Genomic DNA, 72,089 nt, shown 5'->3' with positions numbered 1-72,089 from the left:
ACACCAGACCAATTTCAGTACACCTACCATCCTAACTGCTTTAGAGAGTATGCCATATCCATCCATTCAGTACACCTATCATTCTAACTGCTTTAGATAGGATGTCATATCATCTAACGTTTTTGGACTCACCTGGACTAAAAGGACAATTATGTGAGGATGCTGTTCATAGACTTCAGTACAACATTCAGTGCTCATCCAACAGTAACTAACAGGAAAGCTGAGCCTGCTGTGTTTGACCACACCCCTCTGCAACTGTATCCTGGACCATTTGACTGGGAGACCCCAGTCCATCAGGATCGGCAACACCACCTCCAGCACCATCACACTGGATACCAGCACTCCCCAGAGCTGTGTGCTCAGTCCTTTGCTGTTCACACTGCTGACTCTTGACTGTATTGCAAAGTACAGTTCAAATAATATCATCAAGTTTGCTGATGACACTGAAGTTGTGGACCTCATCTGCAAGGAGGAGGTGAACCAGGTCTCAGAATGGTCTATCTTCTATTGTTAATAAGACAAAAGATATGACTTCAGGAGGACCCGGTAGACCACTCACCACTGCACGTCGACTGAACAACTGTGGAGAGAGTCAAAAGCTCCAGGTTTCTTGGTTTGCACACGTATGGAGAACCTCTGCTTGACTCAACACCTCCTGCCTAGCTAAGAGGGCCCAGCAGCACCTCCACTTCCTGTGGAGGCTGAAGAGAGCCACACTCCCCATCTTATCATTACAACTTTCTATAAAGGGGCAATATAATAGCATCCTGACCAGTTGTCTTACCTTGTGGTATGGGAACTGCACAGTCTCCGATCGCAAGACCCTACAACAGATTGTGAGAATAGCTGAAAAGATCGTTGGCATCTCTCTACCAACCATCATCACCTTGTACTATAACCACTGCATCTACAGAGTGACCAGTATTGTTGACAACCCCTCTCACCTACTGTATCCCATGGACTCTTCAGCCTCCTGCCATCTGGCAGAAGTTACAGGTGCATCTGAGCCACCACCACCAGACTATGCAACAGTTTTTCCCCTGAGGAAGTCAGATTACTCAACACCCTGCCTCCCAATGCTCACCTGGGCCAAACAAACACCTAACCCAGTATGACACTGCACACCACATTTTACAAGCTGCATCAGACACTGTTTATTTATGAATCACTCTGCTGCCAATATTGCTGCTAGACTTATTTGCTGCTACACTGCACAACCCTTTACAGCCCTGTGTATTTATTATTCTTCATATATTTTCTCTTTATTTACTGTCCTACACTCGTTTCACACTGATATGTATCTGCACTTTATGTCTTGTGTACTGCTATGTGTTGCACCATGAGAAACACCATTTATTTTCACTGTATACAAGCTATATAGAGGAATGACAATAAAAACCCACTTGACTTGAGACTTAACTTGATGTTCTTCCAAAATATATTCCCTTGGTGTTGTTTTTTTTTTGATGGTGGTGGAGAGTGCTGTCCAACATGTTGCACTGAAATCTCCTCTAGGTGTTTGGATCTGGTGACTTCAAAGGCTACATCATATAAATGGTAAATGGTCTGCACATATATAACGCTTTTATCCAAAGCACTTTACACTGTGTCTCATTCACCCACTCACACACACACACACACTCACACACCAATGGTAGCAGAGCTGCCATGCAAGGCGCTAACTTGCCATCGGGAGCACCTTGAAGTTCAGTGTCTTGCCCAAGGACACTTCAGCATGTGCAGTCATGTGGGCTGGGAATCGAACCACCAACCCTATGACTAGTGGACAACCCGCTCTACCACCTGAACCACAGCCGCACCATATGAACATTATATGAACTACAATATTTTAATCCTCATCAAACCATTCATTGAGCCCTCAGGATCTGTGTATGGGGACGGGCTCATCCTGGACGAGACCATACTCATTAGAACCCATTAGAAACAGCCTAGCTGAACCACTAGACCCCATCAGTGTAGCGCCCAAGCATTAAGTAAGTACTTGATACTCATCAAGAATATGGTGATGAGTGATTTGACCATATTACATTATCTACATCTTTGTAGACTAGTGTCTATAGTTTTGCACCACCGAACTGCCAAAGTGTCATTTTAGATCCATTTATATATACACTAGGTTGCTAGTTTATTAGGTACACTGATATATTAACTCAATAATTGTCAGCTCAGTTCTCACTGAATTTGTAGATAATGCATTCTAGTATGTTTAACTTTATCCGGATCCATGTTTCAAAAAGTGAAATTTTCTGGCCAAAGCCTGATTTCAATGTTCCATTGCTTCTGCATGTACAGACTATTGGACGTACAAATATGGCAGGCTAGTGGTGTTGTCTCAGTGTCTCACCTCATAATATTCCAGAATGCTCAAGCTGAGATCTGTGTGCCTTATGACTTTCAGAGTAAACACACAAAGTTTTTACACCCCTTAAAACACCCTAATTTTGTCAATGATTTAAACATTATTGCCTCCACTGAGCTCTTTCTGTTAAAATAACCAGACTACATAAATCTCAAACCATTCTCCTTCTGGGGTTTACAAATCAACAAACCAAAAAGTATTTAATCTTACCACAGCAAGTCAAACATTCTTTCTTCAGCAGAGGTTGGGACGATCAAGTAATGATGAATTAATGAATAAGTCTCATACTCTGAGTCAAGTCCAAAGTAAAGAAAGACAAGTCTCAACTCAAGTTAAAAATTCAATTATTTCCTAATTAAAAAAAGACAAGGGTAGTATGATTGCACAGCAGGTAGTATTGCCACATCACACCTTTAGAGGTTTGATCCTAAGATTGGGTCTGTGTTTCGTTTTTTTGGCAGGGGAACATACTTCTTAAGCGTCTCTTGCACAGATCCACTCATACCACAGACAACCCTACTGAGATATTTAGAATAAATTTATTATAACAAAATTTCCAAATTACAAACATTAAGAACAATGCAAATGCAAAACAACCTGTGTGTGAGCGTAAGGTGAGATCAGGGCTGGATTGGAATGTTGTATGTGTTCCCCTTTTTGAGGGTCAACATCCGACAGGTGATTTGGGCCCTCAACCAGGGGAACACCAAGGACTAGAACTGGACTCGCACATACAACATCCACTACCTCATCCTGCCTGTTATTACATTTATACATCTTTACATTCACTCACATCTTATTTTGCACTCCTAACAATGTACACACCTCACTTGCACATGTACAGTTTTGCCAATTATTCATACATATTTTACTATATCATAATTGTAATTTTTGTATTATATTTTTTATTGTAAATCTTTCTATTCATATACTCTAGGTTTATTCTCTATTAGTTTATATTATTTATTATATTTATTATATTTTTATCCTTATTATAATTTATTTTATTCTCTTTTATATATCGGTGTGGTCGTAAAAAAAAAAAAAAAAGATTTTTCTGCGTGTCATACTATGTACGGTTATGTATGTGGCAAATAAAATTTGATTTGATTTGACACTAAATTTGATCAATAACACATCCATAGTTCACAAGGAGAAACCCTGCTTAATCAGTTCAAATAACCAATCAGGTTACCACACAGTGCAAATGTCTCACTATGTTTGATAACCTGTGTAATAAAGCAGAGCAAAAATAGAAAATGAAAACAAATCCCTAATACAGACTTGGCCTAATCCCAAAAATGTTTTGTGCACATTGAAATGTCCTATCAATTACTGTGCACACTGTTTTATATATATATATATATATATATATATGGATATTATATTAATATATGAATTAATCATTTTAGGTGATGTTAGGATCATTTTAATGAATACATACATATCTATGTATTCTATAAATTATTTTTCTATACATTTTAAATCATCTGTTTAATTGACTTTTTTCTCCTTTTTTTCTCCACAAATCAATAAACCTCTATTTGGAAGTGCTGGGGCCTTTGATTGTTTTTCCAGGGCGTTGCTGGGTAATTTGTCTAAATAGAGCTTAGCTGCTCTGGTAAACAGTCCTACTGAATATACACCATCCAATTAACTGTAACTGGTGTTTAGGAGAATGAGCTTGTCACACACCTGAAAAAAAAAGTCCACTTATGGCCAGGACTGTGGAGGTCTAATAACGTGTGTGTTAGTGTGTGGACAGAACTAGAATATGAGCGCTTCAGGGTCTCCGTTACAGTCGTGTGGACTGGGATTGTTTATGAACATCTTCCTTTCAAAGCTCACTGTGAGATGTTTTTACAGTTGGGTGTTTAGACAGGGAGGAAATGTTTATTGGATACAGGAGGCTGTGCCCAGAAGCTGTACACACTTTAAGCCATCTGGAAGTGTGTGTGATGTCATACCGTCAGTCTCTTAGAGTTACAGTGATGCCTCATGAAGCAAATAGTTGTAGTTAGGGGGAAAATCCGTTACCCGCTTTGTAATCTCAGTCTAGAAATGCATCTTTTACATTTAGATCTGATTTGATTGAAAAGTCATATGAAGTTTTAGCACTAATTTTGTATTTGATGTTTATGTTTTCAGCATTAATATGTCGCTCTGAATTTGATCTCCAAACATCTAATCATCCATGTCATTTTCCATCCCGGCAAGAAGCTGAGAAGGTCAGGCTAAAGTTCTCTATCCCCACCCACAGATTTCCAACTCCTTCTGGGCGATCCCCAGACATTCTCATGCTATCTGTACGATATAATCTCTCCAGTGGGTCATGGGTCTTCCCAGAAGTCTCCGACCAGTAGGATATGTCTGACACAGGTCTACCAGGAGTTGACCATGGGGCATCCTTGTAATCTTCCCACGCTTTCCTCAACTGGCTCCTCTTGATTTGGAGGAGCAGCAGTGGTTCTACTACAAGGTTCTCTAGGATAGTTGAACTTCTCACACAATCATGGATAGTAAGCCCAGGAAATTTTGCTGTGGAACCTCATTTCCGCTGTACTGTACTTGCTTATTCTACTCTCAGCTCACGGCCATAGGTGGAGATGGCTTCTCCACCACAGACTGGTACAATGACAGTCACGTTGCTACCACTGATCTGTCAGTCTCATAATCTTGTTTTCCATCACATGTAAATATGATCCCAAAATACTCTTCTGCCATGGGTCATGTCTCTCCTCTCACAAGAAGGAAGAATCCCATTCTTTTCCAGGAGAGAACCATGGTCTCAGACTTGAAGATGCTAAAACATTTCTTTAAAAAAAAAGTAAGCAATATTAGTTACTACTATACTGCAGGGTGTACTGCATTTTTAAAGGCATATGTGATCATATTTTAGTTTTAAAAATAAATGCCTTGCAAGACCATTCAACAACTCCTCGGTAACTATACAGGAACTAAGCAGGAACAAATAAGTAGTCCTTCATTAACACTTATATTATCCCCATTACCTACTAAGAACTACTAGTTAATTGCTCAGTAAGTATGTTATTAGGAGTTCACTATTAAGTAAGCAGTAATTACTGAGTCATAAACATACTAGCTAACCCCACAGCTGTGCTCGAAAATCTACTGGTAAACCTTCTCAGAAAAGTGGAGGATATCTTAATGGCAAAGTGTGGATTAAACTTTTAGTCCCAACTGTTGTTACCTATACCTAACAATGTTCAACTCGATTTTCCTTACTCTCATCTTTCAGCAAATCACTCAAGGAACATACAGATAACAAATAAGACATACAGTATCTCACAAAAGTGAGTACACCCCTCACGTTTTTGTAAATATTTGATGATATCTTTTCATTTGACAACACTGAAGAAATGACACTTTGCTACAATGTAAAGTAGTGAGTGTACAGCTTGTGTAACAGTGTAAATTTGCTGTCCCCTCAAAATAACTCAACACACAGACATTAATGTCTAAACCGCTGGCAACAAAAGTGAGTACACCCCTAAGTGAAAATGTCCAAATTTGAAGTGTGGTCATATTTTGGATTTTTTTTAAATGCTGAGGGAAACTTAATTGAAAATGGTATCTCTGTCTGCAGTGCTTGGCAGAAGAAAGTTGCTGCAAAAGGGGGCTTGGGCAGTCTGTTGGCGCTTTTCACTCTTTTCCCCCTCACTTTTAAATCACTTATGAATGCCCATGCAGCCGCACGCACTTCACTTTCGCTTTCAAATTAGCGGTAATTCGGGCGTGGCAGTTGCTTGAAAGGTGGGCTCATTATTATTCTTAATGGAAAAACACAACTACAAAACAGTAGAATGAGAACCTCGCTTAGGTTAAAGCAAATCTTCCGCCATCGTCTTGTCAGTCGGCTCGCCTCACTCTTCCTGTCAGTAAGCTCGCCTCGCTCTTCCTGTCGGTTGGCTCGCCTCACTCTTCCTGTCAGTAAGCTCGCCTCGCTCTTCCTGTCGGTCTGCTCGCCTCGCTCTTCCTGTCGGTCTGCTCGCCTCGCTCTTCCTGTCGTTCTGCTCGCCTTGCTCTTCCTGTCGTTCTGCTCGCCTCGCTCTTCCTGTCGGTCTGCTCGCCTCGTTCTTCCTGTCAGTAAGCTCGCCTCGCTCTTCCTGTCAGTCGGCTCGCCTCGCTCTTCCTGTCAGTAAGCTCGCCTCGCTCTTCCTGTCGTTCTGCTCGCCTTGCTCTTCCTGTCAGTAAGCTCACCTCGCTCTTCCTGTCAGTAAGCTCGCCTCGCTCTTCCTGTCGTTCTGCTGGCCTCGCTCTTCCTGTCGTTCTGCTCGCCTCGCTCTTGTCATGTGATAAATGAAATCTGATTGTGAGTGTGTGGATAACATTTACTGCAAATTTTACAAATCACGATAATCGCATACGGTTTTAATCCTAATTAAATGTGATACGTTAACACTAACCATCTGGGGATTTTATCCTGGTTTATCATGAAACCAGTAACCGTTTCATCCCTAATGCTGAGACGTCCCTAATGTAATATAATGTAATGTACATGAAATGTGCATAAAGGGTTTTTTTTTCATTATTTAAATAGATTTTTCTGTCTTCAACCCCATCTTTCAACTTTTCTTGTGTTCCAGGTCAGATTTCTGAGCAAATGCTTTTCTGCAAGTCGCAGTAGTGATGCGGTAAATCTACACTTTGCTGGAGAAGTGTTAATAAACTCAAAATCTTGAGAAGCACAAACACAGTCTTGTAGTTTTGAATGTCTCGCTCGTTGTTTTGAAGTACTCGTGCATATGACTATAGACTGAACACGTAATACGCGTGCGCATGATGTCATCGCTTTCATAGATTCGCGTTTTTGTGCGTTTACACGGAGACGACAACAGCATCGTTTTCAAAAACTTGAAACCTGTTTTCAAAAGTTTGCATTTTCCACAACGCCGTCGTCGTCTAAACAAACAGTCGAACCGCATAAAGGGTTTTCAGTTTTTAGTTGAAAACGTTGTCGTGTTGACGACACTCCGTCACTCCCCTTTGCGTTCCTCTCTTACACACGTTCCTCCTCTCTCAAGGCTGGACTGCTTTCCCTGCTAGCCAAATCATTTGTGGAGTTTCCTCTTAATGTAAAAACAGTAGCACATCCCCTAATCAGGTTCCCATTTGATGAAAGAAATGCTCTGTAATAACATACACAGATATACAGATATTCCAATATGAAGCTGATTAAAAGTACAGGGCAATACTTTTGTTCAAAATGGACATTTAAAATACAAACAGTACAGCACTTCAGACAGCACTACAGCTCTAAAAATATCAACGAATTGATTCATTGAAAATTGACTTGTGTCTCCTTCAGCACTGAGCTCATGTCTACAGTGCTATAATTGAATCACAAGGAGCAGTAATTAAACACACTTGGAGGAGAATACTAATTTCCCTTCACTTCAGAACCAAATGTCCAGGGGGTGGAGTTAGACATGATCCACATCCTCCTATTTGGTTGGAGTCAAACCGAAACTCCAGGGGTGCAGACAACTCAGTGTGTGCTGGAGACATGGAGAGATGTCCATGAAGACTGGTTCCACCAAGTACCAACTCAGGGCAAACAGACAGAGTTTTTTTGTTTGTTTGTTTTTTAACAAAACATATGCACCTTCATATGTTAGACATACTAGTTAAATCAAAAAGTCAGTTCACTTCAGTTCGAGGTTGTAACATTACACAATGTGGAAACATTCAAGAGGGCTGAATACAAGGCACTGTAGCTCTTGCCGAAGGTCTGATGCATCAATCTCACAATGTGATGTGACATGCTGTTAAATTCAAAGCCCTATTATAGTCTCTTGACCTCCCTCCCAGATTCTACACAAAAGCAGTGTACTAAGATATTTCCATTTACAGCTATTCATTTTATCGCACACACTTTAATCCCAAAGAAGCTACAAGTGAAGAATGCAATCTGTCATGGGTTGAGAGTAATACTCAAGGTTCTCTCCGACTATTCTGAGATTATCCTGAGGTAAACCCAATATTCCAGTCAGAAGTGCAGAGCTCTAACCACTGAGCTGCCCACGATTACATAAGGAACCAAAGTATGTTTGAAGAAATAGAGCTGCTCTCGAGAACTACACTCGACTCTGAGACACATCGCAGTGTGAGAACAGCTGTTTTAAATCTAGAATGAAACCTCATGAAATTGGGACAAATGAGACACTTAAGACTCTTAAAATTCCAGGGAAAAGTGCACACGGTGTACAGATATACTGTATAAGTGACTGATATATGCAAATATCTCCAAGAATAGTTGTGCGGTCTAATAGAAAGCCTGTCTCTGTCTGCAGAATAAGTAACACTGCTGTAATGTGCGCTCTGTTTACACTGCTGGTAGGTGAGAATAGGGAAAATGCTGCTGCTGTGCTAGCACCGTGCCATCGTGTCCTCAATCTGTACCCATCTGACCTACTACCAAATTTTACAGGCTTGTCCTTGGATAAAAGAACTATGAATGAAATAAACCAAGACTCTGCAGTAAAATAGCGTGGCAGAACAGCATGGAGGCACTTAGTGGTTAGGATATCTTCCACATGATTGAACTCTGTGTGTGGGCATGGTTTTTATATCTTGGTGGGGAACTTTCTACTGGAGCTTTTGGTTGCTGAGTTTAAGTTTGGGGGTTAGGTTTAAGTGTAGCATAGCACTAATTAGATGCATTAATAATTCATAAAAATGAAAGGTCCTGACAGGGATACTAAGCCAGAAATATGCATATACAGTATGTTTGGATGTGGATGTTTTTACATAGTGGACATGCGGTAAAGAAGCAGAGTGTGTCCCCTTTTTTGTAGTTATTCTAGTGAACAAGTAGGTTCAACAAACTGGCTTGTTGGTAAGGTTCTGTTGACTCTTCCATGCAGATTATGCTCGTGCAAGCAACGCTGCAGAGTAGAATGGTGCACCATAACTCCTGCTTCCTGCAGGTAATTAGTGTGATTTGGGGGTTCTGATTTGCCTTTCTGCCCAGTATACACGTAGTTCTATCTGAAAGTTTGCTTGGTCTTCCAGAGCTTGCCTTGATTTGTACAGTTGTCTGAACTACCATTTCATATTGACATTTTGCGCAATTGTAAATTGAGAGCTGGAAGTGTTTTGATAGTTTTTTTTTTATCTATAGTCTTCCTCTGCTTTGTGGGTATCAGTTAGCTTCATTTTCAGATCCTCAGTCAGCTGCTTAGAGGAGCACATGTTTGTTGAATGTTAAGCCAAAGTTTGAAGAGTCAGAGACTTTATGCTCTGGGATTGTTATTTCTAATGACAGTTCTTGACCTGAGTAACGAGTCCTGATAAGTCAATTAAGGCAGAATGAGTGAAATAAGTTCTGAGACTTTACAAATTGAACGTTTTTGCATATGCCACAGTTACTATTTGATGTTTTTTAGGTTCATCAAATATAGAGTAATTGTGAATTAACCTTTGCAGAAAAATGTTTTATATATATATATATATATATATATATATATATATATATATATATATATATATATATATATATATATATATATATAAAGTTTGTGTTTAATTCTTTTCACTTCAAAAATCAACAAAATATGGAATTTAGACAGGGGATGCCTAATTTTCTTTGTATACAGCTGTGCTCATTCATATCTCTTAGTCTGTAGTTTCCAGGCAAGTAAATAAGGCACTGCGTAGCTTTTTCTTGCCTAGTGGGCAAGCTAATAAATGCATTATTTATCCACCCTTGCATAGACGCTGTATCTGTGTCTGTGCATGTGTGGGTAAATTGTATGTGTCCTAGCATGATTTCATGTCAGAAGCGCATGTGTTGACGTATAGATAAACAGCTTTATGCAAATGTATGTGTGTGTCTGTGAGTGGTGCTCTGTACTGTAATCTGTAAATTGAAAGGAGGCCCAGTCAATGGTGTGGTCATGGCCGGAGTGTGTACTGTGTGTACTGTGTCACACAGCGAGTGATGATTATGTGATACACCATACTCTGCAGTTAGACACATTTCCGCTCTCCAAACCAGTGGAAATTATTTTTTTTGCCAATGTGACTTGGACCTAAACAGTCATGGCATATAAAGGACTATGTAGGGACAGCCAGAAACCAGAACTTAAGCTCTACTAACATTCACAGTCAATAACCTATCATCAGATTCTGGGACGTGGAATGTTATTTATTTATTTATTTATTTATTTATTTACTTATTTATAGCTAAAGGGCAAACATGTAAATTTCAAAAATTTCACATCTGAGTGATTTCTTAGTCCATTTTTTTTTTTTTTTTTTTTTACATTTGGCCAGAATGTAAAAGTCACTTTTTTTAGGGGAACCCCATATGGGAAGTCCCCATGAAATCAAAATTGACGTTTTGTGGCTTTTAGTATGAATATGTTAGCCTTAACGTTATGTATAAGCTAATGTGTGCTCCAAAACAGTGACAAAATTCACATTTAGAAGATATATACATTCAAAATGACAGATTCTCTCTCTACCACTAATACGGATCAACATTTTTGATGACATCATTCTGCACTTCAGCTTCTCATCAGATTTTCCGTCCAATCACATGCTCTCTAGAATCAGAAGTCCCCCACCCCCAATATTATAAAAATCCATGGTACTAACTGTCAAGTATGGCTTAGCCTGGGCTGTGAGACAAGCTAAATGCTATTGGCTATTTAAAAAGGAGGAGGAGCAAGTCAATATGTCCCACCCTGACTTCCTGTTTCAGTGGAAATTACATCAACACATGGAATAACTCTGCACTTTTCAAGTCACTTCATTTGGACTTTACGTACAGATTCTAAATAGAGTACTAGAATAGAGGGGTTTCCTAACAGTAAAAGTTCCACATGGAACACATTTAGGAAGCTTAGAACCTTTAACTACCTTCAAATAACCCTCGAGTAACCCATTTTTTTCCCCAAGAGGATCACTTTACTGTTGTTAGTAATATTTATGTAATTAATGTATTATTTAAATGTTGTTACATTTTACTTTAAAATGCTGGTCAAGGGTTCAGATGAAGTTGGTCACGTGAATAAAAAAACAACTGCTGCAGTCCATGTTATAGATACTCTGCCTCCTTTTCAGACCAACTACACGTCTTTCCCAGCCATTGTTAAACTTGAAGCAGGAGGTAATGTGACAAGTCCAACCAATCACGTTATTTGAGGTCAAGCCCCAGGCCTGAATTGCTTTCACACATGGTGTGGTTTCTTTAGGTGGACCAGAGTTTGGTTTCTATGACCACACCCGGATTCGGAGACTGCTTTCACATCTTTGACTAGATTTGTTTTTGTGAGTGTGTGTGTGTGTGTGTGTGTGTACGTGCGTGCATGATTTTTTTTTTTTTACATGATTCATTTATTTATACGTGATTTCCCCCCCTTTTTTTTAATTTTCACATGTGGATCTATCTATCTATCTATCTATCTATCTATCTATCTATCTATCTATCTATCTATCTTCACATGCAATTTTATGAACAATTCCTTTATTTTCATTATATTTCATTTGTCATGTGATTTTCGTACATGATTTATTTTTACATTCATTTTTATCACATCATTGATTTTTGACACGTGATTTACTTTTAAACATGATTTATGTGATCATTTCACATTTTATTTTCACATGATTTTTTTTTTTTTACTAATGATTCTTTTATTTTTAAGTGTTGATTTTTTTGTGATTTATTTTCTTACATGACTCACATGAAATTGATTTTCATGTATTTATTTATTTATTTACACATGAATAATGTATTTTCACAGGTGATTTCATTAATGATTAATTCAATTTACATGCAATTTTCCCCCATGATTCATTTATTTTTAGATAGTGATTGGCATCTGGTTTTATTTAATTATGTGCATTTATTTAAATAAATTATAAATATATAATCACATGTAAATGAATGTGATCGGTAGGGTCATTTAAATATTTTTCTCCCCCAAACGTTGCAGGTGATTACACACAACTCACCAAAAGCACACCAAATAATGTCAGAATTTACCAAATTACACACACACACACACACACACACACACACAGATCTCAGACGAGATTGAAGTTTTTCTTCCTAACTCTGCATTACTGTACTGGTGTTCTGGAGATCTGTTAGCTGATTGGCTTGGCAGGTTGCCTGTGCTGCTGTACGGCATCAATGCCACCTTTCAGAGGCCTAGTGTGTGCGTATGTGGTTCTCTTGTCCACAAAGAAACGTTATTCTTTATCCTGGTGCTGCGTGCCCTCTCCTGACTATGAGCCCTCCCTCCTCTCCTTTCCCATTTCTCCTCTTCACACACACAGACGTGGAAATTCTCAGACGTGCACCCAGTCACGCAACGGAGCAGCACCAGGATGAGAAAAATCTCCTCCCATGTCCCACAAGACTCTGAGGGAGTCTTTGAATCGCCTTCACAAATTACACCTCCATGATGATTTGATAAAATCATAGAGCATGACCTCATCCCTATTTGCTGTAAAAAAAAAAAAAAAAAAAAAAAGGCACCCAGATGCACTGCAAATATATAGGATATATGAGCTTGATTTCCCCAAAGCATCTCAAATTCCTCTTTGCAATGAACCCAACACTGACCAGTGTATAGCAGAAAATCTTAGGTCATTACTGTACTATGTGCATTGTGATACCACTCATGGGATGCATCAATGGGAGTATTATGTGAGAGAACGCTTCACATCCTTGAAATCCCACCATTTTCTACGATTATGTTTCAGTAGCTCTCAAGGCTACAGATTTTCCCGAACTGAAAGTTTTCTCTTTGGCATGAATTTTTAGGTTCCAAGGTTTTAAACTTTGGTTAAAAGCGAAAAGGAAGAAAACAAGGGCAAACGGTGGCTTAGTGGTTAGCACGTTTTCCTCACGCCTCCAGGCTCGGGGGTTGATTCCCACCGTGGCCCTGTGTGTGTGGAGTTTGCATGTTCTCCCCGGGCTGTGGGGGGGTACTCCGGTTTACTCCCCCAGTCCAAAGACATGCATGGTAGGCTGATTGGTATGTCCAAAGTGTCTGTAGTGTATGAATGGGTGTGTGAATGTGTATGCGATTGTGCCCTGAGATGGACTGGCACCCTGACCAGGATGTACACTGCCATGCTCCCTGGGATAGACTCCAGGTTTCCCCGTGACCCTGAAAACTATAAGGTGGTATAGAAGATGGATGGATGGAAGAAGACCATGTTTAAAGATTTCATTGAAGACTCCATTTTAACCTAATCAACTGATGGAAAAACATTACTGTCCATTACAATGGAAAATAACTTCTCACTTTGTTTACCAGCATCATCCACATCAGTCTTTGTCTCATCACCTGAGGTAAAAGTCACTCCTGTTGTTTAAACACGAGCCTCATTGTCATCACTTCACTTCACTGGTCTCAGTTCACGCTAACATTGCTGATGTATCCTCTCACTTCTGTTCTGTTGACTAATTTTCTTTTCTTCTTAATTAGGTCACCCAAACATTTTAAAACCTTGTACAGATTGTGTATGCGCTCTTCTCTGTTTTGATGATGAGGTGACAGTGCAGGAGTATGGTGGACATTTTAACAACTGCCATCTGATTACAAACTGACTGGATTAGACTTGCGTCCATTTTGCTACAGCATGTAAGTATTCAGCAACTTGATCAAAGTGTGTCTCAGATTTCATGCATCTTCATGCAGACTGACAGATTTATTTATTGTTTTATCACTGAAAAACTGGCTGCTTACAGAACATGATCTTTGCAGGCAGATGCTACGTTAAGTTTTGGAAAGTAGGAACATTTCCATGTCATTTTGTTGAAATACTGTAATCTTGTTTTCTTGAAGTACTTGAAGGTGGAAAAATAACATTGTTGGCAGATTTTTACATCCTTGTTTGGCTGTTTGCCAGAAATCAAGCACAATGATGGGGCACTAGTGGCTTGGTGGTTAACGCTCTGGGTTACTGATTAGCAGGTCAGAGGTTCAAGCCCTAGCACTGCCATGCTGCCACTATTGGGCCCCTGAGCGAGGCCCTTAACCCTATCCGATCCAAGGGCACTGCATCATGTCTGACCCCAGCTTCCTGGCATGCTGGGGTATGCGAATAAAAGAATTTCACTGTGCTGGAATATATATGTGATTAATAAAGACTCATTATCATTTTCCCAGAGCGCTATATAAATAAGAAAATCAGACCAGAAGAAAAGTCAGACATTTAAAAAAAGATGGTTTTTGATGCTTTGGTTAAGATGTAACATTTGATACACAGCTAAAACAAAGTTCAGATAAAGGGGTATTTAAAAAAAAAAAAAAAAAAAAAAAAAAAAAAAACAGTTTAAGTATAGAAAAATGACACACCTTCTGACCAATCAGATTGAAGAATTTACGCATTTGCCCGATCGACCTACATGTTACGTATTTGATCATTCTGCAAAAGTGTGAGGTGTGGAATTTCTTGGTGTGTGGGTGTGCGTTTATGAGTTGATTCGGCTGAAGGCTCAGGCGTGTGACTGCACATTTCTGTAGTTTCAGTACAGCTCATTTCACACCACAGCATTCTTTTTGCCTCGTTTTCTACAAATGAAGCGTTGAGTGACAATTAAAAAAATGAAACAGCTTTGTTGTTTTTTTTTTGTTTTTTTTTTTTAAAACATCTTCATTTATTACATTTTTAACATTTTTTTTTTCTTTAAAATAAGTTAAAACAGATGGATGCGGCTGAGGCTCAACGTTCAGTCAAAAAGCAACAACTTTCAGTGAAAGTAAAATATCTGACATCTCCACAATGTTCAATTCCGGAAGTGAGGACGTGATGGACATGTTTTGACCTTGGGTTTTTACAGTATTGCATTTTAGGCCAGTTTCAGGGTACATACAGTTCTCTGCCTAGTCCTAGACCAAACATTTTCAATGATGTATTTTCAACCAAGAATATAACTTAATGCAAACTAAGCTCATGCTGCATCCAGAAAACTTAGCACTTCAAGTAAAAATCTTATGAACTTCGGTTCAACCAGAATTCTAATCAAATCTGGTTGTCATTTCTCTGCTTGTTAATTTGCAGAGATAAAAATAAAATAAACTATATTTCTCTGAGTTGGAGATGAATAAAAATGACAGCAGGTGTTTTCTCTCCTGAATAATTTGATGAACAGAATTACAAAACCTAAAAAAAAATATTTTAGGTTTTAACTGATAGGTTTTTAAGAAAGGGAAGAAAGGGATTATTTCCCAAGCACTACTGTGTTCCAAAATAAAAATAAAAACTATCCTAATTATTGCAACTGTGTGTGTGTGTGTGTGTGTGTGTGTGTGTGTGTGTGTGTGTGTGTGTGTGTGTGTGTGTGTATGTCTGTAATCTGTGTGCATCTTCGGTGACTGAACTCATTTTGTTCTTTGCACAGCAGTAAAAGACACAAAAGGCGCAAATGAAAAACTTTTCTAGAATAAGAACAAAAAGTCAACAAATCAGACACGCAGAATCTAAAAACCGGCCATTCGGAGAACGGAATTAAGGGTCGATGAAGGACACTGCGATGTAGCGTGTGCCGCTGGTGGTGGGAAGTCCTTCATGAAGATGCGTTAGTCTGCCTGGGTGCATGAAGCTCCAGCCTTTCCTTGGAGACTCTATCGAGCAGTTATACCTGTGGAACCTGCAGCCTCCACCCTGGAAGAGAAGAGAAAAAGAAGAGAAAAACATGTGTCGAAAATTCATCTTTGCAAACAAAATAACTTTACTCTTTATTAGAATCTAAGTAAAAGATTGTGATCATATTGACGGACCAGGATGGAAAATAACACCGTAACACATGCGATGTAAAAGTTAATCTTCATAAAGTCCTCCTTCACAACTCCATACACTTGAAATTCCACTGAAATACTAATTACCTCAATCGAATGACCAGCAATTTAAAAAATAATATTGCCCTATTTAGCTCCATTCAGTTGTTATTGCACCTGGTGGTCAAAAATAGGAACTACAACAAGCGCAAAGAGAGGCCCATTGACCCACGCTTGAGGGAGGAGCAACAAACAGGATTGTTAATGACAGAGTTGCCAGGGTTTTTACATCAAATTGTGCTAGTTAAAAATATTCTGCAGCCACCGAGATCTTGTTTTATAACAAATAATCGGAATCTAATAAATTTCCACGAACAAAAGCAAAGTGTAAGTGCAGACCGTGCATCTAGGATGTACAGAACCATTTCTAACCATTGTAAGATATATTGCAGAGATTGGGCGACGGAGCAGGGAGTTATGAATTGGATAACGTCGGTATATCAGAAATCTAACCCACCATAGTGACTGTATTTCCCCATGCAAAGGCTGAGGGGAAAAAAAAGAAAAGAAAAATGTAACTCTTTCCAGCCCAACTTGTTTTAGCCTAATTTCAGGTCTTTTGTGTGGTTTTGAGAGTAGCTGGGCTGAAATATTTGCCGTATCGAATACAGTTAAACACAGGTATGTCTAAAACCTTTCAAAATGAGCTGCTAGACTATGGATGTAAACAATTCGCCAATTGGGCATGATTTTGGAAGCCCAGAGAACTTGATTAAATGTCATTTAAAAAAAAAAAAAAGTACCTCGAAATCTAGGCCTTTATGGTTGAGCGCGATGTTGATGGTGAAGGTGGATGAGTCATGATGAGGCTTCAAATAGGCCTGTCTGTTAGGAGTGTATTTCACTACAAAGTTCATGAGAGCATAGCCCTGTATGAAACACAACACAGACACTGGTTTCAAGGAAAGCATTTCATTCAGAGTCTTGTCAAGTTAAAACACATGCATTCCACAAAGAACAGCTTCTGTTCCAAACATCAATAAAGAATGAGCTCCTTTGTTTGCTTTTTTTTTTTTTTTTTTTTCCCCTTTCAGAATTAACTGTAGGCCACATTCCTTGAGACAAACCGAGCAGAGGGCTTGAAAGGCGAATAGACAAGAGTGCATCTACTGCAGAGATCCACCTTTTAAACCTGTCTCAGGGGTTATAGACATGATTTCACTTAGCATTACTCTCCAGCGTCAGGAAGGATCTAACAGTGCACAGTGCAAACGTGTCTCCACACCTTGGTGTAATATCCAGAGAAGACCTTGAGCGTGACAGGTGAGATGAACTCTCGGATAAAGTGCAGCCACTCCTTTTCATAGCCGATCTGTCTCATGTGGATGTCATCAGTGGGGACGCTCTCGTATCCTCCAGCGATGCGCTTATCCTGTGGAGGTATAAAGATGTTTATTGCAAAATTGGACCGTGCTTATGCGAGGAATGTGCTGGTCATCGGTTATTCTGATATTCAACACACATGATATAGTTATATGAACAAAATATCCCACAGCACTACTGAATTCTTCAATGTGGGGGGTACAAACGTGTTGATTCATTTTCTATAACAGCAGCTCTGACAGTACTGCAGCTTCAAATCACAGGGTTATATTAAACCCCTTGTTGTCTGACGTAAATATACGTCACAGGAACGAACTTGTTTTGTGTAATGTTTGCTCTACAACATTAGCTGTCCATTTTATGACGGGTCACATCATGCCACCCCGTCAATGATTATTTTTCTATAAACGACATGCCTCAAAGTGTTTTATTACTTAAAAAGTTGAAGAAACCTATGCCTTATTTCCAGCATGACTTGCAATAACAAGTGAACAGTGTCCTTTGTCCATTGTTACCCTCTCCAGGAGTGATCGACCAACCAAGATTGAGCAAGAGCAAGACGTATAGTAGTCCACAATGTTATAAAGGAACCCAGGGTAACTTCTAAGAAACCGAAGGCCTCTCTCACATTGGATAACGTTAATGTTCATGAGTCCACCATCAGGAGAACACTGAACAACAGTGGTGTGCATGGCAGGGTTGCAAGGAGATAGCCATTGCTCTCCTAAAATAACATTGCTGCCCATCTGCAGTTTGCTAAAGATCACGTGGACAAGCCAGAAGGCTAAATTGAAAAATATTTTGTGTATCGATGAGACCAAAATAGAAATGTTTAGGTTAAATGAGAAGCGTTATGTTTAGAGAAAGGAAAACACTGCATTCCAGCATAAGAACCTTCTGTGAAAGACGATAGTGGTAGTATCATGGTTTGGGTGCACCTGTTTTGCTGAATCTGGGCCAGGATGAGGACATCTGTCCATAAAATGAATCACAAGAGAACGTGGGTCATGCAGCAAGAATATAACTGGACAATTCTGGACAATAGGCAAAAGGAAGCAATTGCTAGAGAATAAATTCCAGATCCTGTTATTCCACCCTCGGTCATCAGTGCTTGCATTAATATGTCCTGCACATGGTGTTTAAATACACTCCCAGCAGCCTCATAACCTCAAGACTACATCGGAATTACCAGGAAAAAAAATATTTGGATATTTGAGACTCTCTTTTTGATCATTTGTCGGTCTATTTCCAAACAGAGTTTGGCTGACCTCGTGTTTTCCACCTGACCAAGTGCCCAAGTTCTCCATCTCTTCCACCAGCTCATCACAGCCTCGCTCAGACATCACAGGGAACCAGAACACATCTGGACATGGCTACACACACACACACACACACACACACACACACACACACACACACACATACATAAACATTACATACAGATACATACTGAGGTTTGGAAGTTCAGTCAACTTGCTACATATATAGGATGTATTCAATTTCACTTTTAGAGTAATGTCTCTACCTGTTCCAAACGGTTCTCTGTGAAGATCTGGGTGTAGTTGGGATGGATATACTTCTCCCTCCAGTCCTAAGGGGGGAAAAACAGATTAGTGCCATAGTTTGTTTTGTCAAAGGTCCTTAAAGAGAAACATAATATAGCTGTCATACTGACTAAACTCACAAGTTACTGTATCAATAATAAAAAGGGCTCCAGCTGTGCATATTACATTCCAGAACCATCTGTACTCACAAGCTCATTCTTAACCAATGATGCAAAGAGATGCAAAGATTTACAGAAGTTTATCTTCTAGTCAGTTTTCAGACATCTTTCCATATAAACAGTTTAGGAAGAAGAGAAACATCTGGATACTTACCACTGGGTTCTCAAATATTTGCCATAAATCATTGTTCAAGTGGGACGTGTTGTAGTTGGCCGTAGAAATAAGCCTTCCAAACTCATGACGGTTTGTAATGTACATGAAAACTCCCTGTAGCATACAAAGATCTCATGTTACATTTCAGCTGAAAACAAGATGGCCGACATTACACAAGTGATCAAGTGTAGTTGAGTCCCTAATGTTGCGTGTCGGGTCCCTAAAGATTCAGTGAGAATTCAATTACGAATATCTGTTGATCTGTGTGTTTTTTTTTCTTTGTTTTTTTTTTAAATGGTAGAAAAGAGCAGCAAGGGAGGTAAGGTAAGGATGAAGGAAGGGAATGGACAACTCCAGCAATAGTGATTCTCTTCCACTAAGGGTGCTTTCACATTAGTCCATTTGAGTTGAACCCTGGTGTGATTTCCACATTGGTGACACAGCAATCGCACTCAGAAAAGAAAAAAAAAAAAAAAAAAAAAAAAACATTCTTAAAATGACTATGCAAAGGTGGACTCGGTCCTCCTCCAATTGAACTCAAGTGCGGTGAGAATGTGAGTGTGAGTCGATTGCAGGAAGGAGCGGCTAAACTGACCTGCGAGACACAAACTGTGAGAAAGGACAGACCTGTAGCGTTACAAAAGTGTGATGCATTTCTGAATATTTGGTCCGACAAACAAAAAGAGAAAATATACGTTGGAGGATACATGAAATGTTTAAAACTACTCATGTACATTGAGCGCCAGCTCTGTGTTCTCCATTCTTGGGTGATTTTTGTGATTTTTGCATGCACCTGGGAAAGATTTGTTCACTTTTTTCCATCGCCGCATTTCTGACCAATGAACGAGAGTTTTGCGAGTACTTTTTTTTCAGCCATACACAACCCTCAGCCAGTCTTCTTCTTTGTTTTCTTTTTGCTTCTTTAATTATATGAAATGTGAAATCAAACCAAGCGAACCAAAAGTATCAACTCTGATTCAGACTTTGCAAATGGACTAATAAATATGAAAGCACCCTAAGAAGAAGGGGGTGAGGGGATCTTACTCTTAGGTACAGTATGTGAGTCTCCAAGACACTCTCAGTCTAGGCTTCACCTGCTCCGGTTCAAAATGAATCACTTAAACTATGCAATACGTCAATAAAACCATCACTAGCATTGGATTACAGTGTTGGAGCAGGTGTTAATGCCTAGACCGAGATAGGTCAAGGAGTTTTTTTTAGAGTTACGGTATAAGCTTTATGTTATTGAGGGTCTAAGGAATTTGGGGTGGGGGAGGGGGAACAGGTTGCTGCAGGGAATTCCTGGAAGCAGGTGACCATTCCTGCTTCCTGATCTTCACTCTCCTCACGCTAAGGATGGGGAAAATTGAAAGGACTACGACTAAAGGTCATCTAAAACCCAGGTGCTTTCTCTTCAGGTTGATTAAAACTAACAGATGTAACTTGTCATCTTTCTGCCAAAGGATTTGGCAGAGATTGTTCAGACTGCTTTCCAAGTGATCTCAGTGTTAAATAAACCAGTTGGTGTGACTGCAGTGCTTCGACTACTAGAACAAACAGTATAATCTAATAAAACTAGAACATACTATAATCTAAATCATATATAATATCATCCAATGCTATGAAATTGGGTATCAGAAAATAGGATTTTAAGTCATATATGTATTGTGATCTGGGAAAACCCAACAGATGTCGTTTTGGGTGAATTCTGGCAAACAGGCAAATTGATGGGCAAAATATAGGATTATTCAACCTACCGTATTTATTGACAACTTATTATTACATTTTAAATAGTCTTTTTCTATTGGTTGATAATTTTGTTATTGAGAATTTTAATTATTCTAGAAAGAAGCAAAGTTATCTGCCAATGGAATAAGACAATTTAAAGTCTGATGCTGAATAAATGTAAATGTAAACGTAGACTTCCCTAGGCTTTCTGAAAAAAATTACGTCAGGTAAACACACAGCCAGTTTAACAAACCCATCTATAAAAAAAGTAATGATAATTATTTGTTAGCTTGCTGCCTAAGCTTGCTTAAAATCTTTGATAAAGTGAGACGTCGTTCATTATTTTGTATTGTATACAGTAATGTGGGGGAAATGTTATGGTTTGGGGTTGCTTCGCTGCATCAGGGGCTGGACAGCTTGCATTCACTGATTCAACTATGAATTCTGTATCATAGAGTGCTTGAAGATAATGTGAGGCCATCTGTCCAAAAGTTGAGGTTGAACCGAAAGTGGACTTTTCAACAGGACAACGATCCTAAGCACACGAGTAAATCCACCAAGGAACGGCTCAAAAAGAAGAAATAGAGGGTTATGGAATGGCCTACTCAGAGCCCGGATTTGAATCCCATTGAAATGTTGTGAGGGGATTTAAAACGGGCAGAACATGCAAGAAAACCATCAAACATCTTGCAACTGAAAGAATATTGCATGGACGAGCGGTCAAAAATTCCAACAAGCCGATGTGAGAGACTGGTGGACAATTCTGCAAAAACGCCTAAAGGAAGTATTTCTTCATACGGGGACAATACTAGCTTCTGAGGCCATTTGTGTACTTACGTTTTCTACAGAAAAAATATTCCATGGATTGAGATTTCTGTTGAATAAATGATTGAAAAAGCTATTTATTCTTGAGGTTTTGTTCAAACCACTCAAATAGGCACGGTTTCAAAGATGATCAAATGTTTGCTTGTCCAAATATGTCAAAAAAAGCCAACAATTTCCATGGGGTGTACTTATTTTTTCACATGAATGTATAGTACATGCTAGATTGACAGATATTATATATATATATATATATATATATATATATATATATATATATATATATATATATATATATATATATATATAGGGTTTTCCCAGGCCACACATACACTATAAGGGTAACATACTGCTGCTGTATTCTCTGTATTCAGTATTCAGACATTAGAACCACTGGAAAAGAGATACTTATGTTTCTAACAGTAAAGAACATGTTTGTGTTGATGTGGGTATAATGCAGAGTAATCAAAAAGTATAATAAAACCTTTGGGGATCTGAGCATATGGAATGATTCCGGAGAAGGAGAGTCTTTTTCTCTGTGTATTGTCTAGAATGAAGGAAAAGCACCATGTAAAATCTGTAACGTTCATTCTGAACACAACAGAGTTACACAGAAAGCACATGATGGAGACATCATAGACTCGAGCACCCTTTCAGCAGAGAGGAGGTTCCTGCACACGATAAAGCCACACTGCCTGTAAACCACAGAACCTGCGTTTATCTCACATGCTGGGAGAATTAAAGTCAAATCTATAAAACTTCACACTCTGCCAAGCTGAGAGTGATGGGTTTCATGTTCATGCTGATTGAGGGAGACTGGAACGTGGTTCCAAAATCAGTTCTGGAGGATCTCGAGTTTTCTGCTGTTCGAGCTACCAACACACACAAGTCAATCATCAACACAGATCTAATCATTTCATTGTATGGTTAAGGGTTCTTAATTATTTGAGTTAAGTAGTTCTACTTTATTTTGTTTTACTCTGTTACTAGGTTCTTTTGAGGGTTCTCTGAAAGGAGCGAACTAAAAGCCCTTAATGGTGCTATATTTTAATCCATTTTCAAACCTCTGTGTAGTCATATGTTAACCATTTAAGAAGGCTAGTACCATTAACCATCCAAAGAACCCCCAAGGAACCAGTTGTTTCTCAGGGGGGTTTCTCACTTGTCCGAATTCTTTGGACGGTTATGGGGTCTTAGATTCCTAAAGTGGTTCATCTCTGATAAGAAATCAGTCTGTTATTAGGTTCTACATAGAAATTTGGAGGATGCTCCAAATGGGACAACCCAAATAACTTTTTTTTAAACCCCATTTCTCTACCTAGTTATTAATTAAGTATATTTTTGGAAAATAGTTTCTTCAGGGGTTCTTTGGATGGTCAGTAGTTCTAGCTTTCTAACAATGGTTCTCCATGGATCCTTTTTTTAGAGGAAATCTGGCCACAGGGACAAACCAAAGAATTCTTTAGGGTACTAGATAGAACTGTTTTTCTAAGTGTATTTTTGAGATGTTGTATGTGCACTGTCAAACTAAATGCTAAATGCAGCAGTTTAAATGCCTCACCCCTCTGGGGAACCGTTCAAAATTCATTTAGAATCCGAGAACTGAGGATTTTTCTTTATAACTAAGTAGAAGTAGAACTCCTGAACATTCTTAAATTAAATTGTTCCCCATGGGTTTCTTTGGATTGTTTATGGTTTCTTAGCTTCCTCAGTGCGTTTTATATAGAACCATGAAGGGTTCCTAAAATTCCTTAGGGGTACCAGAATTAAGCTTTTTCACTAAGTGTGTAGTAATTCTTACTGTAGGTATATTCTTGCAGTTATTCTTCTGTGAGTCTTTGGATGATTCATGGTTCTAGCCTTCCAAAATGATTCTACATGGAACCTTTTTGATGGACAAATCTTCTGTTGTACAGTTATACTTGTGACATATAAGGGCTCACTGAATTATTATTTACAGTGCTATATGGAACCCATTTAAAGAGTAACTGATTGTATGTATTTTCTAAATATACAGTATAGAAAAAAAAAGTTAAATGTAGAAACTTAATTTTATTTGGTTTGGTCCCATGGGGAACCAAGGTTCATTTTTGCTCTCCAGAAGAGTTTTGAGTAGAACTTATTTACACGTCCTTTGGGAGATTCTTTGGATAGTTTAATCAAAGGGGGTTTTATTCAGAGGCTTACCTGAACTTGAACTTTTAGGGTACTAGATAGATTATAGGAAAGGAAGAACCCTTAACTCCCCAATAAAATCCATCTGGAACCCAAAGAATGTGTATGGTTTGTATTGCCAAGTCAAGTTTCTGGTTCCCCTTCATATTTGGTGAAAAAATTCTTGTTTGGGTTAAGAGTTGAATAAAAAAAAAACTAGCTTGCAATCCTTCAGAACTGAAATTGTTAATGGATTAATGCATCAGGAGGGAGAAGTGAGGAGGGCTAAGAATGCCAGCTGGACATTCCCATTCTCAGTGGTTAAAGGTCACAGGTAATGCATGGAGGAGGGGAGGATGATGTGGCACAAACAAAAAGGAAGAAACCTCGAATGCACCACAGTAGGTAACGTAAACACACAAAGGTCATGCCTTGGACACAAACAGCATACTGATACACTAAGCTTACTTGCCAGTTATGTCTTTGCTACAGGAGTGCAGCAGATGTTTGAAGGCATTAAGAAACATCACATCTGTAAACTAACACTATCTGAATTGTGGAGGCTTTAGGCTTTATTTATCAAGCTGGAAATAAACAAATCTACTCATAAATAATGTTGATCTTTTCAGCTCTATGTCAGATTGATCAATTATGGAATTTTATGGCGTCACTAAACGTAAAACAGCTCTGACTCCAATGCTAATGAACCTTTAGCACGAGTACAGTTGAACTTTGGTAAATCTGGCAAGAATTTTTAGTTCCGTTTGGAAACATCTCAACACAACTTTAGTAAAAGATTGATAAATGAGGCCCAGTGACATTAAGAAGAATTACACACTGCCTCCAAAAATTTAATCTGATAATGTATTAACAATAATCCATTGTGATCCATGCTTTGTAAGAATTTTGTTTAAAATACTCCTAGCTAAGTCTAATCCTTGTAATGCAAGCTCTTGTGCCATCGTTCTCACCAACTCCCTGGCGTTTCTACACAAAACCATGTCAGGATCGAGCTTCGCCAGGACGAAAACGTTCCTCTCCTTCAGCTCGTTCCTTAACGTCTCGCCTTTGATGAGGTAAACATGGGCCATGTATGGAATGTTCCACACGCCACTGTTACAAAGACAGAGATGGAGATTTCAATACCACTATAAATCACGTTGTTTGATTACAGGCTGGCTATTCATTTTAAACTTCTCAACTTGTTATTTGTGTTCTATGGACAGAGTCCATGGTTTTGTGTTGGTAGCAAAAAAAAACAAACACATGTTATCCATTTCACCCATTCAGTCTGCGGTGAGATCGCGTGACATAATCAACAATTATCGTCTTCCCAAACCCGCTCGTATAAAACTGTGCGTGAGCTACTTGCCAAATTTACTCAGGCGCTGTGATTCGGAATCGAATCTAGCAGAAAATATGTCACTGCTTATTTACGTTCTAATCAGAGAAAGCGAGACCACGGTAATCTGGTATAAATTCTATAATATAGGTTCTGTTATGTCTTTCCAAGAACTCTTGGAGTTCACTCACACTCGCTTTCCCTGCACGATGTCGATGTAGTCCTCAGAGCGGGCGTAATAGCCGTCCAAGCTCAGAGCTCCCCAGAAGTTGGACCACAGTTTGCTGTGACGGGTGACAAGAGGTCCGATCATTTTTCTGAAGGAAGAGAAGAAGACAGAGGCAGCCAAAGGGCACGTGTCAGTCAGAGTAAAAATCATTACCATTTAAATGAAAGCTTGGTAATGATCTGACCTTAAAACTCTCTGAAATATAGGACCAGACAAGGTGTAAATAAGGATCACCCATAAAAGTGTTACTATGGCTACCAGGGGTTGCAAAGAGACATCGACTAGTACATGTGCTAGTGAATAAAACAGTGAGATGGTGAGAATACAGACAGCAGCTAAGTGTACTTTGTTAGTCTGAAAATATTTCACACAAAATGACGCCAATACTACCATTAACTGCACACTGTTTTTAAAATATCTATATATTTTTTTTACATTTCTGTTTTAATGTCCACCTTGTATGAACTGTAAAGGTGTACGAAAGATTATTTTTTAATCCCAATCCCAGCTGCTGGAATTTCAACCAATCCAGACTCCTTTTCAGACACTACTGTGACCAGTACTAGGTTTTTATGAGCCTGGAACAATCCTCCAGATGCTGCTCTAGACATCGCATCCTCCATTCAAGCAAAGCTCACTGAGCTATAAGGAGGATTTTGTTGACTGACACGAGCTTCCATGCTGTCCGTTACAGAATCAGAAATTTCACCTGCGGTCATCCACGTGAGTCTATCTTAAGAATTGGTACATCCTTAAATAGCGCAATATGATACACCGATGAATTACTATGCACATTTATTACACTGGTTTATTTTTTCATTTTTCTATTCAAAAACAAAATAAAACATTGAAGCTGGAAATGTAAAATGTACAGTGTGTATATGTCAGTTTGAGTTCAGCATTACATTTCCATTTACATTTATTCCCTTAGCGGACGCTTTTATCCAAAGCGACTTACAAATGAGAGAAATACGTGCAAAGTGATGTATCAAGCAGAGAACAATACAAGTAGTGCTACTGTACAAGATCCATTAATTGAGTTCCAGAAGAAGCAAAGTGCACAGAGTAGAGGTGTAAGTGCAATTTTTTATTTATTTATTTATTTATTGATTTATTAATTGTTATTATTATTATTATTATTATTGTGAGTTGGTTTGAGATTGAGATTGGGAGTGCATTCCACCACTGAGGAACAGTTAGCGTGAAGGTTCTGGAAAGGGACCTTGCGCCACGCTGAGTTGGAACTGCTAAACGTCGGTCGCTAATCGATCGCAGATTGCGAGAGGGAACGTAGGCCTTCAGGAGAGAGTTGAGGTAGGTCTTGTACGTGAGCATCAAGGCCTTGAACTTGATGCGGGGGGTGACAGGAAGCCAGTGGAGGGAGATGAAGAGGGGTGTGACATGGGTTCTCTTGGGCTGGTTGAAGATGAGGCATGCTGCAGTATTCTGAATCATCTGAAGGGGTTTGATGGAGCTGGCTGGGAGGCCTGAAAGCAGTGAGTTGCAGTAGTCCAGTTTAGAGATAACAAGAGCCTGGATTATCTGTGTAGCCTTTTCGGTGAGGTAGGGTCGGACTTGCTTGATGTTGTAAAGGATGAACCTACAGGACCTTGCAGTTGCTGAGATATGGTCTGTAAAGGTCTAGCCGTCATCAAGAATCACCCCAAGGTTCCTGGCCATCCTGGTTGGCATGAGTGTGAGTGAGCCGAGCTGTACAGTGAGGTTGTGGTTGATTGAGGGACAGGCTGGGATGACGAGAAGCTCAGATTTTGCCAGGTTAAGCTTAAGATGGTTTTCCTTCATACAGACCGAGATGTCCGAAAGGCAATCAGAGATGCGTGCAGAGACAGATGGAGCGTCAGGCTGGAAGGATAAATGGAGCAGGGTGTCATCAGCATAGCAATGATATGAGAAGCCATGAGACTCAATCACCTGCCCTAGAGATGTAGTGTAGATAGAAAAGAGGAGTGGACCCAGAACTGACCCCTGTGGAACGCCAGTTGTGAGTTGCTGAGTTTCAGAAATACCTCCCCTCCATGATACCTTGAAGGATCTGTCAGAGAGATAGGATTCCACCCAGCGCAGAACCGTTCCAGTGATGCCCAGGCTGGAGAGAGTTGACAGGAGGATCTGATGGTTCACAGTGTCGAAAGCAGCAGAGAGGTCAAGTAGGATGAGGACAGATGATCTAGAGGTTGCTCTTGCTCTTGAGCAATTGCGCTATGTCCAGAATCGGTTTTTGTTTTAACAATGGAAAAGAAGACTTTTGAATTACAGATTGACTATAAAAAATTAAGTGTGGAACCTTTAATGGCATCAACTTTTATCCAATATTAGTCATCTTGCCATGTGTCATTTCAAATGTCAGGTATTGAATAGCTAGAGCAAAAACATTTTTTTGAAAAACGAACATTTCCGTATAAGATTAATCACAATTTAAATTAAGGATTGATATTTTAAAATTCTGTGACCCAACACTCAACATTTCATCTCCTGCAACAGCTCGACATGTTCACATGATGAATGTTGCTGTCATGAGGACAACATGTCATTGGAGAAAAATACACTACATCAAATTATAGTGCATCTTCCAAGCAAGAGAAAAGGTTCCTAAAAGGTACCATTTTCAAATTCGCCCCATAATTCAGAAGGAATTTCCCAGCGCTTCTGTAAATATCTGAGTTTTGGTTACTAAATACTAACTAAATACTAAGTTAAGCTAAATACTGAACCATGGTCAGGAAGCTATCCTCAGGACAGTGGGTTGAGGAACATTTGTATTCTGCATAATGTACCGTGACAGTTTAGACCTCAGAGAGTGTATTTCCGTAGTGTCTCTATAGCATGTAGAGAAAACTGGACGCAGGACGGGTGTACTTATTTTTTAAGAAGCAAGCATTTTGGAAGGCAGAAACATTCCTGTGGATTAGCAGCTGAGCGATAAGAAGACGACCTCAGGAAATCAGGAGAAATACCTGTTTTGTTCTATGAGTAGCTTCAGTGTCTGTCGGTTTGTGAGCATGACATCAGCATCGATGCTGAAATAGTAGTCACACTCAGGATCTCTTCGACACAAGTCCCTGCTCAGAAACACAAAAAGGCTGTTAGTTTTTATCTTCCTCATTTCTGATTCTTGGCCATCATTTGTACAAACCTAACAGATCTTCATCTCATATATATTCTCAAACAAACACACTCTAGGCCTGGGCAAAACTTTGCTAGATAAAGTTTTATGGATGTCCTGCTATGGCCACTTATGTTACAGAAGCATTTATGGGTAGCAGGGGTTAAACATACTCCATATGGCTTCACAACCAACATGGTATACGTATAAAGCCAGGTGTGCAAGTGTGTGTGTTATACCATATGTAAAACTGTGTGCTTACACACCAAACATAAGAGCAGGTATCCAGAAACCAGGGCTTAGAGTTGCTTCATGCTTGAACAAAAAACATTAGAAGCCATCAGGTATATAGTCAGAGGAGGGAAAAGCACCCAGAATCTTTACTTAAGTACAAGTGCAACTGCATATCTAAATAATTCCTCTGGTACAAGCTGAGGTACAGCATCAAATTCTTTACTTACGTTAAGTCGAAAAAGTACAATCTCTTAAATTTAGCTGAAGTGTGAAAAAGACAAGAAAGATTATTAACATCTAGTTACTGATTGTAAATTAGCGCCTCTTTCACCAAAGAACCAATGTGGGAAAACATTAGCTAAGACTACCATGCTAATAACTCTGATGATACACTTTGTATTTATCAAGGAAGTTGGTAGAGTGACCGCTAGCTATTAGCATTCGGTTAGTTTGTAAAATCATGGTTATTAGTTAAGACAGCTTTATTCCAAATTCATTATGTAAGGTAGCATGACAATGTCTCTGATGGTCCAAATGAGCTGGATGCTAATAGCTAGTGTCACAATATAAACTGCCTTGATAAGTGTGAAGTGCCATGATAATTAGCATTCAGCTAGTTTGTGTCAGTTATTAGCCAAGTCCAGCAACACCTTTATTCCTTATTTGCATTAATCAAGGCATGTTGTAGACTATTCTGACAACTAGCTATTAGCATTCAGCGAGTTTCTATCAGCAGAGTTATTAGCTAAGTTTTACAACAGCTTAATTCCTCAAAGGTTAGGTTAGCTAGCATGATACTAACTGCATAAATCCATACAGACTAACTGAACTTGCTGGCACAATACAAACTGCAAAGATATTATACAAAGTGAAATACAAAGCCAAACAAAAGTGTAATGCAGAATTTAGATCCTTGAACCTGTCTGATGCTAAAAAGTCACATTTTAACTTTATAAATCTAGGTGAAATGAATTGAGTAGAAAGATTTATTTTTCTTTTGAAAATAAAGGAGTAAAAAAAGTGTTACATGGAAGAAAAAGACAAGTACAGATACTTAAAACTAGACAGGTACGTGAGGGCATTATTCGATCATAAACTAGCCTTTTTCACTTCATTTCAACTCACATTCTACATTAGCCTTCTTATGTGTTTATTTATTTATTTATTTTTTGCAATGGGGCTGTGAAAATATATAGCATAAACAAAAAAGCTTACATGCCCAGGTTCCTTGCTTCTCCTTGGGTCAATATCTCCTCAGGGCCGACGACATTAAAACTATGGAATACATTTTTGTTCTCCTCCCAGAACGCCTGTAAGTGCTTCTCATGGTATACCTCCTAGCAGGGCAGAGACGACACTGTCGGCTGAATCATAAACACTAGCTTGCAGCTGAAGCTGTTTCTCAATTGCCTGTAAACTGTTTCTTACGGTGTTATGGAAGAAGACATCCAGTTTATCTTTGGGATAATCCAGAGTCAGGAGCCGCTGCAGGAACTCTGGAAGGAATGGCGTCGGCTGCTCGATAAACACTCCAATCCTTACTCTCGGATAATCCTGTTAAGAAAGAAGAGAAACTGTTTAGTTGCACTTTTTTTTTTTGCCAATTAACAAATAAACAGTCAATAAAAATTTTAAATGTATCTTCATTTTTATTACAAAACAGCACTGTTAAATCATCGATTCTGATTGGTCAGAATGGTATTGCTTAATTTTCTATAACAGCAGCTGCAAAGTTTATGCTGTATCAATGCACTCATTCTAATACATGATCATTTCTATAGGAACAACTTACACACAGAAACTATTGCTGATGCTTCAGGTAAATTGATTTTTAAAAAAAAAAATAAATAAATAAATAAAACTACTTGTTTTGAAGTTTTCTATAAGGAGATGTTTATGTAAGGAGTCTCCCATGTAAGAATCAGATGTAAAGCTGTACTTTTCAGTTTTCTACCACAGGAAAGTGACAAGCAGCTGCATTTTTTAGTCCCCATTATTATTATTAACTTCATGAAAGGGAAAAATGCGAGTCTAGTGATAGCTGATTATTGCTGCCATATTGTAATGATGTAACTATAAATGGGTTAAAAAAAAAAAGGGGTTGTGTAATTTTGTAATTGTTGGTAAATTTATGTGGTATAAGAGGAGTAAAACACCTCGGGATGTGATGTTATAGGAAAACAATTTATTTTTGGAGTGGCAAAACAGTAACTCTGCTTCATGGTGAGCTGTTCATCATCACATTTCATCATTGATTATTTTAGGTAGCATTTAAAGGCACCACACAACCATGTTACATGTGATTATTTTTCTATCACTACACACCAAGTTGGGTTTTATCTCCGTGTCGTTCTTCTATGGATAAACGCTTTAATTGAAATACATGATCTTCCGCAATGTTCGAAGCATCATTTTGGATGAGTGTGACCCTACACTTAAGTGCATTAAACATATTTCACAAACCTCCAGTGCCAGTAACTTGCAGAGATTAGGGGTTCAAATGTACATTCCCAGTAAACTTATCTAAAGATTACATGATTCAGTCATTCCCGCTCTTCAACCCCCTTGACCATGGCATTCAGCCAGAATGAAATGTGTGATTTAGCTGGATCCACATTCCTTGGACTTGGAAAGCGGAGAGAGAGATCAAACCAAAGACTTGGTGTTAGTAACAAAGCAAGAATGGAGGAAGAGTTTGAGGACATACTATATGTCTTTCCATGTAAGCTCAGCAATTCCAGCATGACGAATGAGTTCAAGACAGTACAAGACTGCATTTTTTTGTGATTTTAGCACACATGTAAAAACAAAGTATTAGTAGTGTATAGACCCTGGAGAGGTCTATAAATTCTGGAGAGGGTAAATGAAATGACAAGTCTAGGAAAGTGTACGAAAATTCTGCACTTTCTGACTTAATGTCTCCAGCTCTGTAGTTGCTTTCTGGTCCGATGAGCTGCCTTCAGTTAAAAATGTAAATCAATGCATATGATTGCTCACAACTGGAGATCTACTGCAGCAGCTGAGCTATGGTCACTTTTTTCATACATACAGTGAACATCATTTATCCAAAATGCACCACTGAAGAGGATAAATGGCCGTACCCCATAAGTAAAGAAACACCACTGATTCAGCGTTGGCCAACAAAAAGACACAGCCTGTAGATGCAATGTCATAATATACATCCATACAAGTCAGGATGTTAAACCCACGTGGCGAGTGTTTGACCGTGTGTTTCAGGCAAAATTACGAAATAGAAATGGCTGCGTTTGCATTAGAAATTGACTCAGCACTTGATTCCTGTGGGAAAAGTTCATAACAATTTGCAAAAAAAAATCAAGTGACCGGGCTTATTCATTGGAAAAACAGACACCAGAAAGTTTTCACGGGAATTACTTTCATGTGATTTAAGCTGAAAGACGTGGACATGTGGAAATAATCACACGAATACAAAAATAATCGCACGTATTCACGTTCCACTGTAACAGATCTATGTAATCTTTGTATTAATTTCAACTTTACATGCTCAGTGTTGTGTAACTGAGAATCCTATGTATGCCGTCATCTGTGGTGAAAACAAACAAACAAAAACAATATACGTAATAGACTGAAGCAAAATCAATGTTACTAAACATTTCTGGAATTAACTTGGTTTCAAATATTCTATAAACTAAGAATTATATGAATATAACCATGCTCATCTTCACAAATTTTTTGTCATTTTTCTTTTGGTCTTAATGATTCTTTTGAAATCTGAACATCTCTGACAGAAGCCAGAAGGGTTTAAAAGTACTGCTCTACTACACCTTCCAGCCATTGCCATGTGGCAGTAATTATCCCATGGTGAGCAACTGGGAGGTTAAGGAAGGGCAGACAGGCACTAAGCAACAGACACAACAGACAGCTGGTGCACCGATAAGCCTGAACAGCTTTGTGAGAAACTGCCAGTCTTGGCTGAACCCTGCTGAGCAAATTTTCAGACCAACCACTGAAACTTGCCTTGTGCATGAAGCCCATAAAATTTAGGCCACTAAAAAGTGGCCTAGTGCTGGGTGACACCCGTTTAAGTAAACCCTCTGTAAAAACCAGAAAGCCATTTCCTGTACCACAGTAACACAGAGTTTCCTGTTCCTAGACTCAATTCTCCAGACACTGTTGTTGTTGTTGGACGTGTTGACAGTTTTGGTATATCTCAAGAACGTCCCACATACCAGGATTAACTCGTAATGTAACGTACACTCTCCCACGGAGGAATATACAGTAAATCCACTCCCCATTCCAAATTATGAGTCAGTTTTCAATGAAATCTGACTTCTTGGTTTACTCACTGCGAGTTGAGACAAATCCAACATGTCTTGGTCACAGATGGTACAGCCTTGCTCGTAGGTCCAGGCATTTGGGACGTAATTAGCCAGGTAGTTAAAATAAATCTGAGGAAGAAAACTGAAGAATTAGTCAGGGAACAGGTTTTGCCTAGATAAACATGACGCATGTTACTACAGATGTATTTTCTGACTCTTTAAGTAGATTTCATGTTGATGAAGTGGTAGTGTAATAAATGTGCACACTTGGATACAATGAGTTTTAAATTTGTTTTAAAAATGTGAACATATACACATATTATATATATATATATATATATATATATATATATATATATATATATATATATATATATATATATATATATACATATACATATATATATATACATACATATATATATATATACATACATATATATATATATACATATATATATATATATACATACATACACATATATATATATATATATATATATATATATATATATATATATATATATATATATATATATAGTGTCTGTGTCTGTGTGTGTGTGTGTGTGTGTAAAAGTTAAATCAGTTTCCAGATATAAATGCTACAAAAAAATTCTCATGAAAATTGTACCTTGTATCATTATAAAACCCATTGGTTGTGAAGATTTCATGCAACAAGTAGGAATTACAGTGAAGGGGAAGGAGCTTCCTAAAGTTTTCAGGGACAACATTATTAAACAACACTCCAAATGGAAAAAAGCTACAGAGCCATAGCAAAGTCCTTAAAAATCCATGTCAGTACAAGTGGTTTCATCAAATGCAGGTGGATTCCTGGTGCCTGTAAGTCTAAATTCCCAGCTCTGAAATTACACTTTTTGGTGCACCCATACGGCATGAAGCAGATTTATAACGTAACATACTTAGCTACTTGGAAAAGTCCGATTAGTTCTGAGTTAATTCCACTGACCATATTTTATCTTACAGCTGCCTCGATCTCCATCGTTGCGTATTAAAAATCCAGAGCCGAAGATCATCTTTGGCTTACAGGTTTGAATAGAAAGAGCCAAGATGTCAGTCTCAAACTGGGATGGTTTTATTATTAGGCACATTTCTGATGCAGGAACCTTTTAAGGAATGTGGGAACATTTTTCATAATACTTTCAGGCACATTTCCACCACAGCAACCAGGACTAATAGTACTTCTTGGGACATTGTTCTTGGCACCTTTTTAGTTACTTCTCCAAAAAAGTACGGATTCTTTTGCAGACCAGGAACAACTAGTACAGGCCTTGCTGTACTGAAGATAACTCATTGGTCAGACGGAAGCACATTGTTTTTCACTTCTGGATATTTCCAGAACCCTTTATTTCCTCAAAGATCGTGGATCCAGCTTCTGTACTGCTATCTTGCTCAAAAGTCATGTGAATGAAAATAATTTCAACATGAAATAATGTCAACAAATTAGTTTTGCATCCAGCCCTAGTCTTATTGATGCTTTTATTGTGAATGTTAGCACCTTAAATCAATTCAATTTTATATGTACACTGCTAATAAGGACATAGTCCCAAAGCAGCATTAGATCCCTAATGCAGTGGTTTTCAAAGTGGGGGCCCCCTTGGGGGCAGCCAGGGGGCGCCCGAATGACCTCAACAATTTGGTGTGCCCATCCCTCCCGCTAGTATGTTTCCTCTTTCTCACTCTCAGACAACGACACACAATCAATTCCTAATGTAATGTAATGTAAAGATGTAATTATTAATTTAAAAAAAGGGGATATATTCAGAAGTCTGTATTTTTAATGTGTTTTAAAGACATCTTGCAAAAGGGGGGCCTCGGTCAAATGTTAATGCTGTTTGGGGGGCCTTGGATGGTGGGATTATAAATCACTACAGTATACAGGTCTGATAAAATTGTGAAAATGAGCCATGGAACGAGTACAGGTCAGGCTTTATGATTACAACAGAAGTTCCTTGGTACAAATCCACATTTTATTCCCTTTGGTGATATCATGATCTTGAATTAAATTTGACTGACTGACTGACAGAGACTAAATAGAGTCTTATTGGATGGATTTTGTGTGTTCCTTGGCCAGAACAGCAGAGTGCTAAGCTTGTGTGTGATTAGATTGCTGGATGTGGATTGACGCCATGTAGACAGACATGCACACTCTACCACACTCTTTTCACTACTGGAAGCCAGTGCTGTAAAACTAAACGGTGAATCCTCCACCCAGTCCATCAACAGATGGCCAGCAGATGCAAGTGTTTTCAAAATTTACATCCAGTCAGGCTTGTTAGTGTTGTAAGTAGTCCTGGACTCGGGTCTTAGATCGATTCACCATAAACCTGACCGTATTCGGAACTGGGATATTTGTGATCTTGGTTTCACTGAGGTCAGCAGGGTACAACGGAAACTGAGAAGCTCTTATTGTTTATAAAGAGACAGGAGACATAAACCAGACAGCTACCTTTGCTCCCTGACAATAGCTCAGTGGTGTTTCTGCTTCTTCTTATGAGCCATGCTTACATTTATAGGATATTGTGTGAATTTTCTTGAAGAGCCTGAGAAGAATGAACAGAGGTTCATCTCAAGGTCGGTGATGAATGGTCATTAAGAGCAACACATTCAGATGTCTAAAGGTGAAGAGATGATGACTCAACCCCAGACAGGGTTTGTTTAAGTTATCATGATGGTGGAGGTGAAGAGAAAAGAAAAGAAACAGCTGGTCTGGTAGGGGAGGGGAGGTTACTCTATCATTTAGATATTTTCCCCCCAGTATTTCACAATAAGATTCATTTCATGGCTCAAGCTTTCAACCTTTACGACACTATCAGCTGGATTTTTTGGAAGCCACAGTGTACACCCACACCCCACTGAGAAATCACGTGTCGGGCTGTGCGATTAATGTGATTTTCGATTTCAATTTCGATTGTGGCCTCCCACGATTATGAAAACAAAATAATCGAGATAAAACGATTACTGTGCCGCATTCCGTTTTGCAATGTTTTTGTTTGGTCTTTTTAAAAACAAAACGCGTGCCATTTTTCTTCACAGCGGTGTGCTTTCACCCCTTCCTAAAAGGCCAAACTCAATCCCCACCAGGCTGAGGCATTTTTAGTTCAGCTCGAGCCAAGATGACAGGAAGAGCGCCTTTGGTTGACAAGAACGGTTAAACCATTTCAGCCATTTGGAAAGCATTCGGGTTTCAAGGAGTCCGATGTGGAACAAAAAGAAATAACATTTGGTATCATTGGAAAGCTCATTTCCTCTAGCGTCATGACAGATGGACTAAATACGCTCATTTCCTTTCTAGAGCTCACTAATAGTGGGAAACTACAGGCTTATCTAAACCAGGAGACATAATTTCATTGGCTAAGGAAGTTTAAAGTTCATTTCTGGTGACGCGATTTGCCGAAACGCGTCACATGATGTGCTCTGCTAGCTTACAAAAGAGACATCAATATAGTAAAAAGAGATGCAGAAAACGTGGAAATTTCATGCAAAAGCATAAAAAAAGACTGTAAGTAGCTATCCTTAGCTCGAATAAGTAAGGAAAGTACATGTACAGGCATAGTGATCTAATTTATTTTTATTTTTTCATTATTTACACACACACACATATATACACACACACATATATATATATATATATATATATATATATATATATATATATATATATATATATATATATATATATATATATATAATTTTGTTTTACTTTTTTTTTTTCAGTTGAATTATATTCAAGGAAATCCACTATTAAAAATACTTTATATTTATTTTTTAAAAGTTCAAGAAATTCATGATGTTTCTAAAGTCAATGAATAATCGTGTCCTCAATATTGACCAAAAATAATCGTGATTATGATTTTTGCCATGATCGAGCAGCCCTAATTACATGCGTCCAAAAATCTTGGCTGTAAAATCATAGAAATGAGTGCAGCTTGCCAGAAACACTGTGTGTTTGGGAATACATGTCACACATGACTGATTGTGAACAGGAAATGGAAAATTTGTTTTAGTTAGAAGCTTCTTATTACACAGAGTGTACTGTTCTGTGAGTCTGCTTTCACACTAGAAAAAGCACTGGCCAGAACGCACTGTATATACTGTGTATACAACTTGCGACCTGATTGGTCAGGAGGAGGGGTGTAATGCAACGGGCAGAGCCTGAACAAGAACAATTGTTATTATTATTATTATTATTATTTATTAGATATGAATCCCACTATTATATCAACTAGGTTCTTTGTGAACCTTTCTGGCAAGCTTTCTAAAGAAAATAATAATAATAGTGTACCTCCTGTTTGTATCTGCATTTGTTATCTGTTTAAAACAAATATGTTCAAAATGAATAATGAATTTCGGATTTGGTTACATCTCTAGTCAGGAGGTAAAATAAATCACTTCTCTGAAAAGTTTTTGTCTCCAAAAAAAACAGAAAACAAAACAGGCATCTAAATTGTGTGCTGGAAAAACAAACAAACAAACAAACAAAAAAAAAACCTCCCAAGTGTGAAAGGGGCCTGAGGAAACGGCTTACTTTGGTGTTTATGTTGCCATGGATGACCACGGGAAGACTGTCGTGGACGGTGTTTCTGATCCGAACTCTCTCTGTCCCGAACTTCATCAGAACTTCATCTGCAAAGAAATAAAACTGTTTATACTTGGTGGTAATCTCCATTACTTTAAATGATACTCTGACCGAGGTGTAACCACAAGAACCACACTGTTGTAGTAAAAACAATAGAAAGTGGTAGAAATAACTGTATCACTACATGTATATCAAGGCACAATTCCAAGCCATTTGATAGATGTAGGAATTCACTCACCCACTGCTCCATTTAGATTCTGAAATATCTGGCACTTGTGGTCCAGCGTCATATTAAGACTTTCCTAAAACACACACACACACAGGATATGAAGCAAGAGTATGGACAGAGTGACCATGTAAACGTTTTTTTTTCCTTATGCAACCTCCGAACTGTGTATTTTTGTCCTGTCTGTTTGTTTTCAGCGGGAGTAACGTGTTGTCATGCATGTTATAGTACCATGTGGTTAGATCACGAGTTGAATTACAGGCTCAGCTCTTATACTAGCTCTGGACTTCGCACACACACACACCACACACACTCACTCTCTGCAGCGGATCCACGTAGATCTTCGTGTAAAAGAGCTGGTCGTCATCGTTGTCATGCAGCTGCCACTGCTTCACAATCTTAGTGATGTACGGGGCGTAGCCGATAAAGCCTGGAAAACAATTCCACAGGGTTTATAGCGCTCCATAAAGGAACGTGTGCGAGAGGAAGAAACGCATGCTTTGGTCAGAAGTCATAGCGGTTTCTATATGTCAATTATTTTGGTTGTGAAAATGCCTCTTGAAGCACATTTGGCGCTGGGCCTGAAGAAACCTCTGCAAAGTGTGGGTTATGACCCAACGTATCCACCCCCAAAGAAAAAAAAACAAAACAGTAAGGCCCAGGCTTTCTGTGTGAGAGTCCAACGATCTGCTCAGGGCGTCAGCTATTCCTCTTCAATCATGGCCTGCATGCTGCTTTCCTCAGGAACACAGGCTGCAGAGGAAAATTGCAGGGTTCGGGTATGTTGTGGGTCTCCGTGCCTTTTAGGGCCCATCATTAAGACGTCCTCCGTGCCTCTACACACAGCATACAGTGGAATGAGGAAATGAGAAATAGATTGAGGGAGAAGGAAAATGGAGAAAGAGTGCTAACCCAGAGACCCTCATTTAGATTATCCATGGGAAACAAAACGTTCCTTTAAGTGGCTTCTTCAACTCTGTTTCATAAATAGACTTGTGGAGTGGAGTGTAACCACTGCATGAGCCAAACTGTAATTTTGAAAAAAGAAAAAAAAAAAAACAACAGAAAAGCCTTTCAATCATTATAAATGATCCTTTCTGGGGTAGAACAACTAACAGAAACCCACTCTATATACAGAGGAAGCCTTAAATGAAAAGAAATGCAACAATTGCCATGTCCTTTAGACTTATCCGACACATCTACGAGTGAAATATTCTTTTACGAAGTACACTGCTCCTGTATTACCTATATATATATATATACACACATGTAGCTCTGAAAACTACAGACCTCTCTGAACAGAAATATCGCTTTCTATTTTGCATGCATCTCAACCACAAGTAAAATCCCAGCATTTTAAAGACCGGTTACACCAAAAAGAAGAAAACTGCATTTTAATACGTCATCATAACAGCGGTGTACGGACAATGGGGACATTTTAACACAATGCATCAGATTACAAACCGATTAGATTAGATTAGATGATGTCCATTACACTACGAGACATAGCTACCTAAAGGAAATTAAACTTAGCTAGCAACAGACTGGACATCTTTAAGCAGTGTGACTGAGTTTACCACAGTGTTTATCACAATGCCTCCTCACACAACATGATCTTCTTTATTATTTAGGATGACACTAAGGCAAGATTAAAAAGTAGACGAAACAATTCCCACATCACTTCGATGGAGCACTGTACATCTGTGAAGTATATCGCGAAGTACTTTCTCACAATACCTTACAAGCAGAATAAATCTTGTTATTGTTGGTTGTTTGTCAGAATTCAGACTTGACATCATATCTTTTCCCAGACGGCCACACGTACTATAAAGATATAAAGATCTCCATATTACAGTAACACATTCGTAGGTCGTATTACAAATAAGAACGAAATAAAAATAACATCACAGTAATGTGGTCTTTTAATAAAAAAAAAAACTAGAAAAAACAGTATTCAAGAATGACAACAACAACAAAAAAACGTGATAGAATGTGACGGACTCATTCAAGTGTTTAAAGCACTTGCTTAATTAAAACACTGGTTCAGATGTGGTAAGAACACATTTCCTTTACTACTTGCCAAATAAAGCAACAAGGTCTAGAATTATAATTTCAGTAGTTAATTTTAACCATCAATGAGCACAGACATGAATAAATTAGAAAGGGAAACTCTTGTTCTTGGCCTTCCTTACTCACACACACACACACACACACACACACACACACACACACACACAGCTCTTTTCTACTAACACGAGATCTAGTTCTTCATATTATAATTTTTTTAACAAGCCTTTCTTTCAAAAATCATTTAATTGTTTCTTAAATAAATAACGTTTATAAACATTCCTTCAACATTGCTGCAATGCGTCTTAGTGTAGAAAATTAAACACTGTTTCCATAATGCTAGTTTTTTTGTCTAATTTGATAATGTTGTGTGTGCGATGTTCTAATAACTTTGCCCAGCGAACTAGAGCAGTTTTTTTTATTTATTTTATTTATGTATTTATTTATTTGGAAATTTGCAGGACTGTTATTTTTGGAACGTTACAGTCGTTGTGCGCCGGGACCACATTCTCACATCTGCTCACTTAATATCTCAGCTCTTAAAGGAAACGTCCACCATGAATGACTTTAAATACGTTTATATTGAAATATTTTTGGACAGCATGTAGTTTGCATTACTGTGTGTGCGGGGTTTCGCATGCCCTCCCCATGTCTGTATTGGTTTCCTCCCAAAAATATGCTGGTAGGGGGATTGATTACTTTAAATTGATGCGAGGCGTGTGGGCTTGTGGCCAGTGTTCTCAGGATTGGCTTCAGATCCACTAGGACCCTGACAAGGATAAAGCGCTTACTGAAGCTGACTGAAAAATCGGTGATGTGTTTAGTCTTTATTTTCTGATGCTAATTTGTTGGATGGTGCTGTATTTTTGTTATTCCTTTGAGAACTTGGCAGTTGTTTTCCACACTGGCATCAAAGGGGGACATTATTATTGCTAATGCAGCTACAATGGAGTTCGACAGGAGAATAATATTCCATAAACTCAAACAGATAAATGTCAGCTTTCACTCCTAAAAACAAACAAAAAAAAAGAGCTCCTTTTCTCACGCACTATTAAAGAGAAATCCAAAGTAAGGGCCTTGCTCAAGGGCCCAGCAGTGGTAGCTTGGTGGTGCTGGGATTTGAACTCATGACCTTAGGTCAGAAGTTCAATGTCTAAACCAGGAGGCGAGTGTGTACAACATTACTGAACAAAATGTTCAAGGTGGTAATTCTGCTGTTTAAAATAGATAAATACTGTGGTTTCCAAGCCTCTACGACCGCCGACTGAGTGTCTGGAGGACATGATGAGCTCCTGGTTTAGATTAAGCTTGGGAGGACACGAGGAAGGAAAAGATGGAGATAAAGGATTAAAGAAGAACCACAGAGAAGGATTTGGGTGTGGTAAAAACTAGTGTTCTCGTATACATACACTATTTCTCTCTCACTCTCTGGCTTCATATGTGGACCCTTTCAACTGTCTTTTTGCCTCTTTCTCCCCCACACACGCTCCCTCTCTGATGAATACCCTATTCATTAAGCGCTCCGACATGAATAGAGCAGTATGCCTGCTGTCCTGCAGGAAATACCACTGTGTGACTGTGCTGGTTTAGAAAGAAGACACTTTCTCCATCCTATTCTTATCAGGAAAGATTAAATATTATAACTATATCATATCATTATGTGGCTCAATATAGTCATGATGCTTACTATAATTTTCGGGGTTTTGCCAGCTCACTGGATGCACACAGCTTCTCTGGAGTTAAAATAATGTTTGGGCGTGTGTACGAGTCAGAAGCTTTATAAATCCCCGTGTGCAAAGCAAGACCTTAGCAAATAATTTGTCTCCTTAATGAACATTAAAAAACCCCGAAGAAACACCCCTTTCCAAACATTCCCCAGCTGCTTACCTCCAGAATTGAGGAAGCGCTTTCCACTGCGGACGTGCGGGTACTTCTCTGCCAAGTGTGCATCAGGCCAGATCACACCCTCTGCAGCAAACACCACCTTATGGTTCATCTGCTGGAACTTCCTCAAGATCTCCTCTGGCCCTCCGGCGAGGACGAGGTCATAGCTAAAGAGACAGAGAAAGTGTCAGAAATTACCTAGAGCAACATATAGTTGCGTTGAGTCCAAGTAATAGATCACTATGGTTCCCAATTTAGCAAATTTGTAAGAATTCATGCAAGAAAGGTCTTATTTCTTTGGTTTTGTAGTCTGACCTTTTCATATGACTTTATTCAAATGGCACTCACACAATTGCTTGTGTTAGAATTTCTACATGTTCTGGTGGTCTAGACCCATGGTTCTCAAAGTGGGTCAGTGAAGTATAGAAAAGGGGTCCATGGTTTTCTATTCTATTTATAAAACAGAGTTGAAGTTTGTTACAATGGTGAAACTCACAACCCACCTTTATCAAAGTTATGATGTTCATAAATAATGTCGATTGGAATCTAATGACAATTTTAATACAAATGAATTCTATGGGTAAAAATGTCAAGTTCGGACATTAAAAAATGTAGTAGAACAGAAGGTTCTAGGGAGAACTCTTTCAGAAAATGTTTAAAGGAGAACCCCTTTAGGAAGCAATCCACTTAAAATTGTATTCATTTATTTATTTATTTAAAAAAAAAGGGGAAAAGCTACCAAGACGCACTTCTTTGAAAATAAAAAAGGTTTCACCTAGCACCATGAATGTTCTTCAGTTTGCTTTTCTCATTAAATATTTCACCAGTCTACTTTACAAGATGAGTTTCTAGAGAGAATTTCAGAAAAAAAAAAAGTTTCAAGTTCCAATATGAGGTTCTAGGGAGAACTCTTTCAAAAATGTTTCCAAGAAAAATTCCTTTAGGAAGGATCCCACTTAGACGCTTATTGGTGCAGCCATGGTCCAACATTGATAGAGTTCAATCTCTAATTTTAAAAAAAAATCTAGCACCCTAAAAGTTCCTTAGTTCATTTCTCCATCTTTAAGGTTTCTTTCATTCTACCATAAAACAGAACGTTCTACGGAGAACAGAAACGGATTCAAGGAGAACCATAGAACCTTACTGATATACCAAATGTCAAAAGACTAATACTGCCTTTGTATACTAATACTGTAATGCTCTTTAAAAAGTTCCATTTAGCACCCTAAATGGTTCTTCTCCCCCATTAGTTGTGCCTACACTACAACAAAAAGTCCTAGGGAGAACTATTTCAATCAAGGAAGCAGTCCAATTAGAACCTTACTGATGCAAGAAATGTCAGATCTGCTTCAATAAAACATGGAAATATTATTGTACATTCTGTTTGTTTGTAACAAATTTGCACTGTTACGGGGGGGGGGTCTGCGATTTTTTTTTCACGTTAAAGTAGACCTTGAAAGTTTAAGAATACATTTCCATCTGCACTGTCACCAGTCTGGCACTCAGTTGAGGACCATCCGGAAAATGTGTGTCAAGAATAAGAGGTGTTTAAAGGCTCCTGTTCCAGCCACTATTAACATACATTGTGAGAACATCCATCATAAATGCCCAAAAGCGGAAGCATACTCTACAGCCTCACATCTGGCCTCCACTTGTGTCCAAATGCACGTCTATCTCCACATCATACCTCACTGTTCAGCCCATGCAAAAATTCAAACCCACTAAGCACTGGTCTGTAAATAGTAAGACTTCTCTTCTAATGGTTCTGCACTAATAACCCAGAGGAATGTGAGGTCACATCCTAGCCACTGGTAGGGCCTTGAGCAAGGCCTAAACTCCACAGCTCAGTCCTGTGCTTGGATTGAATTGTCTCTAGTACAAAAAAGTATAAATATAAATGCTGACTAAGTTAACTGTGTCACTAAGAATGGACATCAACCTTTTAGTAAAATTGTGCATAAATGTTTTCACAAGTCAAAAATAAGTAAAAATCTACAGCAGATTTACAAAAAACTTTTGGAAATATAGGTTTTCTTCATTGTCGCATGCGCCCATCAATCTTCACGACATTGCTGATTTACATTTCGCCACACCCACAAAACTCCATAAAAGGCAAAACTCAGACAGCTGAAAAGCCACTGCAGAGCATTAGCTACCGTAAACACAAGCTAACGCCTCTTTCTTTCAAAGGGCACCATTACTTTTGGCCTCACTGAATAACAAGACTTTTTTTGCCTTTGTGGATTTGATCTGGATTGCTTTCTTTCAAGCTGTTAATATGAAATGACTACGTTTCACAGAACGTTTATCAAATTTGCGTCACTGAAAAAAAAAATTAATCTATACTTGAAAGCGTAATCTGTACATAAAATCGCAGTAACTCACTGACAGTTATACGATTTGAAGTGAATCAAGGTTCACATTAGTGAGTCTCCTTCCATGGAAATTTACACAAACTCAATGTAGGCTATGAATGGTTTTCCCCACCTACCTGGGTGCAAACTATTTATGAATATATTTGTTCTTATCCAAACTGAAAAACAAGGTGCAATATCCCAACGTGCACATCCACCAGCCCTCCATTACTGACTAGACACCTTACCATTTTAAGAACAGCAGACGAACAGAAGGTGAATCCACTATAATTTTTACAAATACTTTGCTCAAGCGCAAGCCTCAGTCATCTTTGGTTAAACGCTGTCATTATGAGCTTTCCTCTAAACTCTGAAGCCATAAAGTAACCTGAAATTTACCTCTGAATTCAGACACGTGCATTTATAATTAGCAGTCTTGAAACCTCAGAAACGTTTATAATAAAGACTTTCCCTGAATTGAGGAAAGGTGTTTTTATGGATCCAGCTTAAGCAACCAAAAACAGCACACGTTGCAAGTAAGTATCTAGAGAGCTGAAAAAACTAGGTCCTTTTTAAAGGTCCTTTTTTAAAGTCCTCATCATGATAATAAATGTCAGGGTCTATTACAGCAAGCCAGACACACTCATTATGCTGAGCATGCCATAATTTAATGTGAGTAATGGATGTAAAATGACTAGGCAAGTAAATATAGCATATAAGTTCTTGTAGTTGGACAAATGTATATCTTGAGATAATAGCACTGCTGTGCAGCCATTAACACTGCCTACTGAGGGTCATAATACATGCTACATTCATATCAGGATTTCACTTCACAGCTTTCTATGGAATATTAGCCAGTAGCAATTTTGCTACATATTAACCCCAATTACAGTAACATATCAAATAGCACAAAATCCTAACTATTACACTGCCTACTCTACCTGAGAAACATCTGGTCCACATGCAAAGTGAAGAAAAGTCCTAACCTTCTCCTGACCCACAAGTCTTAATGAGATGATTTTAGCTTAGGCCCACAGTACAGCTTTTGTGAGTTTTGGCTTTTAGTGTTCCAGCCTGAGTATATTCTCCACATGAGGCTCGTTGTCTCTGCCTGGTAATAATGTAGCTGTAATTTAACTTAAAACAAACACACTACCCCCATATAATGTAGGTAGATAAAGGAGGGTGACAGCCAGTAAGGTTCAGTTACAGCAATCTTAAATTCATAATGCTAATTAACGCTCGAGATCATCTATTGTTTATTGTATACCACAGCACACATCTGATTGGTCAGAAAGATTGGTCTCCAGATACCTATCAGGAATATAGCGCTGTTTTTTTTTTGGTTGCTTAAGATTGATCTATACAAACACCTACTGTTCATATAATATGTGGCTCATGTCTCATGTAGAACCCGAAGTGTGTCTATAAAGTGGACTTTCATTTCCAACAACTAGCCTAAATTAGTATCCTCTTTCTACCCCCATATCACTCCTTACCTGTCCACAAAGAGGATTACCAGATCTTCTTGGTCAGCCAGAGCCTCCATCGCTTCCTTGAGCAGTCGGACCTTCTGTCCTCCACCAATGGAGTGTCCCACGTCTCCTCCCTTCCATTCTTCACCCATCCCTAAAACCTGGAAAAGACCAAGCGCAGTTTAGCTCAGGGGTGTTAAATTAATTTTAGATAGTGAGCCACATTACACTTAGGTCAATATCAAGTGGGTTGGACAAAAAAAAAACGTTTAGTAAAACAATAACACATAAGCTCTTGATATATGATTTAATTTATCGGCATTTACATGAATGCATCGTTCAGAATTTAACATAGAAGACCAAAAACTTCATAATTTTAAAAGAGGTATATATATATACACACAGACGCACACACACACACACACACACACACACACAGTGCTTGAAAGTTTTTGAACCCTTTAGAATTTTTTATATTGCTACCTAAATATGACCTAAAGCAATCAGATTTCCCCAAAAGTCCTAAAGGTACATTAAGAGAACCCGATTAAAGACACTAAACAAAATATACTTGGTCATTTACTTATTGAGGAAAATGATCCAATATTACATATCTGTGAGTGGCAAAAGTATATGAACCTAGGATTAGAAGTTTAATTTGAAGATGAAATTAGAGTCAGGTGTTTTCAATCAATGGGATGACAATCGGGTGTGAGTGAGCGCCCTGTTTTATTTAAAGAACAGGGATCTATCAAAGTCTGATCTTCACAACGCTTATTTTTGGAAGTGTATCATGGCACATTTGCCACTCACAGATATGTAACATTGGATCGTTTTCCTCATGGAAATGAGGATAATATTTTGGTCGCATTTGTTTAACTGGATTCTCTTTGTTTACTTTAAGGACTTGTGTGAAAACCTGATGATGTTTAGGTCACATTTATGCACATATCTGGAAAATTCTAAAGGGTTCACAAACTTTCAAGCACCCTTGTAAGTCTTCACACTCCTTGAAATGTTCAACATTTTATATTGTTGCAACTGAAGTAATTAATTTAACTGGGATTAAAGCTCGTAACTCTGAAATTCCAACTTCTGATGAAAAACTAACGTAAACCCCTTTCATTCTTTTAGTAAGAAACACTTGGTTCTCTTAGAAAGAAACTTGGATACAGCGCCAAATTGGATACGGCTGAATTCATGGCCCTCTATTTGGAATAACAGATACTAGCTCTTTTCCCCGTAATCTTTCCGTTCAATTACGGACCACAAGAACTTCAATTTCAAACAGAGATACTAAAATCATTTGACGGACCGAATTATAAACTATTAGGTCACATGTTTGACACCCTTCTACTCAATTATACATAGAAACACCACTGACAAATTGATATAAAAGTCTTATTTTACCTATTCTTCATCTAAAACAATTCTTTCAGCTTTCTTATTGGCACTGATGTGCTCTGGTCAGGAGCAAAGAGAGAAGGATAGAGGTTCTGTCTTATTCCATAAATGGCAGCATTCATGCAGACACCAAAGCAAAGCCAGCTGAATCCAAGCTCCCAGTATTCAAACACAATTTGCATGTTATGTTAAACACTGCAGTAAATCACAAGAACTGTCCAGCTTTGACAGACGATTCACCACTGCAATGTTCTACATAAGGTTTTTTTTTTTTTTTACAAAAAACAAAACACATCTTAAATCCAAAGCAGCCATTTGCATCAAACTGAAATAAACAATCACAGGCGCATGCTGAAGCAGGACTTCAGACTCTGAACCCAGACATTTTTGACATTCAGGATGCTACCAATGCCGTTCACTCTTTTCAGTCAGTCTGGGAAATTTTTTGAGAACCCAGACATTCTGAAATCACACAATGCTCTAAAGAATTCAGACTAAGTCAAAGTCAGTGCTTTAGGAGAAACAGATTTGTCAGTGAGTAACTGGCGAAATATTTCTCACAGTGAGTCTTACCTTCACTGAATATTTGAAGTAATTTGCAGACTGCATGAAGCGGCGGAAGCCATCAGTCTCTTGTGTGGCGACAGTGAGGACAAGTAGTTTTTCTAGAGAAAGAGAAATTTTAAATTGAAATAATAATAAAAAAAAGAAATATACAGGGTCACATTCAATTGCATAGAAAATATCCAGATCAAAGCTTTGTTTAAATCCCAATCATATAAAGGCATTTTTATTTAAAATTCCATTCCCAAAAGGAATTGTAAATAAACGTGTGTTTATATGATTTGAATTTAAACATAACTTTGACCAAATTTATGGTCAATATCATTCATTTCTTGAATTATATGAATATATGAATATCAATATATATTGAATATATATTGAAATATATATATATATATATAAATTCGAGAAAAAAAATTAGCATACAGTTTGAATTGTGCACTAAAATACAATAAATATTTATAACAAGATACTGTTAACCATTCAGCTAGTGCATATGTTTTTTATGTTGGTCTTTATTGCAAATTCCTCCTACAGTATATCTCCTCAGGCTCCATTGCACAATTATGACTATCCCACATTGCATTCCCCCCCTTGAGAAATGAACACATGATATTGACCATAAATCTGCTAAAATTTGGCAAATATGGACTCATCTAAAGGATTAAATTTTTACATTTTTTGTTTTTTTCAATCACTAATCAGATTATTTACTGTATTATTATTATTATTGTTAAGCCATCTATTTCTTTCTATTGTTTTAACATCACAATTGGGTCTTTTATCCATTACTCACCATATACTTCCCCCTAACTGAAAACTGAAAGTATAATAATTGTAACTGTAATTATTATGTATGTACTAACCGTAATGACTATTAGTATGAATATTGTGCTGTTTATAACCAGAAGAGTGTGGCAAAAAAAATGTGTACAGTGCACAATGTAAAACATCAGCCATGCCAAAATCCCTTGCTTTCTGAGAGCCACTTCACCATAATGGCATGTATGTTGTTTTTTTGGCCACAGTATGGAATAAAAAAAGGGTCTCAAGTTACTCGAAACCAAACTGCAACCAAACCTCAAACCTATGTCAACACGATGAGAACTGATTCAAGAAGTGTGTTCCCTCATGTTAAATGGATAAACACAGAGAAGATATGTAATCGCTGTAATTAGGGGTCCAAGCACCCAAGGTACTAGAAGCATTTTCTCTCAGTAAGAAAACTGGCTTATTGATTAATTCTCATTTCTCATGTGTAATTCTCATTCTCATGTTGAACTGTCCATGTGAGAGTGTTGTTGAGGACAGTTAAAGAGGAAGAGGTGCTATGAGTGCTAGGACTGATTACCAGAAGTAATAAAAGCATCTAAATTCTTTACCCAAGTAAAAGTGCAATTACTTATCTAAATAAATTTTCTGTAAGTACATTTTCTGTGGAAATTCTGATTATTATTATTATTATTATTATTATTATTATTATTATTATTATTATTATTATTATTATTATTGTAATGCAAAAAGTATCAGTGAAACATGTACTCCATCTTAGATTAAGCAACCAAACTGTAGTCAAGATAAAACCCAACAGATCATCAGTTAGACCATGTGTGACTCCTGTGGCTAATATCTAGCTATAGCCAAATGTTCCACTCAGAATAATTGTATGTCTGGAACAGAGTTGGTAAAATTAATAACTCTTAAACTTACTTAAAGTAAGAACATAAAAGTACAAGAAACATCCACAAAAGGACAAAGATGTCTACCTTTGTCACATATACATTACAGCACAGTGAAATTCTTTTCTTTGCATATCCCAGCTTGTTAGGAAGTTGGGGTCAGAGCACAGGGTCTGCCATGATATATGGTTTACGGGAGGGTTAAGGGCCTTGCTCAAGGGCCTAACAGTGGCAGCTTGGCCATGCTGGGGCTTGAATCCTTCACCTTCTGATCAGTAACTGCTGAGTCACCATGTCTTATTCTCAATCACATCTGTTAAACTTTAGATCTGCTAGGAATTTAGATCAAATATTTGAAGCTGTGTGATTCTACACGAAATTCACCTTAAGTCTTTACAAATGTACACTTTTAAAGAAATGTAGTGATGTTTGAAAATGTAGTGTGTAGAAAGTTTAAAATATTGTGTGAAAGGAAAACTCTAGTACAGATACTTAAAAGCCAGACTTAAATATTTATTTAACAAGTACCATGTTATTTGCCACCTTTGATGGTAGTACAAGTGATGTGCCAATTTGAGAACCCAGATTGTGAAACATTGAAATGGATTACCATCAAAAGTGATTTATTCAGAATACAATACTGAAAAAGAACCCCCGACCTTCCGATCAGTAACCCAGAGCCTTAACCACCTAGCCACCACCGCCCCCACCATCAACAACAGGAGTAACTCGATATTTCATCTCAGAAAAGGGTTTTTGGAGAACTGAGCCCTGTATTTCTCTCAGTTCATTGTCAATAATCAATAATCAAAGAAATCCCAGAAATCTGTTTCATACCATAAACAAATTGCTCAAATGTAGCACGTCCCCTACTGTGCCTGCTTCAGCTCACCTTTATAATAGATTTCTTAATTTCTTCAGAACAAAGATTGACACTTCTCGTTTGGACGTATGGGTGACAGGGTCTTCTCTTCTTTTGCTCCAAAACTACAGAACTTGCTTCTCTCTGAGGTTAGGCATGCTGAATCTTTGAGTATTTTTAAATCTTCTCTGAAAATTCACTTTTTTAGAATTGCTTTTCTGTGATTATTATGTGATTTTTATTGTATTTTTTAAAAAATTGTTCTTATTGCATGTTTTTCTTGTCCTTTATATTTAATTGTATTTTATTTCTTCTGTTGTAAAGCGCTTTGAGATGCAACTTTTAAAGGTGCTATAGAAAATAAAGTTATTATTATTATTATTATTATTATTATTATTATTAGTAGTAGTAGTAGTAGTAGTAGTAGTAGTAGTAATACTAGTAGTATTAATGTGGTGCTGTTAGAATGTGGAAATCATACCATACAATATACAGTAAGATATAGATAAAAGTATTAAATACTTTAAATACTATTACTTTTTGATTTTTATATATATACATAATATAATAATATAATGTAATATAATATATATATCATATTTTTTTTTATCAATCACATTTGTCCATTGTAATCAAATCAAGGCACTGTTTATTTATATATATATATATATATATATATATATATATATATATATATATATATATATATATCTCACAAAAGTGCTCCACAAAAAGTGCTCCACAATAAAATCAAGTCAAAACAAGAAACAAATCAATGTACAAACTAACATGAAATAAATTGATGAACAAATGAATCAATAAAATGCAGAAAAATAAAATAAAAAACTTAAATGGAGTTCTGTATTTGACTACTAGCCTGTGATGGCTACTTATTAGTGGTGGTCAACAGCTTAGAAGCTGCCAAAGATAGTTGAGTCAGACATTAAAGGAATTATATTTATTAATTTTTAACACACAAGAATGCAATTTTTTTTTTTTTTTTGGGGGGGGGGGGGGGGGTGATTGAGAAGCTGGTGGATGCTAAATCTCTGGAAAGTCAAAGCTTTTGTCAAGGACCATCATCCATACACACTACTTTATGTTAACTATGCATGAATAAATGTTAGGTGTACGGCAAAATGTCCAGACTTTGCACAACAGTAGACAAAAAGGACTCGTGGACATATACACAAGGCATTAAATAATGGAGTACACTGTTTTGTATTAATTGGCACCCTGTCCAGGGTGTACCCCGCCTCGTGCCCGATGCTCCCTGGGATAGGCTCCAGGTTTCCCCGTGACCCTGAAAAGGATAAAGCGGTAAAGAAGATGGATGGATGGATGGATGGATGGACTGTTTCGTATTAACGAACCCTGAAGGCAGAGCTGCTCTTGCCAAGCTTGTGAAGGCCATCAAGATCCATCATTACTGGGCAAGTAACATTGAGTCCCACATAGGGTGCCAAAAAACTGAGGATTTATAATCCCACTATCCGGTGTCACCCAGAAGGTAAAGAGCTCAGGGAGTTTTTCCTCACCACTGTCACCTCTGGCTTGTTCCTTTATTCAGTGGAATGTTAGTTTGAATCACCGTATGTGGAGTCTTGTTTCTCTTTTCCAGCTGCGTTACACTTCTCTGACGTCACGAACAGACAAGGCACCGACTGCACCAGACGGCATGACTCCATAACACACATTCGCATTTTAATCTTGAAAAATGGAATGGGGGTGGTGACTAACATCTGGAGAACGTATTACTGCCAAACAGCTGTGTTCAATGTAACAGAAAACATTTAACACACTTCCTCCTTTGCAACAGAATCACAAAGGTAATGTTAAGCCTGAGGCGCTTTACATACGACGCTACCTCATCGTGGCACAATTTTAGTGTGGTTTTAATCGTTGTTCTTAATGAGAAATACTGTAGGTCAGACGAAAAAAGAGTGATTTCATTCCTATTTGTGTAGTCTAAATGCATACAGCAGGCAACATCTTCCATCTTTTCCTAGAAAAACAAGGGAAACACTTTGTCTAGAACATTTGACTCACTCTTCAGTCACAGTAAACCCATCGAGAATTTTTTTTTTCTTTTTTGAAAATGATGGTGTGAAACGATCTCTGTGGGGGGGACATGGAAAATAAATGCAGCTACTGCCATGTCATGAAGATGAATTTCAATGCTCTGCATATACTTTCACTCTTTAATCACATTAATGTCTCTCATTCTCACTAGCTTTAATGAGATTCATATTCTTAAAGGACTTAAAGTGCCTTAAAGACAATATGCCTGAATGACTTTGGGGGAAGTGCAGTAGTGCACTTAAAAAAGGGACAGGACCATTCTTTTCTCCTTGATGTATGCTTTCCCCACACCCACAGACAACACCAATTGTTTTGACCCAGGTGTGACCTGAAGTCCCCCATTCATTGGGGCAATAGCCATCAATCACCACATAACACCAGCAAACAGGAAGAGGAGATGCAAACTTTTGAGCACACACACTCTACAAACTGTATCTCACTAAGGTGGCATTATGAGAAGTGAAAAGTATGAAGCACTCAGGGGGTGTGTTGTTATAGATAAGTAATCAATGATGGGGTGGGCTGTGATGAAGCAGAGTCACTGTTACCACCCCGAAGTTGATTTTCCAACAACGTATCCAAACGTGTTATCAATTTCACAATTTTATTAAATAACTTTTTATCCATCTATATGTACTTTAGTGTTATAGGACATCATTTGCTCATCAGCCTCTCTTATTTCTCTCTTTCACAGTTAAGAAGACAGAATAAATATACACAGCTTGTTATGTTAATCAGAAGCTGGAAAGCGTAGACTGCTGGCGAGTCCTGAAGATTTTCCCGTGTCGGGAAAGACTACTTCCGTAAATGCTAAAAAAAGGTCTTCGCCACAGTTGAATGCATTTCTAAACCTATTTATGTGGAGCATCCATCGTAGACGTCCCTTTGCAAGTTGTAACTATAGAAAAATGTTTTCGAACGAGCGCATTGCATTTCCTTTAATTCATTGAGCAGACGCTGTTATCCAAAGCGACTTACAAATGAGGAAATACAAGCAAAGCGATATATCAAGCGGAGAACAATACAAGTAGTGCTACCGTACAAGATTTTTTAATTGAGCTCTAGAAAATCAAAGCACGCAGAGTAGAGGTGTAAGTGCCAGAGTCAAGTTTTTTGGGTTTTTTTTAAAGGATAATGTGGGGTTGGTATGATAGGTGTTAGGTGTTCACGGAAGAGGTTGGTCTTCAGCTGTTTCTTGAAGATGGTGAGATTCTGCAGTCTGGATTGAGGTTGGAAGTTCATTCCACCACCGAGGGACAGTCAGTGTGAAGGTTCTGGAAAGAGACTAGGCACTACTATGCGTCGGACATTAATCGATCGCAGATGGCGTGATGGAACGTAAGCCTTCAGGAGATCAGCATTAGTCGAAACCTGTGATTTGCCTTGCAAACAGTACTACTGACAGAGCTGCTGTTATAGAAAATTAATCAACATCTCCTTCCTAATCAGATTTGAGAATGTGTCAGTGCTGTAGTATAAACTGCTTTATTCCCTAAATTGCAGATGTCACTGAGATTGTTGGGCCTTCTGTTCCAACACCAACACAGCTGGAGACACTTCCTTCTCTGAGGTACAAGACAGACTGCACAAAGACACATGAAGCTGGTTTGATTGTGTGATTAGTCAGCATCTGCACATGGAGTGTACACTCAAAGTAATGGTTCCTGAATGGTTCTGATCCCTTAATAAAATTTTCTAATGAGGAACAATTTGGAACCTTTCCTGAAAAGGGAATCTATTGTAGTCTCCCTTCATGGGGACAAGCTGAAAGTGGAATGCTTTTGGGTAGAGGTTAGAAAATGATGATTGTAACATCTTTTGTCCATTTCTTTGGCACAGAAAATCAGAAACTGACAGAAGAAATCACAATCACTTTCACACTAGTGGCTGTTTATCACCAATCACATGCAACTTCTCCTCTGGGATTAGTCTGCAAGCACTGCATTCTTTCCATCTATATCTGATCGATCTTGACTGTAAACCACACAGTTCATTCCTGCTCCATGCGTCTATGGCATTGCATACAGAGGCTAGTCCGGATGATTTGTCTATACACTGTCTGATTTGAGCCCTAGGTACAGTTTCCCATACTGTATGTTAACAGTTTTTCCCCTTCAAAACAGAGTGACTGCAACCGTGGTATAGACCGGAACCTCTTTTTGTCTGGCCATGTGATTTTAAATCTCTTCAGATCTCTTCATGCAGCAGTGGTTTGAAATATGATTCTTCCATATGCTTTCTTCATGCTGGTTCAAAAGAGTACTTAGAGTCTACAGTTGGAGTTAGAGCATGTAGAACTCATTGGAAACCTGGGAAAAGTCAGGGCACATGGGCCATTTAACATTACTCAAGACTTTATTTTTACATTTCCAACCATGAACAATGAATGATGAAGAATGCAGATATGTTAAAGCTGTACAAAGAAAAGTTACACAATTAGACGTGGTCTTTTCCCAGTCTTTGACTATCCAGTTGAACCCGATGTGGTTTTCTTCCATTCGGCGTCAAGGTTTAACATGTTGTGCAATCGGAGATGCTTTTCTCCTCACTGTGATTGCAAAGAGTGGTTATTAGAGTTATCGTTGTCTTCCTGTCAGACCAAAACAGTCTCGCCATTCTTTTTCGACCTCTCACATCAACAAGGCATTTCCACTCTCAGAATTACCACTTAATAGATGTGTTTGTTTGTTTTTCACCCCATTCTCTAGAAGTCCTTGTGCATGTTGTTGTGAATATCCCAGGAGATCAGCAGATTCTGAAATGTTCACACCAGCCTGTGTGGCAACCATGTAACCATAGGATATTTCTATGAATGTGCAAGTGTATAGGCTTTGCTATAATACACATCCTAGATGGTGCCCCCTCCCCCTGATTATTTACACAGTTCTGCATGAACACAAAAACTTGGTAATTCTGTACAAAAAAAAAAGTTAGTGTAGCGAGCTCTTTCCTTGTGTAACACAAAATTAATCAGATACAGGCACAATATTATACACTACAAAATATTTTTTAAAGTTGATCATAAATGTAATATTATTCTATCATTCAGTATATTCAAATACGCGTTCATTTTGCACTAATTATTTGTTTTTCATTACTATGGTATCCCAGATTTAGGCAAGGCCATTCCTATGAATGTGGTTACCATGAATACCACCCCAAAGGGATTTTCCCCCCTTTTCCTGGGCACTCGCACTATAGTCGTCTGTGTAAATGTTAGCATTGCAGATGCCTGAGTCTCAGAGAACACAGCAAACACACAGAAAGAGAGAGAAAAAAGACCTTCATTGCTCGCTTAACCCCGGTCTAAACCAACACACTGCTGTAAACCGTCACGTCCTTACCTGCACAAATATGCTTCGTGTATATTTTTCTTCATGGCATTTGTCTCGAGTCAAATGACTTTCTTGTAAATTTTTTCAGCTTAAATTCAGATCGTTTAAAACAGGACAAGAAATCTAAAATGTAATAAATGTTGCTCATACTCTGTAGTACTTCACTGACGCTTGATCAACAAATCAAGTGAACGGATATTAAAAATGGAAATTCCTACAGAGGAATTCTACAGCTATACGCAAACACACACAGCAGGAGAAATTCAGACACTTCTGTTTGGTTTTCAGTGACTGTTTTTTCTGATATTAGATGGAAGGCCAAGGTCTAATATCTGTCAATAGATAATGATACTATTCGGGTTGAGCGATGCATCAAATCAAAAGGTCTCATCAATGACATAAGGATGAGACAATAAATAATCATATTTAGGTTTGGGAGCACCTCTGGGTGTATGAAAAGAAAGTCAGGTCAACAATGACATACTCTTAGTGCTCGGAATTCTATTCAGCACAGCTCAATTAGTCTGGCATGCAGCAGGCGAGGGTCGTATATGGCACACTGGAGCTGCTGTTCTGTTGTACATGGAAACAGATACAGCATGTGTTCATAATCATGGTGCTTAAGTTTTATGGTTCTATTGTATCGCAAATCAAATTCATCTGTGCCGAAAATGGACAAATGCTTGGCGGGACAGCCCTTGCATGGAATGAAGTCTCAAAATATTTACATCACATAAGCAGTTACGCTTTAAACAGGTGGTCTTAATCAATTTTAATTTATGGATAAGTGAGAGATGGTACACGGGTTGGGGAGCTTGTTTAAGGGCCCAGCACTGGTTCTCTGGCAGTCAGAGTCTGGCATCAGAACTCTGATCTACTCATATATTGTGCGTACTATCAGAATAAAATCATTTTTGAAACATTTTTGACATTTATCAAGTTGTATATGGAGATATCTATTCATAAATCATTTTCAGGAGCGTTTACACAAGAATTGTGGTATTCCTGAAAATCCACTTAGTCCCAAAACACTTTTTTGTATCCTACAAAAGATCCTGAAGCTGTGCAAAATTACATACATGAGGAGATGCACTAATATGAAGCGCAATTGATCATCTTCAAATCGCATACTGTAACTGGCGATTAATTACTGAGATTCTACATACGGAATATATGTAAGTAAATTACTTTTTTTTTAATTGAATTTTATGAAAGGTTTGTGAAAATGAGTCACTTCATATGAATGAATTGGAAAATAAACTATCCAAAACAAATCCATAAACTAATAAAAAAAAAAAAAAACAAGGCTAAGGATTTAGGGTCTATGCATGGTCTTTAATTGTAAGACATCATTTTATAGCAAATTTATAAACTAATTCACAGTGCCCTGGGACCAAAATGCCTTCGAATAATAAAATAATTAATAGTGGAAACATGCGTAATCCAGGAAAAAGTAGGCCATGCTCATTGTTGGCAAAAAGCCCTGGGACAAAGACAAATTCCAATCAATTGAAAAGTGTGCTCGATGTTCTGCCAGTTCAAATTACCACCCTCATAACTGACTTCAATACAACTCTGATCTGTGGTATAGCCATAGGGAGTTTAAACTTTCCAAATAGGGAGTGCAAGAGACAGAGCACGGCATAGACGATACATCTACATGGCTAGGTACTTACATAAAGGCACATCATACCAAAAATCCTTTAACAAGGATTAACCATTCAGGCAAATTCAGTATATTAATAAACTGTTCAAATACACACATACAATTGAAAACCAATGTAAAGAGAAAATGATTTTAAAAGGTTTTTTTTTTTTTTGATCAGAAACTGATCACAAAATACCCAATACAATAACCACAGCAAATAGTATATCTAAAGCAGAATTCAAATTACTGACACTTGACTTAAGTCTCGTGTTTACCTATTGCAGAACCCAGCTAGAAACCTGAAATTCTTAACTATACAAAGAATACTTGAAGATCCCTTGAAGACACTGTCCAGAAACCCACATTCACACAAACTTTACATAGACCGCAACTAATATGTCTCCTTTGAACCACTGAGCATCTTAAGAACACTTGAGAATTGCTTTTCTCTGAGAGAAAAGCAATCTCTGCAAATCTGAAACCAAACACTTGACCCTGGAGCTGTGAGGCACAAACTGTTGCAGTTCTGATTAGAATCCATTTGAGTAGTTAAGAAATCATGAACTCTCCAAAGAAACCTTGTGGAACGATTGTTTTCTAAGAGTTGTTCTAAGCCGAACAGACATTTTTTCTTCCTTTCTGAAATATCCGAATATCTGCATCTGAAGCAATCTACATTCATCTAGTATTTCAAAGGGCTCTTTCCTTTGTCCCTCTGGGAGAACCATTAAAAGCTCTATGTAGAACCCTATATCAGACCATTTTTCTTTCAGCAAAGGTTCCAAATAGAACCTAGAACCATTAATGATCCAAAGAACCCATAAGAAACTCAGAATCTGGAAACATGGTTCAACTCTGCACCACTGGAGACTTGGAAAAAAGACTGCTTATAGCATCTTAAAGGGTTCTTTGGGTTGTCTCTCAGAGAGAACTCTTAGCAGTTCTATTGAGAATCCTACATGAAACTGTTTCCCTATTCCAGAAATTTCAAAGCATGACTGAATTAGGATGGTAGAACATTTGACAGCTCAAAGAACCACCCCCACCCCCCAAAAACACACACACACACACACACACACACACACACACACACACACACACACACCAGCCTAACCGTTCACCGTTCTACTTTTAACCAAGATGAAAGGAAATTACGGTGTCAAATTGGAAGAATTTTAATGTAACCACAAAAAGGTTCTTCTCATATATAACAGCAGTAAACAGTACCTGCTAGTCTGGAAACTAGACACACACACACACATTCCTGCACCAAGGTAGGCAGCCCATGTGTTTCTGCTCTGGACCCAAAAACCTAATTTGAGGACCGAGTGTGCAATAAACCAACGGAAATGATCCTCGGTCAGACGTTATTTCAGCTGTCCATGACTAAAATAGAAGTCTATGCTCCTGTGGGCCCTTGGAGCTGATGGTGGGTAAAAAACACACATCTCTGCTCATAACCCTGGAACCATGTCGTGTATCGGTTGAGGTTATGCACGTTCAATGACGATGCTCCATGTCTGCCGTAATGGCCTCTCGATGATGACTAATGTGTGACATCATCTCCATCTGCAAGACCTATATCCTCTAGACTTCTGCCTGAAAATGTGGTGGAACACACCAAACTCCCGTATTTAACTTTTCCCAGGATGGAAAATAATCATAATTATAGAGATAAAAAAAGAAGACATTCAACTGGTTGATAATTATTGCCATCACATCCCTCTCAAAACTGGGTCAAGCGTTGCCATAGGAAATTCTTTATTAGGAAAACGCAGAGTAAGACAGGAACAGCCTCTGTTTTATGTGATAAACTGCTCATAAAGCATGCTGTTGAACCCTCAGATGCTTCCATCACTACACTGTTGGAACTGTTTAGATTAGACAGCCAGGATGGTAAAGTAGCCCTGCATCATGTCTCTCGATTTCGTCAGAATGCTTGGTACAGAAAATCAATCATAAACTTATCTGTAACAGCGGCTCATGTGCAAATCACTGGTTTAATCTGCTTGTTCTAAAATGCTAGAGTTGCCATAGTAACAACATACACAGGGACTTGTACGGAGGATACTCCATATAAACGGATTAAAAAGACCTATATCTGGTGAAGTTGATATGGTAAAGTCTTCTGTAGGAGACATTCATTTAATATGTATGGAAGGAGTCTCCAGTGTTAGTGCTTTGTAACAGTCAGAGGGAAAGCGCTAATCGTTTCGACACTTTCTATGTAACATGACAAGTTGCATCATTTTGTCTTTTGGGCTGGTGAGGGAACGACTGTTTATAGCTGCTGTAAGAGAAGTGATAACAGGAACGTGTTTTGTAGACATTGTACAACATTAAATGTAACTATTAACAGACAGAAAAAGATGATGACTCATTCTATAACTGATAAAAATTGTAATCAGCTTTGTGTCTGGTTGCATCAGTCCACCCAGTCAGTGATTCATTTCCTATAACATAACACCCATCCATCCATCCATCCATCCATCCATCCATCTTCTATACCGCTTATCCTTTTCAGGGTCACAGGGAAATCTGGAGCCTATCCCAGGGAGCACCGGCACAAGCCGGGGTACACCCTGGACAGGGTGCCAATCCATCGCAAGGCATAATCGCATACACAAATGTTCTTATTTTATCAGTCCTAGCTAGCATCGGTTAATTAGCCTAGCCTGCACTCTATATTAGCTTTATTATGATCAGTAATGGAGATGAAATAAAGATTAGGAAGTTGTTTGTCTTTATTGTAGCACTGGAGGCAGAAGATCTAAAGAATTTGAGCTGCTTGTCTGACTTGAACGTATGCATCCACAGTTCAAGTGGGGATGTCACATCACATACTGGTGTACGTCCCAGACATAGACAACCTTTTTATTGTTAGTAACATTGCGATTTTGGAATATTGGCAATGAGATATTTGAAACAAGACTTCCACGAGCGCTGATGACTCAATGATTTTTGAGTCAGAAATTTAAATAAATAAATTAATAATAATAATAATAATAATAATAATAATAATAATAATAATAATATTTAGTCATGCTCTCCTCACATTTACGGAGTTTTAATAAATTTTCCGCTCAGGGATCAAACTCTGATCTCTGTGATACCACAGATTCTGTAAATGAGGAGAAACAAATGTGAACCACCAACATGCTGCCAATAGGACAAACAGGAGTTTCTACTTACCTCATGTTTGCCTCATTGAGTCAATTCATAAAACTCCTACTGTATTTCACAAGCATCCAAACAGCACATGCATTTGTTTTGCAGCGTTCTAACATTTATGGCTTAACATTAACCATTTTTGACTCCTTGGTGTGGTGATACTGGAGACACCTGAAAACCATGCTCTTCTGCTTTTTAAGTTAAAGCAGTGGTCAGACCAATAAAATGTGGAAAGGGTAATTCACTGAAGACCAAAAGATGCACGGTAGCGGCTACTTTTGGTTCACACAGACTTTGACCTCTGAACTCATGAACTTTGCTTTTGTGTGCCAAGTAGAAACAAAGGCTATGGGACTGTGTTTCCTATTGGTCAGTAGACAATAGAGGACCTGTATATTATTGAATAGTGTACACATCATGCGACTTTTGCCTCACAATTTTCTTACTGTTGCTTGGCTTAAATCTGAAAGTAATAGCCATCTTGTCCACCAACACACTCAGGGGATTGGTGGTATTTTTTTCCCCTCTACCTGCTAGGAGTTCTTATTTTTTTTAGAGGGAACAATAAAAAGAGGAGATGTATTGGTATGGTTTAGATTTCCAAACCAATGCCATTTTAAACATTATTAAGTTATTTGGAAGTGCTGAAAATATGTATTATTTATGCATCCATCCATCCATCCATTCTGTTTTCTATACCGCTTATCCTTCGTGGTCGTGGGGAACCTGGAGTCTATCCCAGGAGGCATTAGGCGGGGTACACCCTGGATCAGGTGCCAGTCCATCGCAGGGCACAATCACGCACCCATTTATACACTACAGACACTTCAGACACGTTAGACGTGCCGGTCAGCCTACCATGCATGTCTTTGGAACATGCAAGCTCCGCACACACAGGGCAGTGGCGGGAATCAAACCCCCAACACTGGTGGTGTGAGATGAGCGTGCTAACCACTAAACCACCGAGCCCCCGTTATATATGTACATATAAGCTATTTATTCCTGTCCACACATACTCTCGGAATGAGAGTATAAAAGCGACATCCAGAGTTGCACCGAGAATGGATTGTTTTCGGAAAATCTGAGCATTCTGTCCAGAACGGGATAGACAGACAGCAACTAAACAGAGGACCAGGAGTAGCGCTTCATAGCCCTACACCATCATCCACCCTCTGATCGTTGGCTCAAGACCATCATGAGAAAGACAAGCAACCAGCTCATTACTCTGTAACTCAGAATCGTGTGACTGTTTGCACAGAATTCCACAGAAACAACAAACACTCGCAAGCCGCTTCAATAAAAGACGTGGCAACCCATCATCCTGTTCTCCCCGAAGGCCAACTGCAGGGTTCGGACTGCCAGCACCCGCAGCTTGCTGAGTCCAGAGTGTTATATTCTGGCTCTGCTCTCTGATATGAAGGAATATGGTTTACTGCAGCACGCAGCCTGTAAATTCTAGGAAGACTGCTATGAAAGGATGTGAACATACAGAGTGTGATGGATTTTCAGCTTTCCCACGTTCAAATCCTGAGCCATTGGCAGCACTTCAATTTTTCAGACTTTCCAGCTGTGATGTAAATATATGAGGTCATATATTTAGTGATGGCTGAATAGAATATCTATCCATATCTCTACACAGAAACTATTAGGCTTGAGCAAGGCATTAAATAACAGTCTTAATTGAAATAAAAGTTTTTAATTAATTCCGAACTCCATGATGCTTCTACTAGGTTCAAGTCGTCATGTTTACTTCGAATACCAAACATGGTAAACTGAAAAGAAAAAGAAAAAAAAAAAAAAAAAAAGAGTTGTAACCCTTTTCTTCAAGCCAAAGAACAACAAACCTTGTATTTTCATTATACGATGGTTTCATGGTCTACTAACTTTTAGCGACCAACCAGGGAGGGTGAAGCCTAACACATGCTAACTACATCTTTTCATCGTTTTACTGCTCATGCTGTGTCACAGGGTGGCGTACCACATTCTGAGGAAAGCGTTGTTTGCCCTTAGGATTCAACCACTTCATACAGCATGACATATACACTATATACATTTATTTTTTTTATGACTTTCAGTGCCGTTGTTGTTCTTGGTGCCAGAAAAGTCCAAAACAATGTCTTAGTTTACTGATTTCTAACTCCTCTTCATTTTCTCCTCCCCTTCCTGTAGGAAGGAGCACCATTAAAGTAAATTGTGTATCATTACCCACTATGCTTACATTTAGTTCTCGGGTACATTAGGGATTTCCAGGAGCCATGCTCCTTCTTTTGCCATGCATGTGAGTTATTCACAGATATAGAAAATGAATATACGATCATTTCACTAGCCCATATCTGGTGCATAAAATAAACATTTAACATATAGCCAGTTGTACGTTGCCCCTCAAATAATTACATCATGTTACTTCCAGCCAAATGTATGCAAGATATCCAAAAGCACAGAGAGTTATCTGTGTAGGAAACCCACTGTACACATGGTACACGTCTTCACGTGTCAAAACGTAGCAATCAAGCATCACTCTCTCCAACATAAGGCAGCGATTTTGTGGTGTTCAGCTATAGATTTTAACACAATTCTCTCCTGTTCAACCAAGCTGTGTTTAGTTAAACAGAGAAAGTCAAAAAGACAAACACATGTTTATAAAGTGATGGCTTTCCACAAGGTAATATGTTTAAAGCCTTCTTTAACATTTCATGCCCTAAATATCGTGGATTTGCTCCAGCTGAGGTGAAGTTCTACTTGGATCATATCCATACACTCTGGTCTGGTTTTCTCCTTATAAGAGAAGTGTCAGAGAAGTATGGGACAGAGCAAAGCATGTAATTCTCACTTCATAAATGAATATGTCGTTCTTACAGTGGGGATTTCTTTATAAAATTATCAAACCGGTGCCTTTTATCTTCTTAAATTATTGTTATTAAATACATAAAGGGGAATTATCCTCTGAGATCAATTCTATACCGTTATTCTAGGGTATGAAGTGCAATTGTGACCATTTAAACTTTGCTCTCATACACTTTCTCATCATCTCATTTGATGATTTTTTTGTTTGTTTGTTTGTTTGTTTTTAAAAAAGGCTACTTTAAACCCTTTTAAATCTTGAAAAGGTTGAAAGCCTCGGGCTCTGAAATAATAACGACTTGACAAGGTTCCTTTCCCTTTTTACAGGCAAACACACCCAGATCATTTTGGACGTGCGACTTTTACTGTGTGAACACAGAAACCGTGTCTCGGAGGAAGATGAACCTGAGTCACATCCAGGAAAATTCCAGGAAACCTCCAGGACAATCAGGAGCTTGTATAAAACATAATGTTTTAAAATAGTCCCGTTAAAAAAATAAGACTCTTACCTGTCGGGATTTGTTCGCGGGCGCATTGAGCGCAACCAAGCAGCAGCGCAAAGCTGAGCGCATACATCCCCGGCAGGAACATCATGATCTGCCTGCAGCTTCAAGACAACAGGACAGGGTGCAAGAACAAGACCCGAGGCTACAGAACAGGGTGAGAGAACAAGCTCAAGTCCGCCAGGCAGTCTGCGCGCTTTTTCCTTCTTTCTTTCCTTCCTTCTCTGTTTTTTTCCCTGTTTGGCTCAGCAGTGCGGGTCAGTGCGCACTCAGTCCATTCAGGAGTCCCACAGAAAAGGGAAAACACACTCCGAACACACACAGCGCACCTACACAGGGGTAGGGAGTGAGAATGAGGAGGGTAGTCCCAGTGCTCAAAAGGCGGAGGGATCACTTTGACCCATTACAGAGCAAACCCCGTCCCTCCTAAAACACACACACACACACACACACACACATACACACACACACACATTCTGTATATAGTGTATATAGTGACTATATATTGTCGTTAATTTATGTACATCGTTTGCACTGTTTTCAGTTTGTTTATTTACATTTATTAGTATTTTATTTTATTTAGTTTTGCCTTATTTTATTTCTCCTGTTTTTACACTTTGTACTTTCTTTGGCAATACAAATGTACAATTATTTGCCATGCCAATAAACCACATGAAAACTGAACAGGTGGAAACGTTTTTCCTGTTTGTAATTATTACTATAATTTTTATTCAATGATGATGATGATGATTATTATTATTAATTCTCCTTTCTTATCTATATTGATGTTTTGAAACCATTGTACGTAAACAATCATGCCAAGAAAGTACTCTGAAATTGAAAAAAAAATGGAAGAGGCAGAGAGGGGGGGGGGGGGGCTGAGAGGGGGGGACAGAGGGGGAGAGAGGGGGGGGGGGGGCGAGGCCAGATCCAGTGTGAAAAGAAATATCCCATTCCAAATGCATTCTATGAATATAAGCCAACTTTCCACACATACAATCCAAACAGTGACTCAAGCATATCATCTTAACTAAATTTCCCCCAGTGTTACACTTCTTGATTCTGTTTTGTCAGAGGGTGTTTTAAAAGTGTGATGTGCTGTGCTTATTTTATTTTTTTTTTAAAAATAATAAAAAATGTAACTGGCAAATTGCTGTGGTATAAGAGGATTAAAACACTTCATGTTTTGTTACTCATAAAATAATGACCTTCTACTGAACTTCAGGTTTAGATCCAGACACAGATATAAAATATAAAGACGGACAATGAAAGTGCTAAACTTCCTGTTTAAGGATGTAATACAATGACAGCACATAAATATGTTTTATTTCTTATACTTAGACCAGTAAATCTCCACCACTGGGAAATAAATAAATAAATAAATAAATAAATAAATACCTTCTGTTTCTGCTTCATGGACAGTCTGGGTATCGCCACACTCTACTATCAGTAGGTTTACATGGACGACAATAATCCGATATGAACCCGATTAAGAAGATACTCTGATTAAGAAACTAGCATGTAAACAGCGATTATTGATGACCTTAATCCGATTAAAGTCAGGTTAACATAAATGGAATACTCGTATAGGGTAAACATAAATGGAATACTCGTAGTAAACATAAATGGAATTAAGACGTGTGGAGTATTTCCTGTTTTAGTCGCATTATCGATGTGCATTACAGACACGTACACACCTTAATCACACTATTAACGTCGTGTGGGAGTTTTCACCGCATTGTGCGACAGGACACGAGCACACACGGCAGCGCTCGACCGTTTGACGGCAAACAAGAGAGCACGGCTGCGTCCCAAACCATGTACTTACCTACTAAATAGTGGGTGAAATACATTTAGGTAAGTACGCGGTTTCGGACACAGCCCACGGTTTCAAGCAGTCGTCTATTTGTCGTCAAATAATTAACCGCAGTTGAAGTTTTCATAAAATGAAAAAAATGAAACACCTAAAATTGTATACGGTTCCATAACAAAGACCAGCTGTAGGAAGTATCTTGTTTCATGCGCTTTCTACATTGTATGTAACTATAAGTGGATAAAAAGCCAAATTAGTTGTTTATTAATAAATGAAACATTCTAATCATTGGCAAATCGCTGTGGTACAAGAAGGAAACAACAAAAAAAACCACTTCAAGATGTTTTTACATCTTGCAGCTTCACTGGCCTTAAACTCAGCTGACTGCTGAATGCAGAAATTAAGAGCATTTTATCTTCTTTCTTCTGTACACAACTTTATTTCTGCAGTTTTGTTGCATGAATTTTGTAACACACAATTTCAATGGTGATAATGTTAGGACTCTGACTTGTCCCCTCATTTGAACATTCAGGTGGTGAGACAGGAAGGATATTTTTTTCCACACTGGTTTCTGGAGTCGTAAACCCCAGGTGATTTTCTCTTAGGGGAATTAACACAGCTGTGATTTAGTATGAGGAATTCCTGCAGATTCACCCTACGGCACTTTATTACTTTTGAGAGACTTTTCTTTGTAAGACACAACTCCTATGGAGATAAGCAGCAGTGATGGATTTGTTTAATTCACAAACCGTCTACTTATCTGGGAAATAATGGAAGACGCAAGTCTTCAGAAATCCTTGGATCTCTTTTTAGCCTGATTAGCTTTAAGATCAAGCTCAACACTTGCAAGAGATGTTTATCCAAGAAGTTCCTATATTTTTTCCCCCACCTATCACCGTGTCTTTACCACTTGCTCAACAATGTGTGTGTGTACTTGTTTAATGAGACGGTCATATGTATTATTAAGGCTTAAATCAAGAAAAATATCACATTTAAGGAGTCATTAATGGAGCCAGGTCATTTATATGAACCTACAAAGATGGTTTAACACTTACAAATTTGTAACAATTTTGCACACACAAACAAATTAAGAATTAAGCTTATAGTTGGGATTAGGGATTGTGATTGTGTCTATATTTTTGTCCGATGGCTTTACATATGAAATCATGCACAATCCAACCAGATCACCCCCACTCATCTAAATATGTACAAATTTCTCATGAAATCTCATGGATCCCTTGAACTTGTCCACATTTTTTAGAGTTACAACCTGTAGGCTAACTGAAATGGACTTAATTTGGATTATATGCCATGAATATATACTGTCGCAATTACCACCGTAATTTTGAAGTGAGGGAAATCAATATACTTTACGCATTTATTTACAAATAAATAATAAAAAAAAAACACATTTGTGATTGAACAAGTATTCTCCCCTTTTGTGAAATTAGTTCTAGTTCTGCCAGATGCCAAAAGTCAGACATTTGGTTAAATGGAGTCCACCTGTGAGCAATTTCATGATTTCAATATAAATACATGGTTTCCCTGTTTATTGGTTTGAGCTTTAAAGAAGTCTGGTTTTGGAAAAGTGTCAGAGTTTGGTTATAAAAAATATCCCAAACTTTGAACATCCCACAGCGCACCATTAAATCCAACATTAAAAATGGAAAGAATATGACACAACCATGACTCAGCCTACAAAAGGACATCCAACAAAAGTAACCAAGTGACCAAGTAGAAGGATTTAGCCAGAGAAGTAACCAAGATGCCAAAAGAAACTCTCAACATGATGCTACCACCACCACGCTTCACTGAAGGGTTGGTTTTCTCAGGATGATGATCAATGTTGGGTTTCTACCCAAAAAAATATACATTTTGGTCTCATTAGGTCAGAGAATCTTTTTCCACAGTTGCTGAGTCTCCCAACATGCCTTCTGGTAAACTCCAAACAGGATTTCATATAATGGCATTCTTCCATAAGGCACAGCTTTGTGGTGTATCCGGGCTATAGTTGTCCTGCTCCCATCCAAGCCATGGATCGCTCCAGCTCGGGCAGAGTTACCCTTGACCTCTTGGTTGATTCTCTGGCTAATCGCTTCCTTTCCTGTTCACTGACGTTTGGTAGACTGCCTTCTGTATTCTTTCCATTATTTTAAACAATGCATTTTTTTTTTTGATTTATGACTTACACATTCATGCTGTGAATTTCCTGTTCTACCACATCTTAAAGGTGCTCTACTGGATTCAGGCCTGATGACTGGAGAGGAACGTGTACTGTACTGGAGCACACTGAACTCATTGTCTTGATTTATGGAACAAATTTGTACCCATAAGGAGATATTTTGTGACATGGCACATGCTAGAAGCAGTCTTTATAAAATGGGTAAATTGTGGCTGGTAATTTTTGAATGGTATAAAAGGGATCCCTGTGTGCCAGGAAAACATTCCCCACACCATGACATCACCACCACCACCAGCAGCCTGAGCTGTTGACAGAAGGCAGCTTGGTTCCATGGGTTCATGTTATTGACACCAAATTCTGACACTACCATATGCAGCAGAAATCGAGATTCCTGAGACCAGGCAATGTTTTTTGTTACCCCCAATCTTCTGTCCAGTTTTGGTGAGCCTGTGCCCACTGTAGCCTCAGATTCCTGCCTTTGACTGACAGCAGTAGAACCCAATGTGGTCTTTTGCTGTTATAGCCCATCTACCTCAAGTTTTGACATGTTGTGCTTTCTGAGATGCTTTTCTGTTCACCACAGTTGTAAAGCGGGGTTATTTGAGTTACCGTATCCTTCATGTCGGCTCAAACCAGTCAGGCCACCCTCCTCTGACCTCTCTCATCATGTTTCTGCCCACAGAACTGCCTCTCACTGGATGTTTTTTTGTTAATTGCACAATTCTATGTGAACTCTATAGACCACTGTGTACGAAAATCCCGTCAGATCAGTAGTTCCTGAAATACTCAAACCAGCTAAGATAACATTTTACCACCATTCTGATGTTTGCTGTGATTGCAGAATGGCATGAAAGAGCAGGTGTGCAGGGGTTGCTAATAAAACTACCCAGTGAGTGAATAATTCCAGTTAAGTCCATTTCAGTTCCAGGTTGTTACAGTTTTACTTTAAAATGTGGTCAATTTCAATGTCGCAAGGCACTCTACATCCAGTCATTCTTGTTGATAAAGGATCAGAGAGAAATTTTATGTAAAAAATTACTGCAGTGTCAGAAATCTGCTTTTAGACAACCCATGCATGGATTCCTTTATCCATTTTGTTGGTTCATGGGGAAAAGCAGCCGCTGGGGGCTTTTATGCATCTGTATTCACTGTTGGCTTAGACAATGAGACACAAGCCTGTCGTTCATGTTCAACATCTGTATTCGATTAGCTGGGTGAGAAGGACTGCATGCACCATATTTGTGCAAATCACACTGGTGGTCAGTAGGCGGTTAACATAAGCCTACATTTATATTCTACTGTAAAGAGACTTAATAAAACATTCAGAACACCATTTGTTCTATATTGTATTATAATTCATATAAGTCTTAAAGGGTTTTTATTTCTTTCTCAGCCTGGTGGAAAGATGGATAAAAAAAACAAAAAAACATAGGCTTATTTAACCTATATTAAACTTTTTTGTTTGTTTTTTTGTGTTTTTTTTTTGTTTGTTTGTTTTTATGAGCATAAAGGGAATTGCAGAGAAAATTCCTTATGAGCAATAAGGGCTTGTTAGATTCATTTTACAGCTAGATTGTTTAATTTTGTCTGTGCTTTTTAGAGAGCTGTCAAAGAGACAGAATGAAAATGATTTAGCAAAGAAAGAAATCACTTTTTTTTTCCCCAAGATATGAGTAAATTAAAGTATTCTTTACAGTATGTAAGGAATAAACCAAAATATGACATGCTGTTATAGGAAAATAACTAACAACATGGTGTGACGTGCCCTGGTATGCATGGAATTAAATGGTAAATGGTCTGCACTTATATAATATATATTATTTTATCCAAAGCGCTTTACACTGTGTCTCATTCAACCATTCACACACACACACACACAGGAACTCACACACCAATGGTAGCAGAGCTGCCATGCAAGGCGCTAACTTGCCATCGGGAGCAACTTGGGGTTCAGTGTCTTGCCCAAAGACACTTCGGCATGTGGAGTCACGTGGGCCGGGAATCGAACCACCAACCCTACGATTAGTGGACAACCCGCTCTACCACCTGAACCACAGCCGCCCCTTTATTATTACCAAGCTTAAGATTATTTTGCAATGGCAGCACGTCCTGAAGTGTGTTATCTCAGCATTTTGCCAATGACAATTTTTTGTTTATTAAAGAATGACATGATGTAATTTTTAATCATTTATAGTTCCAATTAAACGTTGATAGTTCCTGTTATCACAGTAGGGCGTGGTGGTGCAGTGTGTAGCGTTACTGGCTCACAACTTCAGAGTCTGATTCAATCCTAAACTCTGGTTATTTTCTGTGCAGGTTTCCTCCCACCTCCCAAAACATGTCAGGAAGTGGACTGGCTATACTAATTTACCCCTAAATATGAATGAGTGTATGAATGTGTGTATGGTGCCATACAATGGACTGGCATCACATCTCGGTGTATTCGCATAAATATCTCCTTACAGGAAACTTCACCATATCAAAAAAAAAAAAAAAGTTTACATGAAGCATCCACCATACAAGTCCATGTGTAAGTTGTTATAGATATGATGACATATTTCCACAAGCTCAAACATCAGAGCTATAAATATTCCTCTTTTACTCTCTACCATTTATGTAGATAATCTGAAATGTAGAATACACACTGAATCTTTGGAAATAAAAGCAAGCATTGGTCAGCAGACTGTAATTCATTTATTCCAGTAAATGAATTAGGACTAGAAAGTCGTTTGACATTTTGCCCCAGATGACAATCCAAGATGGCCCATCTGGCATTTCCTATTCAAAATACACAGCGGTTTAGAGCTGAATGGTTTTCCAATTGCAATAGTGAGTCATTCAACATGCCAAGGTACCACAACCCCGATGGAGCCTTTGTCATTATTGCTGCCCAGAAATAGGTTTATCCCTTTCAATTTTCAGTCTTTCGTCTTGATTGTGCCGCTTTAATTACAAGCTGGGATCGATCGAGGACTCTCCTGTCGCTTTCTTTCTGTCCCATTGCCTGGGCTGAACCTCACCCACCCATGACCACAGCTGGAACCTCTGCAGTTGGCCAGTTATGAGAAAAGAGAATTAGAGAGGCCAGGAGCATGAGATCACAGTCCAGGACTGACGGACAATATTCATGTGTTTTAATGCTCTTGTGAATTCAAAGCAGGAGAGGAACCAGACAGAATGTTATGGTGGGCATGATGCAATTCATTGTGGATTGTTAAATCCGATTTTGCACATTTCACACTCTTAATTGGTGATTTTATTAAAATTAATAAAGTGAGTAGGGAAATTTTAGCTTGGAAGTTTGGATTTAATGCAAGAACATATAGATGCTTCTGCAGTTGTGACTCACTGTGGCAGTGGTAGTGGTGATCAACGGTTAAGGCTCTGGGTTACTGACCAGAAGGTTGGGGATTCAAGCCCCCTGACTGCCAAACTGCCACTGTTGGGCCCTTGAGCAAGACCCTTAACCATATATGGCACAATAACATTGCTGACCCTGCGCTCTGACCCCTACTTCCAAACAAGCTGGGACATCGAAAAAAAATATATATTTCACTGTGCTGTAATGTAAATTTGACAAATAAAGGCTTCTTCTTTTCATGGTAATTAGCATTGTTAGCATGTGTGCTGTGAATCAGTGGGTGATTGGATAAGAGTGTCGAAGTGTCAGGGGTATGAAAGTCTGGGAGGTGTTGGTGTTTAGTTTGGTAGCATAGGGGGTGGGATGGGGTCAGGGAGGTCAGACCTACACAGGAGAATATAGTCATGGTAAAAAAATTGATGACCCCTGATGAGGATAACTTCAGTTTATGACCGAACCTGCAGACAGGTTTCAGCTGCTAAACCTGAACAGACTAAACCATGAACATTGTCTCAAATGCCTTGGGTTCTTACACCAGCTGTACATCTTCTGTTAACTTTATCAGTCTTGTACCAACAGGTTGTAAACTGAATTTTCTCTAACAGCGAGCATAAAACTTGCACTTAACTGAGCGCAGGAATGCTGGATCATCAAATCCTGGATCAGAACGGATTCAGAAAGGAGAGAGTCATTAGCAACTGAAT

General features: G+C 38.4%; 1 protein-coding gene across 2 annotated transcripts; it reads right to left on the bottom strand.

The window, feature by feature from the left end:
- Positions 1-14,576: 14,576 nt before the first annotated feature.
- Positions 14,577-64,387, bottom strand: plod2 (procollagen-lysine, 2-oxoglutarate 5-dioxygenase 2). 2 transcript variants are annotated; one of them, XM_017481218.3, is made up of 20 exons: positions 64,036-64,387; positions 47,918-48,009; positions 45,965-46,101; positions 42,115-42,278; positions 38,478-38,590; positions 38,173-38,236; positions 37,884-37,981; positions 33,365-33,466; positions 30,468-30,593; positions 30,255-30,376; positions 28,657-28,761; positions 25,644-25,769; positions 25,082-25,223; positions 22,441-22,503; positions 19,407-19,520; positions 19,055-19,120; positions 18,798-18,902; positions 17,432-17,578; positions 16,950-17,075; positions 14,577-16,033 (listed from the first exon to the last, which is right to left on the bottom strand). In XM_017481218.3, exons 1-20 carry the CDS (start codon positions 64,118-64,120, stop codon positions 15,878-15,880), a joined length of 2,253 nt encoding a protein of 750 aa, XP_017336707.1. In that variant the 5' UTR covers positions 64,121-64,387; the 3' UTR covers positions 14,577-15,877. The 2 variants fall into 2 exon arrangements, with proteins under 2 accessions (XP_017336707.1, XP_017336716.1); XM_017481227.3 differs by lacking the exon at positions 22,441-22,503.
- Between the last annotated feature and the right edge of the window lie 7,702 nt (positions 64,388-72,089).

The sequence above is a fragment of the Ictalurus punctatus genome, chromosome 1 (genome assembly GCF_001660625.3).
Source record: "Ictalurus punctatus breed USDA103 chromosome 1, Coco_2.0, whole genome shotgun sequence".
Taxonomy (NCBI): Eukaryota; Metazoa; Chordata; class Actinopteri; order Siluriformes; family Ictaluridae; genus Ictalurus; species Ictalurus punctatus.
The sequence above is the reverse complement of the archived record's forward strand: the minus strand, read 5'-3'. Positions and strand labels throughout refer to the sequence as shown.

Coding starts and splice junctions, on each gene's coding strand:
- plod2 (XM_017481218.3), bottom strand. CDS start 64,120: ATGATGTTCCTGCCGGGGATGTATGCGCTCAGCTTTGCGCTGCTGCTT. Junction 37,982..38,172: donor GAATCTAAATGGAGCAGTGG/GTGAGTGAATTC, acceptor ATTTCTTTGCAG/ATGAAGTTCTGATGAAGTTC. Junction 18,903..19,054: donor CAGAGAACCGTTTGGAACAG/GTAGAGACATTA, acceptor GTGTGTGTGTAG/CCATGTCCAGATGTGTTCTG.